At 43.7% G+C, this 72,089-nt stretch overlaps 2 protein-coding genes across 2 annotated transcripts; both read right to left on the reverse strand.

The window, feature by feature from the left end:
• Nucleotides 1-31,083: 31,083 nt before the first annotated feature.
• irf4a (interferon regulatory factor 4a) lies at nucleotides 31,084-39,994 on the reverse strand. Its single transcript, XM_041896300.1, has 9 exons — nucleotides 39,900-39,994; nucleotides 39,179-39,378; nucleotides 38,584-38,770; nucleotides 37,817-37,902; nucleotides 37,472-37,664; nucleotides 33,357-33,449; nucleotides 32,473-32,862; nucleotides 31,868-31,980; nucleotides 31,084-31,524 (listed from the first exon to the last, which is right to left on the reverse strand). Exons 1-9 carry the CDS (start codon nucleotides 39,907-39,909, stop codon nucleotides 31,375-31,377), a joined length of 1,422 nt encoding a protein of 473 aa, XP_041752234.1. The 5' UTR covers nucleotides 39,910-39,994; the 3' UTR covers nucleotides 31,084-31,374.
• A 1,145-nt stretch (nucleotides 39,995-41,139) lies between these two features.
• On the reverse strand, nucleotides 41,140-53,992 carry LOC121581321 (dual specificity protein phosphatase 22-B-like). The gene is made up of 7 exons (XM_045224897.1): nucleotides 53,837-53,992; nucleotides 52,602-52,635; nucleotides 52,336-52,418; nucleotides 51,457-51,506; nucleotides 44,203-44,277; nucleotides 43,615-43,786; nucleotides 41,140-41,339 (listed from the first exon to the last, which is right to left on the reverse strand). The coding sequence occupies exons 1-7, from the start codon at nucleotides 53,855-53,857 to the stop codon at nucleotides 41,187-41,189; spliced, it is 588 nt and encodes a 195-aa protein (XP_045080832.1). The 5' UTR covers nucleotides 53,858-53,992; the 3' UTR covers nucleotides 41,140-41,186.
• Nucleotides 53,993-72,089: the final 18,097 nt, after the last annotated feature.

Raw genomic sequence — 72,089 nt, forward strand, 5'->3', positions numbered from 1 at the left:
AGCTCATGCCTTTCATGCAACTTTTTCAAATCATCATTAGTCGCATCATGAAGCCTTAGAATGTATAAGAAATCTAAACATATAGCCCCACGTTTGTATCACAACTAAAGTTGCATAAATACCTCTAAATTAAGCAAATAGAAGGACCTGTTTCTTTGTTAAATGCTCAACACAGAATAGCCGCATCTGCGCACTCCCTCAGAAATCGGTTGGGGAAAAATATCCTTTCTATTTTATTCAGCTATGTTCAATTGTATTCTTCATACTATAAAATAATATAACATAATGCCATGGAATTCTAAGCAAATCTTATCTGCTAAAGGAACTAGTGTAGCCCACAGCCATATGGCAAAGCCAGATCAGGGCCTAACATAAGGAGAACTCAGAGTATGCTATTCTGTTCTTCTGAAATATAATATATTTTCTTCATATCATGTTTCTTTAGACCTATCTAAAATAAATAATGCATTTATTGTGATGGTGTAGGCTATATTAAATGGATTTATTAGACTTTTAAAAATGTAAATATTCCAAAGGTCTGCATCAGTGGCTTGTAGGCTATGCGTGGAAACCAGGAGATGCTAATGTGTTTATGTTAATTAACGGTCAATTACTGTGAGAACAACAATTATTTGCTTGACAATCACCGGCTGACAATTTCATGACCTCCACAGCCCTAATAGGATCGAGTCGTTTTCACTAACAACATTTAGAAGGACATCTTTTTTTTTAAATAGAGAGGAAGGAAAGGAGGGGTTCCTTATTGGGTCCTTGACTGGCCTTGTTTAGTATACATTGCATTACTGTAACACAGCAAACTAGCTTCTTCAGATTCTACCCCAGAATCACTCTCTAATACCATAAGTCCAGGGTATTATACTGTAGTGTACATGCTGCCTCCAAAGCCTCGGCCCATAGGCCCCATAGGTCGAGGACTAAAAGCCATGTTGAGAAGAGCCATGTGAGAGTGGTGGCAGTATGTGTGTAGGACTCCTCTGTACTAGTGCAGTGCCAGGACCAGGTGCTGCTGCTGCTGCTGAGTGGCTGAAAGCAGGGCTCTCCACTGGGGTTGAGGCTGCCGAGTGCCTGGTCCGGGCTCTGGATAAAGTAAACACACACACACACACACACACACACACACACACACTGGGGTTCTCCCCCTCTCCCATCCTCCTCCCTGCCCGGTTGTCAGCTGGAGACCACACAGCCAGACCACACAGAGTCTGAGCTTGGCCCAGGACCCTCTCACGCAACACAGTCCGTGAGCTGTCACTCTGACCCCCCCTACCACACACACACACACTCTAAAACACACTCTTAAACACAGAGGAACGGAAAGGTCGTAGGTATATGTATTTCTGTGGTTATTAGACATTTTAAAAAGTGATGATCAGTCCAGTGAAGTTGTTGGGTTCGGATTTTCTCCTCACAAAATGTCAAGTATGTCAAATATGGCATTGAACAGAGCTTTAGTGTTGACAGGAGAACTTCTTCTCTTGATTGATTTCTTGGTCCTTTCTTTCTCTCTCTGCTTCATGGTCACATGTGAGTGGTTTTACTTGACTCATGGACCAAGAACAAATAAACAACCATTGGGGCTAAAATTCATTTCAAGTGTCAGATGCCGATGTCTGTGATGTGTTTATATGTAAGTGGACAGCTTACTTCAAAGAGATGTTTAATTGAAGAAAAAAAACTAAGATGATTAATTTAAGAAATTAGATTAGAAATTAGACATTTCATATAAATGTTACAGTATTATTCTATTGACAGTGTTAGTTATATTACTACCGTAACTACAGTATTGTGTGTACGTACTTGTGCACGTGTGTGTGTGTTGGAGGTCAGGGTGTTAGTAGAGGCAGAGCTATGGGTCATTAGCAGAGACGTTTATCGTGGGGCTCTGGCGGTCGCAGTGTAGGCTCTCATGATGGTCATTCTGCTCCAGGGGTCCTTGTTTCTTTTCTCTCCAGCAATCTCTTTTGCTACAACTGACTAATCACATACTGTATCACCCCCTGCTGGCAATGCCATATACTGCACCATTCTTCTTCTGTAACACTCCTGAGTTAAACAGTAAAAGCAGCATGAAATACTGTAGGATTCAGGTATTGATTTCATTATTCATTGTCCAGACAACCATTTTCTCTGTGTTTGTCTAAATTCTACAGTACTGCATCTGGAGTTTCAAGTAATATTCTGCCAATTTTCTTACTATCCAAAGAGAAAGCTTCTATGTAGATGACTTCATTTCTGATATCGCCCAGTAACTCTCTCCAAGCTCTCCAATGGCCTCAATGGACCCACATATTTCTCCCATAGTGTTTAGAGAAACATCCTTCTCCTCCTCCAAATCTCCTCCCATCCCTTCCAAGCCCTAAACAGGCTGGAGCCAGCCCCAGTCTGCACCTCTCACTGCCAGGTAGACTGGTCTACAGTATTGTTCTGATTGACTATCATTCCATCTGTATACACGCAGGCCTGTGGTCATGTTTCCCATTACTTTACTGTTTCTTATTATCATCCGACAACTGTTATTGCTTTCCTGTCATTGCAGTGTAGTGGTTTGCTTTCATTGTTATCTGAGGAGGGTCAGATAAACAATCAGCGTCTACATAACAATGCAACTGATTAATTGTGGCGATAATGTTTTTTACCCGTTTTTAGTGACTTCATAATAAAGTGGCCAAGACTATTCTCATGCCACTCAGAGCTTGTGTAAGATTTTCAGTGCTACCTGCTCACCCCATGAGTGAATTTGAAATTCAAATCCCAGCCATAATAATGATCCTGGATCAACACAGCTAAATGACAATCCAGGATTAAAACATCTTAAATGGAGATCCAGGATCAACACAACTAAATTAAGATCCAGTTGGCTAGGCTGAGCCCCAAAATTATGGTGAACATTTGTGTGGACAGTGCCTTGCAAAAGTATTCATCCCCCTTGGTGTTTTTCCTATTTTATTGTATTACAACCTGTAATTTAAATTGATTTTTATTTGGATTTCATGTAATGGACATGGTGAAGTGAAATGAAAAATGTTACTTTTTTTTTAAAAATCAAAAAAATAAATAACGGAAAACTGGTGCGTGCATATGTATTCACCCCCTTTGCTATGAAGCCCCTAAATAAGATCTGGTGCAACCAATTACCTTCAGAAGTCACATAATTAGTTAAATAAAGTCCACCTGTGTGCAATCTAAGTGTCACATGATCTCAGTATATATACACCTGTTCTGAAAGGCCCCAGAGTCTGCAACAGCACTAAGCAAGGGGCACCACCAAGCAAGCGGCACCACGAAGACCAAGGAGCTCTCCAAACAGGTCAGGGACAAAGTTGTGGAGAAGTACAGATCAGGGTTGGGTTATAAAAAAATATCTGAAACTTTGAACATCCCACGGAGCACCATTAAATCCATTATTAAAAAATTGAAAGAATATGGCACCACAATAAACCTGCCAAGAGAGGGCCGCCCACCAAAACTCACGGACCAGGCAAGGAGGGCATTAATCAGAGAGGCAACAAAGAGACCAAAGATAACCCTGAAGGAGCTGCAAAGCTCCACAGCAGAGATTGGAGTATCTGTCCATAGGACCACTTTAAGACGTATACCCCACAGAGCTGGGCTTTATGGAAGAGTGGCCAGAAAAAAGCCATTGCTTTAAGAAAAAAATAAGCAAACATTATCTTCAAAGTGGTAGGCATGTTGTGTAAATCAAATGATATAACCCCCCAAAAATCAATTCTAATTCCTGGTTGTAAGGCAACAAAATAGGAAAAATGCCAAGGGGGCTGAATACTTTCACAAGCCACTCTATGTGTACTTTGTGTGTATGTGTACTTTTATATGTGTGTACATGAGTGTGTTAGGGACTGTGCTTGGAAGAAGGTACATCCTACATGTGACAGAGACATATTCATGGTCCCAGGGGTTGTTTTGGTTTGGTTGTCCTGACTTTCCTGAAACACTGATAATCTATTATAGACACTGAGAGGACTTCCAGCTGTACCTTGGGTTGGAGTGTCTAGTAATCCAACATGACGAGGTCCAGACCTCCCTTTTCTTTTGCTGTAGGTCCATTGTGCGTGTACGTATGTGCGTGTGCGGCTGGTGTAGCCTACGCCTACAGTTCAGGCACTTGGCTACTTGGTTGTCAGCTATAACTGATCTGGGAGTTTAGTTTATTGTTTTACCTACAGTTCCTGTAACTGAAAAAACAATTTCACTTAATGACAGCCCCCCCCCCTCTCTCATCAGGACTTGCAGGCCCAAGTACTGGAGCACACATCAGCACAGAAGGGGAAACTTTCAGCTGATTCTCTCTCTCTCTCTCTCTCTCTCTCTCTCTCTCTCTCTCTCTCTCTCTCTCTCTCTCTCTCTCTCTCTCTCTCTCTCTCTCTCTCTCTCGTTTACTCACCTATCATTCATGTGGTTAAGCTGAGAGTCCAGTCTAGTCCAGATGGCGGATACATTACATTTACATTTACGTCATTTAGCAGACGCTCTTATCCAGAGCGACTTACAAATAGGATACAACAGGGTAAAAAGCATGTCCTCATGCAGCTCTGTAATTTTCCAAGTGTTTTACTGCTGTTTTGACCACCCATGGAGGTTGTGATGTCACGAGAGGCTGTGTCCTGGAGGGACGTTACATCCCCTGAGGTGGCTGCAAACCCAGACAGCTATGGCTCCATCTGCTGGTATGGTCGGGAACTCCACCCCTCTATGGCCAATCTTCCCACGCAGCTGAAACAAATGAGGAGCTGATGAGCTGAAGGTTTGGGAAGGGAAGAGACACAGTCTCCAAGCTGGGCTCTCTGGAGGACAAGAGTGCTGCACGTCCACTTCCATGAGGAATATAAGGATTTGGAGATACTTACCTTTGGGAAATACTCACCTTTGGATATCTGCACCGGTGGAAATACGTGTGGGACATTTGGAAGGACGTTTTGCTGGGTTGGCCACTAGCTGCAACGTGGAATACAGTAAGACTGGGGAAAAGTTATTTGAGCGAGTGAGAGTTATGATTGTGGATGTGGAAGAGACATCCCTGAACTGTTAACCCTTAAAGAGCCACCAGAGAACAGAATTGTGTTATACTTTCGTTAGTTTCCCAAGACCTTTAATAAAATCCTTGTTTTGATTGAACCTGGTCTCCTGGCACTACTTGAGCAATCCCGCTGAAAGCTGTGTAGCCTCTCGTGACATCACAGATGGTGGAGAACACAGGCACGCTCAAGCGTTAATAGTGCATGTCAGAGGAGGATACCGAAGGTTTGATCACCCAGTTTTCCAAGCTGGCCGTAGGCTCCCCGCCGACTGAAATGGAGGACATATTGAAAGCCCTTGTTGCTGGCCAGCAAGCCCAGATGCAAGCAAACGTGGCTCTCTTGGAGGAGCAAAAGAAAGCCAACCTTCTGAAGGCAGAGGAGTTGCAGTTGCAGAGACAGAGGGTGGTCCAAAATACCCGCCCAATAAAGGCAAGTGACTTTATATCTAAGATGGGAGCTACCGATGACATTGAGGCATACCTGCATGCATTTGAGGCCACGGCCACTAGGGAAGCCTGGCCCAAGCAACAGTGGGTTGGTCTGTTAGCCCCCCTTTCTAACCGGGGAATCGCTGAATGCTGTCCGGGACCTGGGCCCTGACCAGGTTACTGACTATGATGCCCTGAAGTCTGAGATCCTCAGCAGATATGGACTCACAAAGTTTGGTATGGCCCAGCGCTTTCACAGCTGGACCTTCCAACCAGACCAACCTCCTCGGGCGCAGATGCATGAACTTGTCCGAATCGCAAGGAAATGGCTGGATCCGCAGAGGAATACAGCAGCGGCGGTGGTGGAGGCCGTTGTGGTGGATCGTTACCTACGCGCCCCTGCCTTATGAGGCAAACGGTTCATCAGTCAACAGGCCTTGACTACGGCTGATCTGACCGTGGAAGCTGTGGAAAAGTACCAGGCCACAGCGGAGATGCTGAATGCTTCCCGAAAAGACCCCAGGAGTGCGGCCCCACCACAAATGGGAAGAACCCGTCCAAAGGACCCCAAGGTCTCGAACCCAGCCACGTCAGGACTTATCCCGGCTCCAGGGGGAGCCAGAAACCAGGCGGGTCCAAGAAGAGTACACCAGGAGGGGGAAACTCGACAGTGTTACCGGTGTGGGGAGATGGGACATATCTCCTGGCAGTGTGGGAAACCAGCCGATGAACCTATGCCCACTGCGGAGTCCTCCAGCTCAGCACCCACACACCGTTTTGCCTCGCTCTTGGGAGTCGTAGATGGCGGCCCAGATCGACCCCCACCTGCCCGGTAACTGTGAATCACCATGATGTGGAGGCCTTACTGGATTCTGGTAGCCGGGCCACCCTGGTGCGTAAGGATTTGGTGGGCCCAACGTGTCTGACCCCGGGGAAAGTCCTCCCAGTTTCCTGTGTCCATGGGGACACCAGAGAATACCCCATTACTGAACTTACAATGACCAGCACACGGGGAACCATACACACGACGGCGGGGGTGGTTGATTCCCTCCCCGTCCCTGTCCTAATTGGACGAGACTGCCCAGCCTTTTACCCACTCTGGAGAGAGTCTCAGGAGAGGATAACCCGAGTACCTCGGAAACGGAGAGGCAAGACTCATCCTGGGAAGGCTCCGGTGCAATCCTCCGAGTTACTCACTCCCGCCCGGGCTCTGATAGGGATGGCAGGTGCCCAGACCGACACAGAGACGGAGCTACAGAATCTGGACAAAGAACTGTCTGGTCTGAAGGGGACCGCTGAGAGGTATCGTTTGTTAAAGCAACAGTTAGACATGAAGACAGAAGAGTTAGATATCCTCCAGGCTAAACTCCAACAGAGCTCCTTCCCTAAGCAACAGGAGGAGCTGGAGAGGCTGCGCAGGACCATCGAGGAGTGTGAGGAGACCCTGCGCAGTAGTAAGGAGGTCCAGAAGAAGGCAGAGGAGAAGTACAAGGTGTTGGAGAACAAGATGAAGAATGCGGAGGCAGAGAGAGAGAAGGAACTGAAAGCTGCTCAACAGAAGCTAAACTCTGCTAAAACCAAGGCTGATGCGTTCAGTAAGAAACTCAAGGAGAGACAACAGGAGGCGGAGTCCCTGGTCCTAGAGTTGGAGGAGTTGAAGAGAGAGCAGTCTGGCAAGCACCACGGCAATGCGGACGCCCTCTCCCGGCGTGATGCCTTCTTCGCTGCCTTTACCCCGACGAGGACGTCGGTCCCGAGGAGGGGGATGTGTGATGTCACGAGAGGCTGTGTCCTGGAGGGACGTTACATCCCCTGAGGTGGCTGCAAACCCAGACAGCTATGGCTCCATCTGCTGGTATGGTCGGGAACTCCACCCCTCTATGGCCAATCTTCCCACGCAGCTGAAACAAATGAGGAGCTGATGAGCTGAAGGTTTGGGAAGGGAAGAGACACAGTCTCCAAGCTGGGCTCTCTGGAGGACAAGAGTGCTGCACGTCCACTTCCATGAGGAATATAAGGATTTGGAGATACTTACCTTTGGGAAATACTCACCTTTGGATATCTGCACCGGTGGAAATACGTGTGGGACATTTGGAAGGACGTTTTGCTGGGTTGGCCACTAGCTGCAACGTGGAATACAGTAAGACTGGGGAAAAGTTATTTGAGCGAGTGAGAGTTATGATTGTGGATGTGGAAGAGACATCCCTGAACTGTTAACCCTTAAAGAGCCACCAGAGAACAGAATTGTGTTATACTTTCGTTAGTTTCCCAAGACCTTTAATAAAATCCTTGTTTTGATTGAACCTGGTCTCCTGGCACTACTTGAGCAATCCCGCTGAAAGCTGTGTAGCCTCTCGTGACATCACAAGGTATTAAAATTATACGCAACCCACCCAGTAAAATGCCTTTCTTCCTACACATACACAGACATGCTGTACACACACACACACACACACACACACCTGTTCCCCTAGAATACATTTTTGGATGTTCAAGTAATTTTTACAAACACTTATGGAAGTATTTATTTCAAAAAAACATGAGAGTTTCTCAGCTTTGACTGCTTTCATCTCCAGCAGAGATTGTTTGTCATGTCCAGCAGAGGTCAGTAATGTACAAACTAAATCAATATTTGAACACAATCTGATTATCTGTGCCACTAAAAAAGTGCAATCCTTGTTTTTATCAGTAAAACCATAAGGTCACTATTTTCAGTCAATTATATTTTTTGCTGTAGTTTCACTCAGATACCTATTTCTGGTTACGTTATTTAGGTCAGCAATTTATCTGATAGTTTCTAATAAATTACATTGTAAAATGGTAATTACATATTAACTAAATTTAGTAGCCTACATAATTCACCTTTTTATTACATTGGGATTTTCTGAATCAAGAAATCATGTTGTACCAAAAAATGGCCTTACATTTTATGACATAATTTAATAGTATCAGGTAATTTGTCATTGCCTTAACAATCTTTTTCTAAAGCAATCGAAAGTCTGTACGTTATTTTCATATGTTTCTCTTTGAGTCATTGGCATTATTAACAGTTATTGGTTAGAGCCCACTCCATCATGACAGTTTCATTTCTGTGTAAGGACTAATAGCTGATGGTGGGACAGCTCTCTGGTCTCTCATGCTAATACTTTGTACCCTGTCTCTCCACTGCTCAGCCTTTGGTGAGGTGAGAGCTGAATAACAGCTCATAGATGGAAAGACTGAAACCTTAGACTGCTTCCTACGAAGGGGGGAAGTACCATGGCAAACCTTGTGAATTGCTGTTGTTGTATTTCAAGCCCCTCTCTCTTTGTTTAATAGTCTGCTATATGTTATTTTGACTTCACTCATGCTCTGTGATTCAAATCGTTTTGCTCTGTAGACTAGCTCTGGATATCATTAGATAATGCGGTAGATAAAAATAAGACACTAGATATGGTGTATTTACAGTGGTGTATTTAGTATTTAGTCAGCCACCAATTGTGCAAGTTCTCCCACTTAAAAAGATGAGAGAGGCCTGTAATTTTCATCGTAGGTACACGTCAACTATGACAGACAAATTGAGGAAAAAAAATCCAGAAAATCACATTGTAGGATTTTTAATGAATTGGAGCACACAAGTTCTCCCACTTTTTAAGTGGGAGAACTTGCACAATTGGTGGCTGACTAAATACTTTTTTCCCCCACTGTATGTCAAGTATGTTTGAATTTCAATTAAATCCTCTCATGCTCCATCATCATAGATTGATTGTTTCTTTTTCTTCTTGAAGACTTTCAGTTTTTTTTGGGAGAGTCCGTATCTTTTTCTTTTTGAGTCAATACATCAACTTTTGACATGTATTGCCTTTGGGGATGTTCCAAATGTGATCGGTTTACTGTAAATTAATTAGTGTGTGTATGTGTGAGGAGTCAGACCTTTTGTCCATGTGTGTATGAGTCACTGACGTAACCGGGTTATTATAGAGCGTGTAGGTGGGGGAGTCGCGTGTTCTCCTGTCTCCTCAAATGTCAAGCCCTTAGAGTCATGCTAGTGGTCCCTTGCACACACGCAAACACCCACACACACTGACTGGGGATCAGACCTAAACGGTTTGACTTTTACAAGACCAATATGAGTCTACATGAGTCAAATGGCTGTGGTTCATGTAAGTTCATGTAACTGGGTAATTCTACAATAAAGTCTAGTTCAAATATGAAATAAATAACCTTTTATTTTAGCCCAGAGATTGAGGGAGAGTGATTGGAAGATATGGGAGGTATTGGGCTTTTTAATTCACACCAAATCATCCGTGGGTTTGGTTTTGAGAGTCCACAGTGAAAGTAGTGCGGTTAAAGCAAGGGAAGTCACTAACAGGGACCGAAACTCTAGACAGTGAGAGAGAGAGAAAAAACAGGACCCTCATCCTTACTCACACTTCAGTGTACAGAACTGTCTAATTTCAGCTATCTAATTTCATGTTATTGTATGTTTCTGTAATGTTATGTCTGCTCCTGTAGTGAGCCTTGTCCATCTCCCTCAACGTCATCGAAACTAAGGAGCTGATTGTGGACTTCAGGAGACAACAGTTGGAGCACGCCCCATCCACAGCAACGGGGTGCAGTGGAGAAGGTGAAAAGCTTCAAGTTCCTCTGCGTACACATCACTGACAATCTGAAATGGTCCATCCACACAGTCAATGTGGCGAAGAAGGTGCAACAGCGCCTCTTCAACCTCAGGAGGCTGAAGAAATTTGGCTTGGCTCCTAAGACACTCACAAACTTTGACAGATGCACCATTGAGAGCATCCAGGGTCCTTAGCTTAGTGATGAGCTTTGAGGGCACTATGGTGTTGAACGCTGAGCTGTAGTCAATGAACAGTGGTGGAAAAAGTACTCAATTGTCATATTAAGATACCTTAATAGAAAATGACTCAAGTAAAAGTGAAAGTCACCCAGTAAAATATTACTTAAGTAAAAGTCTAAAAGTATTTGGTTTGAAATATACTTAAGAATTAAAAGTAAATGGAATTGCTAAAATGTACTTAAGTATCAAAAGTAAAATTATAAACCTTTTCAAATTCCTTATTTTAAGCAAACCAGACGGCACCATGCATTTTTTTTTTTTTATTGACAGATCGCCAGGGGCACACTCCAATACTCAGACATAATTTACAAACAAAGCATTTGTGTTTAGTGAGATCGCCAGATCAGAGGCAGTAGGGATGACCAGGGATGTTCTCTTGATAAGTGTGTGAATCGGACCATTTTCCTGTCAAAATGTAACGAGTACTTTTGGGTGTCAGGGAAAATGTATGGAGTTAAAAGTATATTATTTTCTTTAGGAATGTAGTGAAGTAAAAGTAAAAGTAAGCAAAAATATAAATAGTAAAGTAAAGTACAGACACCCCAAAAAACTACTTAAGTAGTGCTTTAAAGTATTTGTACTTAAGTACTTTACACCACTGTCAATTAATAGCATTACATTTACATTTACATTTTAGTCATTTAGCAGACGCTCTTATCCAGAGCGACTTACAGTTAGTGAATACATTTTTTTTTAATTTTTTTTTTATACTGTGTCACTGGGCAGCATGCGGCTGTGCTTCCCTTTCTAGTTTGTCATAGTTTGCAAGCCCTGCCACATCCGACGAGCATCGGAGACGGTGTAGTATGATTCAATCTTAGTCCTGTATTGACGCTTTGCCTGTTTGATGGTTCGTCGGAGGGCCTAGCGGGATTTCTTATAAGCGTCCGGGTTAGAGGCCCTTTCCTTGAAAGCGTCAGCTCTACCTTTTAGCTCAGTGCGGATGTTGCCAGTAATCCATGGCTTCTGGTTGGGGTATGTAAGTACGGTCACTGTGGGGATGACGTCATCGATGCACTTATTGATGAAGCCAGTGACTGATGTGGTGTACTCTTCAATCTCATCGGAAGAATCCCGGAACATATTCCAGTCTGTGTTGGCAAAACAGTCCTGTAGCTTAGCATCTGTGTCATCTGACCACTTCTTTATTGACCAAGTGACTGGTGCTTCCTGTTTAGTTTTTGCTTGTAAGCAGGAATCAGGAGGATATAGTTATGATCAGACTTTGTACATGTCTCTGTGTGTGGAATAAAGGTGGTCTAGAGTTTTTCTTCCTCTGGTTGCACATTTAACATGCTGGTAGAAATTAGGTAAAACAGATTTAAGTTTCCCTGCATTAAAGTCCCTGGCCACTAGGAGCACCGCCTCTGGATGAGCATTTTCCTGTTTGCTTATGGCCTTATACAGCTCATTGAGTGCTGTCTTAGTGCCAGCGTCGGTTTGTGGTGGTAAATAGACAGCTACGAAAAATATTGATGAAAACTCTCTTGGTAAATAGTGTAGTCTACATCTTATCATGAGATACTCTACCTCAGACTAGCAAAACCTTACTATTAGATTTCGTGCACCAGCTGTTGTTTACAAATATACACAAACCGGCACCCCTTGTCTTACCGGAGGCAGCTGTTCTATCTTGCCGATGCAGCGTATAACCCGCCAGCTGTATGTTATCCATGTCGTCGTTTAGCCACGAAACATAAGATACTACAGTTTCTAATGTCCCTTTGGTAGGATATCCGTGATCTTAGTTAGTCTGTTTTTTTATCCAATGATTGGCTAATAGGGCTGATGGTAGAGGCAGATTACACACTCGCCGTCGGATCCTTACAAGGCACCCTGACCTACGTCCCTGATATCTCTGTCTCTTTCTCATGTGAATGACGGGGATTTGGGCCTTGTCGGGTGTCTGAAGAAAATCCTTCACATCCGACTCGTTAAAGAAAAAATCTTCGTCCAGTACGAGGTATGTAATTGCTCTCCTGATATCCAGAAGCTCTTTTTGGTCATAAGAGACGGCGGCAGAAACATTATGTACAAAATAAGTTACAAATAACGTGAAGAAACGCACACAATAGCACAATTGGTTAGGAGCCAGTAAAAAGGCAGCCATCTCCTCCGGCAGCCATCCTATTCAACTATTGCTGTACAAATACCATTCTATCCTACGTATTCTACAGATATACTACATGTTCTATCCACATACTGTCCATAATGTCTATATATCCCATCACATACACTACCAATCAAAAGTTTTAGAACACCTACTCCTTCAAGGGCTTTTCTTTATTTTTACTATTTTCTACATTGTAGAATAATAGTGAACACATCAACACTATGAAATAACAAATATTGAATCATGTAGTAACCAAATAAGTGTTAAACAAATCAAAATATATTTGAGATTTGAGATTCTTCAAATAGCCACCCTTTGCCTTGATGACAGCTTTGCATACTCTTCGAATTCTCTCAACCAGCTTCACCTGGAATGTTTTTCCAACAGTCTTGAAGGAGTTCCCACATATGCTGAGCACTTGTTGGCTGCTTTTCCTTCACTCTACGGTCCGACTCATCCCAAACCATCACAATTTGGTTGAGGTCGGGGGATTGTGGAGGCCAGGTCATCTGATGCAGCATCCGTCACTCTCCTTCTTGGTAAAATATCCCTTACACAGCCTGGAGGTGTGTTGGGTCATTGTCCTGTTGAAAAACAAATGATAGTCCCACTAAGCCCAAACCAGATGGGATGGCGTATCGCTGCAGAATGCTGTGGTAGCCATGCTGGTTAAGTGTGCCTTGAATTCTAAATAAATCACAGACAGTGTCACCAGCAATTACCGTGGGAAATACACATGCGGAGATCATCCGTTCACCCACACCGCGTCTCACAAAGACATGGCGGTTGGAGCCAAAAATCTCAAATTTGGACTCCAGACCAAAGGACAAATTTCCATCGGTCTAATGTCCATTGCTCGTGTTTCTTGGCCCAAGCAAGTCTCTTCTTATTATTGGTGTCCTTTAGTAGTGGTTTCTTCCATTCCTGTGGCGGTCCTCATGAGAGCAGGTTTCGTCATAGCTCTTGATGATTTTTGCGATTGCACTTGAAGAAACTTTCAAAGTTCTTGAAATGTTCCGTATTGACTGACCTTCATGTCTTTAAGTAATGATGGACTGTCATTTCTCTTTGCTTATGTGAGCTGTTCTTGCCATAATATAATGCTTTCACTTGTCTTTTACCAAATAGGACTATCTTCTGTATACTTTTGACCGGTAGTGTGTATATACAGTGGGGGAAAAAAGTATTTAGTCAGCCACCAATTGTGCAAGTTCTCCCACTTAAAAAGATGAGAGAGGCCTGTAATTTTCATCATAGGTACACGTCAACTATGACAGAGAAAATGAGGAAAAAAAATCCAGAAAATCACATTGTAGGATTTTTAATGAATTTATTTGCAAATTATGGTGGAAAATAAGTATTTGGTCAATAACAAAAGTTTCTCAATACTTTGCCAACAAAGGGTATATAACAATGACACAGGTCAAACGTTTTCTGTAAGTCTTCACAAGGTTTTCACACACTGTTGCTGGTATTTTGGCCCATTCCTCCATGCAGATCTCCTCTAGAGCAGTGATGTTTTGGGGCTGTCGCTGGGCAACACGGACTTTCAACTCCCTCCAAAGATTTTCTATGGGGTTGAGATCTGGAGACTGGCTAGGCCACTCCAGGAACTTGAAATGCTTCTTACGAAGCCACTCCTTCGTTGCTTCATTTTCATGCTGAAAGACCCAGCCACGTTTCATCTTCAATGCCCTTGCTGATGGAAGGAGGTTTTCACTCAAAATCTCACGATACATGGCCCCATTCATTCTTTCCTTTACACGGATCAGTCGTCCTGGTCCCTTTGCAGAAAAACAGCCCCAAAGCATGATGTTTCCACCCCATGCTTCACAGTAGGTATGGTGTTCTTTGGATGCAACTCAGCATTCTTTGTCCTCCAAACACGACGAGTTGAGTTTTTACCAAAAAGTTCTATTTTGGTTTCATCTGACCATATGACATTCTCCCAATCCTCTTCTGGATCATCCAAATGCACTCTAGCAAACTTCAGACGGGCCTGGACATGTACTGGCTTAAGCAGGGGGACACGTCTTGCACTGCAGGATTTGAGTCCCTGGCGGCGTAGTGTGTTACTGATGGTAGGCTTTGTTACTTTGGTCCCAGCTCTCTGCAGGTCATTCACTAGGTCCCCCAGTGTGGTTCTGGGATTTTTGCGCACCGTTCTTGTGATCATTTTGACCCCACGGTGTGAGATCTTGCGTGGAGCCCCAGATCGAGGGAGATTATCAGTGGTCTTGTATGTCTTCCATTTCCTAATAATTGCTCCCACAGTTGATTTCTTAAAACCAAGCTGCTTACCTATTGCAGAGTCAGTCTTCCCAGCCTGGTGCAGGTCTACAATTTTGTTTCTGGTGTCCTTTGACAGCTCTTTGGTCTTGGCCATAGTGTAGTTTGGAGTGTGACTGTTTGAGGTTGTGGACAGGTGTCTTTTATACTGATAACAAGTTCAAACAGGTGCCATTAATTCAAGTAACGAGTGGAGGACAGAGGAGCCTCTTAAAGAAGAAGTTACAGGTCTGTGAGAGCCAGAATTCTTGCTTGTTTGTAGGTGACCAAATACTTATTTTCCACTGTATATACAGTGAGGGAAAAAAATATTTGATCCCCTGCTGATTTTGTATGTTTGCCCACTGACAAAGACATGATCAGTCTATAATTTTAATGGTAGGTTTATTTGAACAGTGAGAGACAGAATAACAACAACAAAATTCTGACAAACGCATGTCAAAAATGTTATGAATTGATTTGCATTTCAATGAGGGAAATAAGTATTTGACCCCTCTGCAAAACATGACTTAATACTTGGTGGCAAAACCCTTGTTGGCAATCACAAAGGTCAGACGTTTCTTGTAGTTGGCCACCAGGTTTGCACACATCTCAGGAGGGAGTTTGTCCCACTCCTCTTTGCAGATCTTCTCCAAGTCATTAAGGTTTCGAGCCTGACGTTTGGTAACTCGAACCTTCAGCTCCCTCCACAGATTTTCTATGGGATTAAGATCTGGAGACTGGCTAGGCCACTCCAGGACCTTAATATGCTTCTTCTTGAGCCACTCCTTTGTTGCCTTGGACGTGTGTTTTGGGTCATTGTCATGCTGGAATACCCATCCACGACCCATTTTCAATGCCCTAGCTGAGGAAAGGAGATTCTCACCCAAGATTTGACGGTACATGGCCCCGTCCATCGTCCCTTTGATGCGGTGAAGTTGTCCTGTCCCCTTAGCAGAAAAACACCCCCAAAGCATAATGTTTCCACCTCCATGTTTGACGGTGGGGATGGTGTTCTTGGGGTCATAGGCAGCATTCCTCCTCCTCAAGTTGAGTTGATGCCAAAGTGCTCGATTTTGTTCTCATCTGACCACAACACTTTCACCCAGTTCTCCTCTGAATCATTCAGATGTTCATTGGCAAACTTCAGACGGGCCTGTATATGGGCTTTCTTGAGCAGGGGGACCTAGCGGGCGCTGCAGGATTTCAGTCCTTCACGGCGTAGTGTGTTACCAATTGTTTTCTTGGTGACTATGGTCCCAGCTGCCTTGAGATCATTGACAAGATCCTCCCGTGTAGTTCTGGGCTGATTCCTCACCGTTCTCATGATCATTGCAACACCACGAGGTGAGATCTTGCATGGAGCCCCAGGCCGAGGGAGATTGACAGTTATTTTGTGTTTCTTTCATTTGCAAATAATCGCACCAACTGTTGTCACCTTCTCACCAAGCTGCTTGGCGATGGTCTTGTAGCCCATTCCAGCCTTGTGTAGGTCTACAATCTTGTCCCTGACATCCTTGGAGAGCTCTTTGGTCTTGGCCATGGTTGTCACACCCTGGCTCTGGGACTCATTATGTTGAGCCAGGGTGTGTTCATTCTATGTGTTCTGTTTCTATGTTGGGTGTTCTAGGTTGTTTATTTCTATGTTTGACTGAGTGACTCCCAATCAGAGGCAACGAGTGTCAGCTGTGTGCTGGTTGTCTCTGATTGGGAGCCATATTTAACTGTCTGTGTTTCACTTTGTGTTTGTGGGTTTTTGTTCCGTGTTCGGTCATTGTCACTGAGGACTTCACGAGTCGTTTATTGTTTTGTTATTTCGTGTGTATGCTTTAATTAAATAAAGCAAGTATGTTCGCAACTAACGCTGCGCTTTGGTCCACTCCTTCATACGACGTTCGTGACAATGGTGGAGAGTTTGGAATCTGATTGATTGATTGCTTCTGTGGACAGGTGTCTTTTATACAGGTAACAAGCTGAGATTAGGAGCACTCCCTTTAAGAGTGTGCTCCTAATCTCAGCTCGTTACCTGAATAAAAGACACCTGGGATCCAGAAATATTTCTGATTGAGAGGGGGTCAAATACTTATTTCCCTCATTAAAATACAAATCAATTTATAACATTTTTGACATGCGTTTTTCTGGATTTCTTTGTTGTTATTCTGTCTCTCACTGTTCAAATAAACCTACCATTAAAATTATAGACTGATAATTTCTTTGTCAGTGGGCAAACGTACAAAATCAGCAGGGGATCAAATACTTTTTTCCCTCACTGTATATATATATATATATATATATATATATATATATATATATATATATATATATATATATATATATATATGTATTTGGTAAAATACATTTTACATTTACGTCATTTAGCAGACGCTATTATCCAGAGCGACTTACAAATCAAGTCCATATTATGGCAGGAACAGCTCAAAGAAGCAACGACAAACGACAGTCCATCATTACTTTGACTGTGTGCGTTGAGAGAATACCAAGAGTGTGGAAAGATGTCATCAAGGCACAGGGTGGCTATGTGAAGAATCTCAAATATAAAATGTATTTTAGTTTGTTTAACATCTTTTTAGTTACTACATGATTAAATATGTGTTATTTCATAGTTTTGATGTCTTCACTTATATTCTACAATGTAGAAAATAGTAAAAATAAAGAAACCCCCTTGAATGAGTAGGTGTGTCCAAACTTTTGACTGGTACTGTATATATGTATTTGTACTCCGGACTCCGACATTGCTCCTCCTAATATTTCTATATTTCTTAATTCAATTTGTTCACTTTTAGATTTGTTTGTATTGTTGTGTATTGGTAGATATTACTGCACTGTTGGAGCTAACAACACAAGCATTTCGCTACACCTGCAATGACGTGCTAAATATGTGTATGTGACCAATAAAATGTGATTTGATTTGATCTGTGCTACACTTTAGTTGAATAGCCCATCTATAGGTGCTCAACAAACTATCAATAGACTATCAGTAGCATGTCAACTGCATGTCTGTGGACTTGCAACATGGACGCATCTCCCTGTGTGATGCTAGCTCAGAGTGGTTCAACCTGAAAGCTCCTGTGTTGGCTGCCCTGGCCCTACAGTAAATGGAGACCACAGTTAGTTTTCCTTCCCGTTAGCCTGCCCACCGGTTTCGAGTCATGGGGAACAGGTGTGGTTTCTTCCAACCAGTGAAACATGACAATGGTGACACTTTCCTGACAATCCTGTCATGACAGTTAGTTTGTACATGTGAAATTATAATAACCACTTCGTAATACACTGAACATACAAAACTTTAGGAAGACCTGCTCTTTCCATGAAATAGACTGCCAGCTGAATCCAGGTCAAAGCTATGCTCTCTTATTGATTTCACTTGTTAAATCCACTTCAATCAGTGAAGAGGAAGTGGAGGAGACAGGATTAATTTTTTCATCCTTGAGACAATTGAGACATGGATTGTGTATGTGTGCCATTCAGAGGATCAATGGGCAAGACAAAATATTGAAGTTCCTTTGAACGGTGTATGGTAGTAGGTGCCAGGCGCACCGGTTTGAGTGTGTCAATAACTGCAATGCTGCTGGGTTTTATCACACTAAACAGTTTCCCGTGTGCATTTAGAATGGTCCACCACCCAAAGGACATCCAGCCAACTTGACACAACTGTGGTAAGCATTGGAGTCAACATGGGCCAGCATCCCTGTGGAACGCTTTCGACACCTTGTAGAGTCCATGCCCCGACGAATTGAGGCTGTTCTGAGTGGAACTCAATATTAGAAACATGTTCCTAATGTTTTGTGCACTCAGTGTATATGCTTCATACGGTAACAACCTAACTGTCAGTGTCGCACTTTGTGTTTCAAAATCATTACTCTGCACAAAATCGTATCAGTATTGACAGTATACTGGTTAGACGTGGTTAGTTTAGGTGAATCCACAGACTTGCGCTAAATCCTTTTAAAATTCTGTTTTATACTTTGGTTGTCACGGATTCCCCCGGTACTGCTGCTCATTCCGTTCACCAGCTCCGGAGGTCTACGTCACCGGCCTTCTAGGCGTCACTGACCTGGTTCATTACCACCAACCCCGGACTGTCTTGTCTCATTACGCACACCTGGTTCCCGTTCCCCCTGATTAGTATGTGTATATATGTACCCTCTGTTCCACATTGTTCTTGTCGATTATTGTCCCATGTCCGTTGGTCTCGTGAGTACATTGTATTACAGTTTACATGCAGAGTAATTGTGCACTTGTTATTACGGGTCTCGTCCCGTGTATTATTTAGAGATTTACACCTCGCACATTTGTTTGGGTTACAGCCCTGTGTTATACACTGCTCAAAAAAATAAAGGGAACACTAAAATAACACATCCTAGATCTGAATGAATGAAATAATCTTATTAAATACTTTTTTCTTTACATAGTTGAATGTGCTGACAACAAAATCACACAAAAATTATCAATGGAAATCAAATTTATCAACCCATGGAGGTCTGGATTTGGAGTCACCCTCAAAATTAAAGTGGAAAACCACACTACAGGCTGATCCAACTTTGATGTAATGTCCTTAAAACAAGTCAAAATGAGGCTCAGTAGTGTGTGTGGCCTCCACGTGCCTGTATGACCTCCCTACAATGCCTGGGCATGCTCCTGATGAGGTGGCAGATGGTCTCCTGAGGGATCTCCTCCCAGACCTGGACTAAAGCATCCACCAACTCCTGGACAGTCTGTGGTGCAACGTGGCGTTGGTGGATGGAGCGAGACATGATGTCCCAGATGTGCTCAATTGGATTCAGGTCTGGGGAACGGGCGGGCCAGTCCATAGCATCAATGCCTTCCTCTTGCAGGAACTACTGACACACTCCAGCCACATGAGGTCTTGCATTAGGAGGAACCCAGGGCCAACCGCACCAGCATATGGTCTCACAAGGGGTCTGAGGATCTCATCTCGGTACCTAATGGCAGTCAGGCTACCTCTGGCGAGCATATGGAGGGCTGTGCGGCTCCCCAAAGAAATGCCACCCCACACCATGACTGACCCACCGCCAAACCGGTCATGCTGGAGGATGTTGCAGGCAGCAGAACGTTCTCCACGGCATCTCCAGACTCTGGCACGTCTGTCACATGTGCTCAGTGTGAACCTGCTTTCATCTGTGAAGAGCACAGGGCGCCAGTGGCGAATTTGCCAATCTTGGTGTTCTCTGGCAAATGCCAAACGTCCTGCACGGTGTTGGGCTGTAAGCACAACCCCCACCTGTGGACGTCGGGCCCTCATACCACCCTCATGGAGTCTGTTTCTGACCATTTGAGCAGACACATGCACATTTGTGGCCTGCTGGAGGTCATTTTGCAGGGCTCTGGCAGTGCTCCTCCTGCTCCTCTTTGCACAAAGGCGGAGGTAGCAGTCCTGCTGCTGGGTTGTTGCCCTCCTACGGCCTCCTCCACGTCTCCTGATGTACTGGCCTGTCTCCTGGTAGCGCCTCCATGCTCTGGACACTACGCTGACAGACACAGCAAACCTTCTTGCCACAGCTCGCATTGATATGCCATCCCGGATGAGCTGCACTACCTGAGCCACTTGTGTGGGTTGTAGACTCCGTCTCATGCTACCACTAGAGTGAAAGCACCTCCAGCATTCAAAAGTGACCAAAACATCAGCCAGGAAGCATAGGAACTGAGAAGTGGTCTGTGGTCACCACCTGCAAAACCAGTCCTTTATTGGGGGTGTCTTGCTAATTGCCTATACTTTCCACCTGTTCTCTATTCCATTTGCACAACAACATGTAAAATGTATTGTCAATCAGTGTTGCTTCCTAAGTGGACAGTTTGATTTCACAGAAGTGTGATTGACTTGGAGTTACATTGTGTTGTTTAAGTGTTCCCTTTATTTTTTTGTGCAGTGTATATATATACGTGTTTGTTTTGGGCTTCGTCCACGTCGTTTTCAATGACGTACCTTATGTTGGGTTGAGTAATAATAAAAACTATTACGTATTCCTGCTCCTGTCTTCTATCATTATACAACGTGACATTAGTAAGATCCTATCAATTTCAGAAAACACTGTGTCACTCTAGAAAAGGCTTTATTCCTGTGATCAGGAGCAATACATTTCCAGTTATTGACTAGGTGCATGATATAGCCTAGGTAGTGGTTGTTGATGTGAAGTTACGCTGCTCTTGCAGCCCATGCTAGTGGAGTTAGTGGAAATGGGTTTTCATAGGTAAGTCCTCCATTACATCCAGCTTCCAAAGGGCACCAATTTGTGATAACTGTTTCCTCCCCTCCATCACTAGACAACCAATAACATAAATGTATCTCGTATTGAATTTGTATATTACTGGAAGGAGAGACATCAGGGAATGTAACATACTCTGTTTCACAGAATCATGGCTTTCTCGGGATATACTGTCCCTGTCCATACAGCCGGGCTGGGTTTTCAATACATCGTGCAGAAAGGAATAAAGAACTCTCTGGGAAGAAGAAAGGCGGAGGTGTATGTTTCATGATTAACTACTCATGGTGTGATTGTGGTAACGTACAGGAACTCAAGTCCTTTAGTTCACCTGACGTCATTACTTCCCTAGAGAACTCTATTCGATTATCTTCACAGCCGTGTATATTCCCCCCTCAAGCCGATACCACAACGGCTCTCAAGGAACTACACTGGACCTTGTGCAAACTGGAAACTGCATATCCTGAGGCCACATTTATTATAGCTGGGGACTTAAATAAAGCAAATCTGAGGAAAACGCTAACAAAGTTCTATCAACACATTGCCTGCAGTACTCTCGCTTCAAAAAATCTCGACCATTGTTACTCTCCCTTCCAGGATGGCTACAGGGCCCTCCCATGCCCTCCCTTTGGCAAATCAGATCACAACTCCATTTTGCTCCTCCCTTCCTATAGGCAGAAACTCAAACAGGATTTCCTTTTTTTTTTTCATCCTTATTTTACCAGGTAAGTTGACTGAGAACATATTCTAATTTACAGCAATGACCTGGGGAATAGGTACAGGAGGGGGGATGAATGAGCCAATTGGAAGCTGGGGATGATTAGATGGCCATGATGGTATCAGGGCCAGATTGGGAATTTAGCCAGGACACCGGGGTTAACACCCCTGCTCTTATGATAAGTGCCATGGGATCTTTAGAGACCAAAGAGAGTTAGGACACCCATTTAACGTCCCATCCGAAAGTCAGCAACCAACACTTCCTGATGGGCTGACCCCAGGTGGTGAAGGTAGGCAACAATACCTCCGCTATGCTGATCCTCAACACAGGGGCCCCACAAGGGTGCGTTGGCCCATCCTGTAGTCACTGTTTACCCATGACTGCATGGCCACTCACGCCTCCAACTCAATCATCAAGTTTGCAGATGACACAACAGTTGTAGCCCTGATTAGCAACAACGACGAGACAGCCTACAGGAAGGAGGTAGGGGCCCTGGCAGAGTGGTGCCAGGAAAATAACCTCTCCCTCAACGTCAACAAAACAAAGGAGCTGATCATGGACTTCAGGAGACAGCAGAGGGAGTAAGCCCCCATCCACATCTACGGGGCCGCAGTGGAGAAGGTGAAAAGCTTCAAGTTGCTCGGTGTACACATCACTGACAATCTGAAATGGTCCACCCACACAGACAGTGTGGTGAAGAAGGTGCAACAGCGCCTCTTCAACCTCAGGAGGCACCGTTCGCAACGGCAGGGCTCTACAGAGGGTGGTGCGGTCAGCCCAACGCATCACCGGGCGCACACTGCCTGCCCTCCAGGACTCAACAGCACCGGTGTCGCAGGAAGGCCAAGAAGATCATCAAAGGACCTCAGCCACCCGAGCCACGGCCTGTTCACCCTGCTATCATCCAGAAGGCGAGGTCAGTACAGGTGCATCAAAGCTGGGACCGAGAGACTGAAAAACAGCTTCTATCTCAAAGCCATCAGACTGTACCCTGCTCTGAACTTAGTCACTACCACTAGCCGGCTACCACCTGGTTACTCATCCCTGTACATAGACATGGAACAATGGTCACTTTAATAATGGAACATTGGTCACTTTAATAATGTTTACATACTATTTAACCCATTTCATATGTACAGTATATACTGTATTCTAGTCAAGGCCATCCCATTCAACAATTTCTGTACATATACTATTCTATCCACGTATTCCTCAGATATACTACAAATTCTATACACATACGGTCCATAATGTCTGTACGTACATCCCATATACTCCGGCCTCCGACATTTCTCGTCCTAATTTTATATATTTCTTAATTCCTTTCTTTTACATTAGATTTGTGTGTATTGTGTATTGTTAGATATTACTGCACTGCTGGAGCTAGGAACACAAGCATTTCGCTACACCTGCAATAACATCTGCTAAATATGTGTGCAACCAATAAGATTTTATTTGATTAGATTTTTAGCCTTAACCCAACCCATCTCTTTAAGGATTCACATGTGAGGCCATGTGCTAAACAACCAAAGATTTCAAGACTGAAAGTGGTGAATGTAGTAGCCTACAATAAGGAAAAACTCCAGGTAAAAATACACTTTATCTAGTCCTTGGCCTATATCCTAATCTGACTTGTGCAGGTCATGTTGTCCTTCACATGACCGTCTCTGGTACACACACACTATATCAAAAACAATTTTAGTTTATTTGTCCATGCACACGATACAGAAGGTGTAAACGGTACAGTGAAATGGTTACTTGTATATTTGCATAGTAGCAATATAAAAAATAGAAAGTGTCCAGATACAAATATTTTATAAATATTTTATCATTTTGACCGACCACCAGGATTCGGTCCTATGTAGCAAAATTTGAAATTGTGTTTAGACTAGAAAATTGAATATTATACACTACAGGAGAGGAACAATGGGAAAGTAATTCTGCTTTGAAAGTTAATAAAACTGTAACCCCACTTTAGAGAAAATGGCCCTTGAATGTTTTGGTACACCTACTGGAGAGGTCTTATTTGTCTACACCCATTCAGCATTGTTTACACCCTCTTAAGACTTAGCCCCACCCATCTCTTTAAGGATTCACATGTGAGGTCATGTGCTAAACAACCAAAGATTTCAAGACTAAAGACTGGTTTATACTAGGTCTATCGACATGTCTGTAGACAGTTGTCACAGTGGCATCATGAACATTCTATTGTCGTCCGACATCAAACTTGTCGTTGTCGTTATGGAATAGTACAAACACAAAAACGACAGGCTGCATGATATCAGCCTGGTGGTCCAAAATAGCATAACTGGTGTATTTTAACACCAACAAACCCATCCATTTAAAAATGAATTTAGGATATGTCAATCTAGCAAACCAGGCAACTAAAAGCAACTTTCTAAACAATGTTTTGGTTTGTTTCTAGCTTGTCAGCTAGGTAGCTAACATTAATTAGCTGGCTAGCCAGTTCAAATAATGACCATATCATAGCTGACAACGTCTTAACTTTAGCACATTTTTATCCATTATTACAGGAAAATACAAGATCATTATTTACAAGTTCATGGCGAGCTAATTACAGAAAATAGCTTACGGTTCTGTGTGACAAAATAAAAGCAGGGCATTCTACCGAAGATATTTAGAACTTGTTATATCCTAATTTCACTTTGTTGCAGGTCATGTTATTCTTCGCATTACCGTCTCTGGTAAGCACACACTATATAAAATAAAAGTTTATTTGTCACATGCACAGGATACAGAAGGTGTAAACAGTGTAGTGAAATGGTTACTTGCATAACTAGCCAGCTAAACAATTAACCATAATCCCAACTCATAACGTTACTACCATACATGAATCTGCAGGTAACTAAATTTAACCAACTTGGTTCAATGTTAACTAGCTAGCCAACATTAGGCTACAACTAGCAATGCAAATGGATTTCTGATATACAAATAATTTTACTACACAGATCATACACGTAACGTTAACTAGCAAGCCAGCAAGCTAACGTACACTAGCTAGCGAACAATAAACTTGAACCTTTACGGGATCGGTGTCCCTTATATGGGATGGTTGAGCTTACGTGCGCTAATGTGATTAGCATGACTGTTGTAAGTAACAGCAAACTTTCCAGGACATAGACATGTCTTATATGGGCAGAAAGCTTAAATTCTTGTTAATCTAACTGCACTGTCCAATTTACAGTAGCTATTACAGTGAAAAAATACCATGCTATTGTTTGAGGAGTGTGCACAACAACAACAAAACGTATCACGGCCATCTAGATGTGTGAAAGTTAGTGTATAAGCTAATGATCCATCATGTATGACATTCCTGGTGGGGGGATTTTGTATTACCATATACTTTTTGTATGTTTTACCAGATCGAATGTGTTATATTCTCCTACATCAATTTCACATTTCCACAAACTTCAAAGTGTTTTGTTTCAAATGGTATCAAGAATATGCATATCCTTGCTTCAGGTCCTGAGCTACAGGCAGTTAGATTTGGGTATGTCAATTTAGGCGAGAATTGAAAAAAAGGGTAAGATACTTAAGAGGTTAACTTGCAATGAAAATGACTTTCTGACAAAATTAGAAACGTATAATATCTGAAAAATGTAGCTAGACTCTTACCCGTACACATGGATGAATGCTTCACTGCAGACTGGAACCACTTTAACTATTTAAGACGGGCTTGTTTGGCCCGTTGTGTCATGTCATTCTGGTTCACACTGACCATGTGCAGAAAGTAGTCCACAACTTTTTCCCACTGATCTTTGTCGATAGCGCCTGCTAAATTCAGGGCAGCAATGTTGTTGAGAACAATAGCAACACTTTTGCAGTTCTCCATGGCTAACGTTATATCTCTCAAAAAAGCCACGGTAGCATAGATTATCTACACATACTGAGCAGCTCAGTCCTGAGTTCCAAGATGGCGTAGCAGTGCGGTCGCTTTTATTCATTCTCCTTGTGTAAATATCCCGTTTCTTTTTTTCTTTTTTTTTGTGTGTCTATTTTGTATATATTTCTCAAGTTTTACTTTTCATTCTTTAACTAAATATACTTTCCTGCAACCCGCCTCACCCAACGTGGAAAGGATTATATTATTTCTTTATAACTTTCATCAAGAACCGTAAGCTGAAACTAGCTGAAACTAGTGTAGCTGCAACTGAATGGCTACTTGCTATTAGTCACCGTTAGCGTCTTCACCACTGTCCGTGGCCTACACTATCCACCAGCCAGCTCTAGCTCTAGCCTGGACAATTCGTCGTCCAGTCTGCACAGCGTGCTATCGACCCAGCGTGCTATCGACCCAGAGCTTATTGGACTTTCTGCCGGAATCACTGAACCCTAGCGCCGGATCATCGCAACCAGCTAGCTAGCTGCAACCTGTTGTTGGCTGATTACCATTGCCCTGTAGCAAGCACCAGTTAGCCTTGAGCTAGCCTCAGGCCCATCTCCCGGCTATCTACCTCTCTGTCAACCGGACGGGACCTCCTAGTGTTGACAATGAGCCCCGCCGATCCAACACGACTGGTTTGCCGACGAAATAGTCTGATGTGGTTTCAACAGGCTTCCCGTTACGGCGACCACGAAGATCCATCTGCCAGCCCCGGCCCGCTAGCACACGCAAACTACAACTGTGCTCCCTGCTAGCTGTGCTGAAGCACCAATTTGAACTGCTCTCGGACTCACATATTGCTGTTCACTGGACCTTATGATCACTCAGCTGCCCAGCTGATGCCTGCTGGACTGTTCCTTTACACGGTACCCTATCCTGTTTATTCTGTTTAGCCTTAGCCCAAACGTTATCGCTATTTCCAGTTGTTGTCTTAGCTCTCTCTAATAACACCTGTGACTGCTTTATGCCTCTCTCCCATGTCAATTATGCCTTGCCTATTGCTGTTTGGGTTAGTTCTTATTATACAATTTCACTGTAGAACCCCTAGTCCCTCTCAAACTGCCTCAAATAGTTCCTTTGTTCCACCCCCCATACACGCCGAGACCGGCTCAATCGGTGCCTCCAGTGACGCTATCTCTTTCATTGTTACCCAACGCTTAGGGTTACCTGAACTGTACTCATATCCTTCCATTTCCTTTTCTGTACATAATGCCCTGAATCTTTTCTACAACGCCCGGAGAACTGCCCCCTTTTTTCTATGTACCCAACGCACTAGAAGACCAGTTCTTAAAGCCTTTAGTCGTATCCTTATTCTAGTCCTCCTCTGTTCCTCTGGTGATGTAGAGGCTAACCCAGGCCCTGCAGCCCCCAGTATCACTCCAACTCCCCAGGAGCTATCATTTGTTGACTTCTGTAACCGTAAAAGTCTTGGTTTTCTGCACGTAAATATCAGAAGCCTCCTTCCTAAGTTTGAGTTATTTACTGCGTTAGCACACTCCGCCAACCCTGATGTTCTAGCAGTGTCTGAATCCTGGCTTAGGAAGGCCACCAAAAATTCTGAAATGTCCATCCCCAACTATAACATTTTCCGTCTAGATAGAACTGCCAAAGGGGGTGGAGTTGCAATCTACTGTAGAGATAGCCTGCAGAGCTCTATCATACTATCCAGGTCTGTGCCCAAACAGTTTGAGCTTCTACTTCTAAAAATCCACCTTTCCAGAAATAAATCTCTCACTGTTGCCGCTTGCTACAGACCCCCCTCAGCCCCCAGCTGTGCCCTGGACACCATTTTTTCACTTTTACGGTGAATTGATTGCCCCCCATCTATCCTCAGAGTTCGTACTGCTTGGTGACCTAAATTGGGATATGCTTAACACCCCGGCCATCCTACAATCTAAACTAGATGCCCTCAATCTCACACAAATTATCAACGAACCTACCAGGTACAACCCTAAATCCGTAAACATGGGTACCCTCATAGATATCATCCTGACTAACTTACCCTCTAAATACACCTCCGCTGTCTTCAACCAGGATCTCAGCGATCACTGCCTTATTGCCTGCGTCCGTAACGGGTCCGCGGTCAAACGACCACCCCTCATCACTGTCAAACGCTCCCAAAAACACTTCAGCGAGCAGGCCTTCCTAATTGACCTGGCCCAGGTATCCTGGATGGATATAGATCTCATTCCATCAGTAGAGGATGCCTGGTTGTTCTTTAAAAGTAATTTCCTCTCAATCTTAAATAAACATGCCCCATTCAAAAAATACAGAACTAAGAACAGATATAGCCCCTGGTTCTCCTCAGACTTGACTGCCCTTGACCAGCACAAAAACATCCTGTGGCGTACTGCATTAGCATCAAATAGCCCCCGCGATATGCAACTTTTCAGGGAAGTTAGGAACCAATATACACAAGCAGTTAGGAAAGCGAAGGCTAACTTTTTCAAACAGAAATTTGCATCCTGTAGCACTAACTCCAAAAAGTTTTGGGACACTGTAAAGTCCATGGAAAATAAGAGCACTTCCTCCCAGCTGCCCACTGCACTGAGGCTGGGAAACACTATCACCACCGATAAATCTACAATAATCGAGAATTTCAACAAGCATTTTGCTACGGCTGGCCATGCTTTCCACCTGGCTACCATTACCCCGGCCACCAGCTCTGCACCCTCCGCTGCAACTTGCCCATGCCCCCCCCGCTTCTCCTTCACACAAATCCAGACAGCTTATGTTCTGAAAGAGCTGCAAAATCTGGACCCCTACAAATCATCTGGGCTAGACAATCTGGACCCTTTCTTTCTAAAACTAGCTGCCGAAATTGTCGCAACCCCTATTACTAGCCTGTTCAACCTCTCTTTCGTAACGTCTGAGATCCCCAGAGATTGGAAAGCTGCCGCGGTCATCCCCCTCTTCAAAGGGGGTGACACTCTAGATCCAAACTGTTACAGACCCATATCCATCCTGCCCTGCCTTTCAAAAGTTTTTGAAAGCCAAGTCAACAAACAGATCACCGAACATTTCGAATCCCACCGTACCTTCTCCGCTATGCAATCCGGTTTCCGAGCTGGTCATGGGTGCACTTCAGCCACGCTCAAGGTCCTAAACGATATTATAACCGCGATCGATAATAGACAGTACTGTGCAGCCGTTTTCATTGACCTGGCCAAGGCTTTCGACTCTGTCAACCACCGCATTCTTATTGGCAGACTAAATAGGCTTGGTTTCTCAAATGACTGCCTCGCCTGGTTCACCAACTACTTCTCAGATAGAGTTCAATGTGTCAAATCGGAGGGCCTGTTGTCTGGACCTATGGCAGTCTCTATGGGGGTGCCACAGGGTTCAATTCTTGGGCCGACTCTTTTCTCTGTGTATATCAATGACGTCGCTCTTGCTGCTGGTGACTCTCAGATCCACCTCTACGCAGACGACACCATTTTGTATACATCTGGCCCTTCATTGGACACTGTGTTAACAAACCTCCAAACGAGCTTCAATGCCATACAACACTCCTTCAGTAGCCTCCAACTGCTCTTAAACACTAGTAAAACTAAATGCATGCTCTTCAACCGAACGCTGCTTGCACCCGCCCACCCGACTAGAATCACTACTCTCGACGGGTCTGACCTAGAGTATGTGGACAACTACAAATATCTAGGTGTCTGGTTAGACTGTAAACTCTCCTTCCAGACTCACATTAAGAATCTCCAATCCAAAGTTAAATCTAGAATCGGTTTCCTATTTCGCAACAAAGCCTCCTTCACTCATGCTGCCAAACATGCCCTCGTAAAACTGACTATCCTACCGATCCTTGACTTCGGCGATGTCATTTACAAAATAGCCTCCAACACTCTACTCAGCAAATTGGATGTAGTCTATCACAGTGCCATCCGTTTTGTCTCCAAAGCCCCATATAATACCCACCACTGTGACCTGTACGCTCTTGTTGGCTGGTCCTCACTACATATTCGTCGCCAAACCCACTGGCTCCAGGCCATCTATAAATCACTGCTAGGCAAATCCCCGCCTTATCTTAGCTCATTGGTCACCATAGCAACACCCACCCGTAGTCTGCGCTCCAGCAGGTATATCTCACTGGTCATCCCCAAAGCCAACACCTCCTTTGGCCGCAATTCCTTCCAGTTCTCTGCTGCCAATGACTGGAACGAAATGCAAAAATCTCTGAAGCTGGAGACACTTATCTCCCTCACTAACTTTAAGCATCAGTTGTCAGAGCACCTTACCGATCACTGCACCTGTACACAGCCCATCTGAAATTAGCCCGCCCAACTACCTCATCCCTATATTGTTATTTATTTTGCTCATTTGTACCCCAGTATCTCTATTTGCACATCATCTCTTGCACATCTATCATTCCAGTGTTAATACTAATTGTAATTATTTTGCACTATAGCCTATTTATTGCCTTACCTCCATAACTTGCTACATTTGCACACACTGTATATATATGTATTTCTGTTGTATTTTTGACTTTGTTTTGTTTTACCCCATATGTAACTCTGTGTTGTTGTTTTTATCGCACTGCTGTGCTTTATCTTGGCCAGGTCGCAGTTGTAAATGAGAACTTGTTCTCAACTGGTTTACCTGGTTAAATAAAGGTGGGAAAAAATAAATAATAATAATAAATAGACAGAAGCGTGCTACATGGCAGACCAATCCGAACTTATCTCTCGGCATATCTCAGCCAATCATGGCTAGCAGGAAGGCTCCTGTCTTTTTTCGTAGCTAAACCAACTATTACAGATGGCATACGAGTTTGTTATTAAGGCACATGAAAGTTCACGTGTTCCAGAAAGCATTTTTCCTTCAAATGCCTCTCCTGTGAAGTAATAACGTGTGACATACTGTATGCCTAGCTTCTTGAAACGGGTCACATTTGGCCTCTTCTCCCTTTCTCCTGAGGTCTACTTCACGTCCTGTGCACCTGTGACTGGTGCTTCCTGCGTCTGTCAGTCACCCTCTGTTTCACATTGGTCCTCGTGCCCCCACCCTCAAACCGTGTGTGTGTGTGTGTGTGTGTGTGAGAGAGAGAGAGAGAGAGAGAGAGAGAGAGAGAGAGAGAGAGAGAGAGAGAGAGAGAGAGAGAGAGAGAGAGAGAGAGAGAGAGAGAGAGAGAGAGAGAGAGAGAGAGAGAGAGAGAGAGAGAGAGAGAGAGAGAGAGAGAGAGAGAGAGAGAGAGAGAGAGAGAGAGAGAGAGAGAGAGAGAGAGAGAGAGAGAGAGAGAGAGAGAGAGAGAGAGAGAGAGAGAGAGAGAGAGAGAGAGAGAGAGAGAGAGAGAGAGAGAGAGAGAGAGATGCACACTTCGTAGCTATCAAGTGGGAACCAATGCTAGGGTCAGCATAAAACCATCACGTCAATTATCTACAGCTACCTCGTGCAGTTTTTCGAAAATCAATCAAACACATTCACCTAGACACTCGCATCCAGACGTGATATTGAAACAACTATTACAACAGAAGTGCAATGTACAGATTTACAAATCAAAAGACTGATTCTGTTTTTCATATTCTTTAATAAAAAGACAAAGAAATTATGATTACAAAAATAATTTTAAGGCTATACAAACTTGGGTAGATACTTTCAGCACATTTTGAACACTGATAATCTTTGTCTCAATCTGTTGACACTGATGATGGTGGCACAGTCCAGTCTTATGTCGAAATCACAGTAAGGCATTTTAGTCCAAGACCTGAGTATACTGTATATCTTTCAGTAGTTGTGAAGTAAAACTCATTGGTCTATCTACATTCATGTCCTTGGCTCCTGAGGCATGTTTGTATGTGTTACTCCTGCATGTGTTGGAGGGTCCTCTGGTAGTCTCCTGGAGCTGGAGGTGAGCTCTCTGTGTGTCCCTGGAGCTCATAGTCCCTCAGGTAGTGACTGCTGTTCTGCTGGGTGAAGTACAACAGGTCCCTGGCAAACATTGGCTCCACCTGCAACACACACAGAGGTCACTCTATGAATGATGAATGATAATTAATAAAGATTGCTCACATTTACCAAATCTCTCCCTACCTTAGTTTCTGCAAATCTGTAAGGTGTAAGCAATATGCACTGCACTGCTTATACCTATCCAGACCTTACAGATCTACAAACATTGATGACTTGGGGTCAAGGGAGAGGGGTAGGAGCAATTTGGAACCAGTTGATAGAGTCCTTTCACATCATGACTAACAAGGCTAGGCAGGCTATAGAGAAATCATTTTGTTTCAACCTTTCTCATTTTCGAACTGATCTTAATGCAGTAAAACAGTGAAAGTATGTAGTGTACTGTACCTGTGCTGTGATCATCTTGGTCTGGCGCTGGGGGTCCGGGTACTCGTCTCCGAAACACAGCACCACCTGGTGCCTGGGCATGGGACGACCATGGTGGGCATACCCCTGCAGCTCTGGAAGGAGGGAGTGTACAATGAGTTTATTGACTTATTTCACCCCAAATCACCAGTTTGCCCTCTAACAGCTGAAAACAGCTACTTTGCTCGTGAAGGAAGGACCTTCAGCTTAAGAGGGATTGGTATTGTGATACAGTAGCACTGCAAGGAACATGCTATGCTGAGAGAAAGAGGTTCACAGAATCAGAAAGAGGAGTCAGTGAAACCTTTTTCCAGTCATTTGAAAGGAAGTCCTTCGTGTGAAAAATGAGTGGTGCACATGTAAACTAGAGCTACACATGAAAACGGGGGCTGTTTCATGGAGAGACTCCACGGAAAGGTCGCTGCTAAGAATGTGACAAATCTCTTACCCACTGATACCACAGCACGGAGAGGGACTTTTACATTCTTAGCGGCATTCTACAGTAGGCCTCCTCCAATCATCTTCATTATCATCATCATCACCACCACCATTATCATCATCATCACAATCAAAATACTGTTTCTCACCAGTGAGGAACTGCTGAGTGTCAAACAGCTTGCAGGTCTGTTCTTTCTCCAGTTTGTTGGGTTTGTCCGTGTATGGGGCTAGCGGGCCCTCCCAGTACACTCGGCTCTGGCAGAGCCGCTTGGCATAGAGCCCATCTGACACCATCCACAGGAGCACACCCCTCTCCAGGACATTGGGTAGCTTTTCCGACCCCCTCCTCTGAGACTCGGGGTAAGGGGAAGGGAACAGCACCACTTCTGCACCGCTGTACAGCTTGTCCTCAGGGCAGGGGGAGGACGGAGAGGAAGAGGAGGAGGAAGAAGAGGTGATCTGGCAGCCTTCAGGACTAGAGGTGGTTACCTTCATGACCAAAGACTCACGGTAGAACAGGGACACGTGCAGTCGGAAGTCTGGAGGAGAGAGGGGGGAGATTGTTAGAGAATAAACGAGTGAGTAGAAGTATTCCAAATAAAACAAGGTGGACAGCTGTCTGAAAACGAATGTACAAACAGTGTAGAAATAAAGTGAATAAAGGTAGTTAGCAAACTACTGAAATTTACAACTTTATAATCATGTTACTTTAACTGTAGTGGTCTCTACAGTCACCCATCTAAAACATCAACAATATACTAATATAAAACCCTTAATATGAGCACTGTTTCCAGCTCCATCACTGACAAACAACTGACCTTATTAAAACCCAGATTAGGGAAGTAATTGTCCTATAAATAGCTTCTGGTAACAAGAGATAACAATTCAGCACGCTCCACTACATCTTACTACTCCTGCCCTTTGTGTCCAGCTGTCATTGCACTGTTCAGTGGTGTAGCAGTAGTAGCAGTAGCAGTAGCAGCAGAAGTTGTAACTAAGTAATATAGTAGTAATAGAATAAATATGTCTTTACCAGAAAGGGTGGCCATGTTGTGCTCCATAGTAAATGCTGTGGGGTGGGACTCTGAGGAGGAGTATGAATAGAAGGAGCCAGTGAACTGATTACCTGGGAGGAAAATATTAAAGGAGTATCGTTATTAACCAATGAATGAGTGTTTACGGAGTACATTTCATGGGGGATAAAGCACTACACCTTGTTGTCATGATTTTATATCAGGAGGAACCTGACTAGAGCATGTCAAATGAAGCCCTCAATATTTTGGAGAAGTGGAAGCCACCAAAGCCTTCACTGTCAACCTAAATCTGTTTCTACAATGTCTGTGTATGTGTGTGTGTATGTGTGTGTGTGTGTGTGTGTGTGTGTGTGTGTGTGTGTGTGTGTGTGTGTGTGTGTGTGTGTGTGTGTGTGTGTGTGTGTGTGTGTGTGTGTGTGTGTGTGGGACATTTTGTCAAATGAAACCCTCAATATTTTGGAGAAGTGGCAACCACTAAAGCATTCATTGTCAACCTAAAGCTGTTTTTACAACGTGTTTGTCTGTGAAATGTGTCTTAGCTCAAATACACCTCTGGCAATTCTGTCATACACTGACCTTAGCCTATTCAATAGTACACAGTCTTTTATATATCATTACTTTAAGACATGAAGGTCAGTCGCAAAAACCATCAAGCACTATGATGAAACTGGCTCTCATGAGGACCACCACAGGAATGGAAGACCCAGAGTTACCTCTGCTGCAGAGGATAAGTTAATTAGAGTTACCGGCCTCAAAAATGGCAGCCAAAATAAATGCTTCACAGAGTTCAAGAAACAGACACATCTCAACATCAACTTTTCAGAGGAGACTGTGTGAATCAGGACTTCATGGTCGAATTGCTGCAAAGAAACCACTACTAAAGGACACCAATAAGAAGAAGATACTTGCTTGGGCCAAGAAACACAAGCAATGGACATTAGACCGGTGGAAATGTTTCCTTTGGTCTGGAGTCCAAATTTGAGATTTTTGGTTCCAAACGCCGTGTCTTTGTGAAACGCGTTGTGGGTGAACGGATGATCTCTGCATGTGTATTTCCCACCTTAGAGCATGGAGGAGGAGGTGTTATGGTGTGGGGGTGCTTTGCTGGTGACACTGTCTGTGATTTATTTAGAATTCAAGGCACACTTAACCAGCATGGCTACCACAGCATTCTGCAGCGATACGCCATCCCATCTGGTTTGGGCTTAGTGGGACTATCATTTGTTTTTCAACAGGACAATGACCCAACACACCTCCAGGCTGTGTAAGGGCTATTTTACCAAGAAGGAGAGTGATGGAGTGCTGCATCAGATGACCTGGCCTCCACAATCCCCCGACCTCAACCCAATTGAGATGGTTTGGGATGAGTCGGACTGCAGAGTGAAGGAAAAGCAGCCAACAAGTGCTCAGCATATGTGGGAACTCCTTCAAGACTGTTGGAAAAGCATTCCTGATGAAGCTGATTGAGAGAATGCCAAGAATGTGCAAAGCTGTCATCAAGGCAAAGGGTGGCTATTTGAAGAATGTCAAATATAAAATATATTTTGATTTGTTTAACACTTTTTTGGTTACTACATGATTCCATATGTGTTTTTTCATAGTTTTGATGTCTTCACTATTATACTACAATGTAAAACATATAAAAAATGAAGGAAAACCCTTGAATGAGTAGGTGTGTCCAAACTTTTGACTGGTAGTGTATGTATATACATATACACACACACACACACATATATATACACACACAGTGCATTCGGAAAGTATTCAGAACCCTTCACTTTTTCCACATTTTGTTACGTTACAACCTTATTCTAAAGTGGATTAAATTAACTTTTTTCCATATCAATCTACACACAATACCCCATAATAACAAAGCAAAAACAGGTTTTTAGAAATGTTTGCAAATAAAAAACAGAAATACCTTATTTACATAAGTATTCAGACTCTTTGCTATGAGACTCGAAAATGAGCTCAGTTGCATCCTGTTTCCATTGATAATTCTGGAGATCTTTCTACAACTTGATTGGAGTCCACCTGTGGTAAATTCAATTGATTGGACATGATTTATAAAGGCACACACCTGTCTATATAAGGTCCCACAGTTTACAGTGCATGTCAGAGCAATAACCAAGCCATGAGGTTGAAGGAATTGTCCGTTAGAGCTCCGAGACAGGATTGTGTTGAGGCACAGTTCTCGGGAAGGGTACCAAAAAAGTTCTGCAGTATTGAAGGTCCCCAAGAACACAGTGGCCTCCATCATTCTTAAATGCAAGACGTTTGGAACCACCAAGACTCTTCCTAGAGCTGGCCACCCGGCCAAACTGAGCAATCGGGAGAGAAGGGCCTTGGTTAGGGAGGTGACCAAGAACCCGATGGTAACTCTGACAGAACTCCAGAGTTCCTCTGTGGAGATGGGAGAACCTTCCAGAAGGACAACCATCCCTGCCTCACTCCACCCATCAGCCCTTTATGGTAGACTGACCAGACGGAAGCCACTCCTCAATAAAAAGCACATGACAGCCCGCTTGGAGTTTGCCAAGAAACACCTAAGAGAAACAAGATTCTCTGGTCTGATGAAACCAAGATTGAACTCTTTGGCCTGAATGCCAAGAGTCACGTCTGGAGGAAACCTGGCACCATCCCTACGGTAAAGCATGGTGGTGGCTGCATCATGTTGTGCGGTTGTTTTTCAGTGGCATGGACTGGGAGACTAGTCAGGCTTGAGGGAAAGATGAATAGAGCAAAGTACAGAGAGATCCTTGTTGAAAACCTGCTCCAGAGCCCTCAGGACATCAAACTGGGGTGAAGGTTCACCTTCCAACAGGACATCGACCCTAAGCATACAGCAAAACAACGCAGGAGTGGATTCGGGACAAGTCTCTGAATGTCCTTGAGTGGCCCAGCCAGAGTCTGGATTTGAACTCGATCTAACATCTCTGGAGAGACCTGAAAATAGCTGTGCAGCAACGCTCCCCATCTAACCTGACCGAGCTTCAGAGGATCTGTAGAGAAGAATGGTAGAAACTCCCCAAATACAGGTGTGTCAAACTTGTAGCGTCACAAGACTTGAATCTGTAATCTCTGCCAAAGGTGCTTCAACAAAATACTGAGTAAAGGGTCGGAATACTTATTTAAATGTTTTTGTTTTGTCATTGTGGGGTATTGTGTGTAGATTGATGAGAAAAAAATGCCCACCAGAGCTCCTGCCAGAAAATGTAATGTTTTAGAGAATTTGGCAGTACGTTCAACCGCAGACCCTGCGTAATCATGGCAGCCCAGGACCTCTACTTCCGGATTCTTCACGTGCCCTATGGTGGGGTTATGGTTTGCTGATGTCAACGTTGTGAACAGAGTGCCCCATGGTGGGGGTGGGGTCATGGTATGGGCAGGCATAGACTACGGACAACGACCACAATTGCATTTTATCGATGGCAATTTGAATGCACAGAGATACAGTGACGAGATGTTGAGGCCCATTGTCGTGCCATTCATCTGCCGCCATCACCTCATGTTTCAGTATGATAATGCACATCCCCAAGTCGCAAGGATCTTTACACATTTCCTGGAAGCTGAAAATGTCCCATTTCTCCCATGGCCTGTATACTCACCAGACATGTCAACAATTGGGCATGTTTGGGATGCTCTGGACTGGATCGACATGTACGACAGCGTATTCCAGTTCCCACCAATATCCAGCGACTTCGCACAGCCATTGAAGAGGAGTGGGACAACATTCCACAGGGCACAATCATCAGCCTGATCAACTCTATGCAAAGGAGATGTGTCGCACTGCATGAGGCAAATGGTGGTCACACCAGATTCTGACTTGTTTTCTGATCCACACCCCTACCTTTTTTTAAGGTATCTGTGACCAACAGATTCATATCTGTATTCCCAGTCATGTGAAATCCATAGATTAGGGGTTTATTTATTTATTTCAATTGACTGATTTCCTTATATGAACTGTAACTGAATTGTTTCTTGTTGCGTTTATATAAAGGTTAAATAAATAAATAAACAAAAATATACTGTGTAATCTTATCTCTCCATTATATGTTATTTCCTATAATCAGTGCCCACCCCATGCCCATGGCCATGCTATGCTATGTCTCACCGTTATCTGTGTGTGGCCCGGTGTGCCACGGTCGGCTGAGTGGCGGTGGGTAGTGGCACTGGCTGTACTGCAGCTCAACGTGAGGTGGCTGGTGGTGCTGAGGCTGAGGCTGAGGCTGCTGCTGGTGGTCCTGTGTGTGGCTGTACTCCCTCCTCTCCTTCCTCTCCTGGGGAACTATGTAGCCACCAGACACCTTGAGACAGGCCAGGGGGAGAGGAGACAGGTGTTAGTCAGGCAGTGATAGGTTCCTGATCCACACACAACAGGGAGAGAGAGCTGTGAAGAACTTTGAAGATCTTAAGACCATTGAAGGAACCTGTTGCAGGGGTAAACAAATTACTTTACCTGGCTGTGTAGAGTTGGGTACAGAGAGTGCATGGGGTAGCTGCTCTCGGAGCTCATGTGTGTCATTGTCTCTGCCATCTTGATCCCTGCATTACAGAAATGTAACATTAGACATCACATCATAGAATTCTCTATGTTCGAATCTACAATGCACAATCCAAAATGATGTGGTGGTCCCTCAGAAATGTGTTTGATCCTCAATAAGAAGACATTCACTATAGTCAACATGATTAGTGCCTATTCAACAGAGCTCACATGCTATTCAGCCCCTTCAAAAAGTTGAATACAAAAACTATACATGCTTGCAATACATTTGTTTAAAGTGTCTCATCCCCAGGTTGCAGATTTGGTCTCTAAGAGTCACTGCTAACTGAGGCTGCCATATGAGAGTGACAAAGGGGTCTTCTGTCTAGCCTTCAGCCTTCGTTATGCAAGGTTAAGTGTGTATGTTGGGCATTCTGCACTGGGTAACCGAAGCCCTCTAAAAAAAAGCCCTGAGACCTTTTTGTTAGACGCATCGGCTTCCTCTCTGCTTCCTGCCTCATGAGACGATGGAGGCAAAATGAAACATTGCCGGCTGTATGTGTGTCTGCTTGGCTATGTTCAGAGTTAGTGTTTTCATTACCTTTGACATATGAAATCTGTGACATCACCTGCCAGTAGCCTATATCATTTAATTATGGTACAGTAGACATTTCTGACAACAGTTTACACTTGTGTCATTGACTTGACTTTGGAAATATAGCAATTAGATTAACAAAACTTGCCTCTCTTAGCTCCCTCCGGTATGATTCTGTAGACTTTGTAAGGATCTGATATATCAAGTTGGCTTCTCTCCACCAGCTCATCAAAGTCATTACTTTTGTTAAGAGCACATCGCAGTCTGGTCTTCCATGTGGGGGGGTCTGGTTTGTCCACTCCTTCCCTGTGTTTCCCTTTGAACAATGCCCAAGCCTGCAATAATCAACAGCATAATAGGTTGACTGATTTACACTTTCTCTCTGCATTCAATTTCAATTTATCTGGCGATAAGTAAGGCATTAGTAGGCCTGCATCAAAATCAACATTAAATGGTCTCTGCCTTAAACAAATATCCATTGCCTTGAACAAAGATTATCAGTTGTTATACTGTAGTAAAAAACCAACAGGTAGTCTATAGCAAATACTATAAATTACACCTGCTCAAGTAGACTAGGTCTGGAGTGTGAATTGAGTGAATTAATATGATTGAGTTAGCAATACTTTATGGGGTACCTGCACACTATATTCAATATTCACAAGTTGTAAATAGTAACTAAAAAGTAGAAGAAGAAAAAAACGGTAGAGAAGTATGGTGAAGTGAGTGTGTTGTTCCAAACGCACTTTGAAGAGTGCAGCATCCTCGTCTCGATTGTAGTCCTGTTTGCCCGCATGTTTCCACGGGATCCTGAAAATGCATTTCTCGCCATTCTCCCAAACCAGTCCAGGATAGCTACTGCTGTCAATCTGATCGATCAGCCACTGTCTAAGTTTCCCATTGCCACAGCTCACTGACAGGCCGCTGTCCCCCTCTAAGTTCATCTCTGTCAAAAAGCACATGCAATAGAAGGATGGGCATAAAGATAATGTGGGTTGCAATAAGTCCGTTCATCATGCAAAGCAAAACAATGTCAGTTGGTGCTGAGTGATGAAAGTTATCAGGGAAGTCATGCTTTTATAAAAATGCCATGCTTTCATGAAATTAGGCTATAATATCACCATTTTTTTGAAAGTATATATTTTTAGATTAAACACACACATATATATATATATATATATATATATATATATATGATTATTAATTTTTTAATTGCATTAAATAAATCACATACAAAATAAGTAGGCCTTAATTTAAGAATGAAAACCTTCTGGATGTGTTGGGCTATTTTAATTCAAAGACAATGTAATTCATATTTTGTAGGCTCAGAAAAACAATGTTATAATCACATGCAAAAAATTAATAACATAATAATCTTAAGCGCATCAATATCACTGCATCAACTTCAGAACTTTCCCCTCGCTTATGTTCCCTATTGCCTACTATGAGTGAGAATAAATTCCTTACCTCTAACCATGTGAAGTGATGAAATCGATTTCACTAACACTGTTCTCAAGTGAGAACATGGGGTGCCATATTCTTAAATATAGTCAGTCACATCTTGATGTGCCGGTGTCACGACTGGGAGGAGCTGCAGTTCTCTGAAGCTTGTCGAGAACAACCTACAGTCTGTGGATGGGGAATCCCTCTCGAGTGGCAAACACAGGAGTGGCAAACACAGGAAGCAAACGCCACCATGGAATGGAACAATTACCTGTGCTCAATATCAAAACAGAAACTCCCTAAAATCGTCATTATGTCAATCGATCCCATTATCATTATATGTTTATGCTTTAAATACTGTATTATAAAATCCTAAAATATAATTGTTGTTGAGTTGATAGCATTTTCATAATGTAGTTATATGGCAATTAAAATAGAATTTCAATTTCATTTAGTCAAACCTCTTGCAAGTTAATTACAGTAGCCTATTACATTGATGAAAATATGGGATAATTTAGTGGAGAGTTTTCATTTTATTCACAAATACAATATAGCCTCAATTTGTTTTACTGTGGTTATACTTCTGCCCTCCAGTGGTTGTGTAATGCACATAACCTTAAATATCAACTGGGTCTAATTCATAGGCTGTACGCTATATCTATTGGAGGAGGGCTACATTATAGGTAGGTACGTGGGTAAGTAGGCAACAGACAAATTCAAATGCATCACTTTTCAGAGCCATGTTGCACTCATGCCCAGCATCTGTATCCCTCCAATGCTGACAGAGGGGGCTGAAAAGGTTGTTTTTACTCCTGTCATGCAAGGCTTCCTTTGCATGCTACACAAACAGGAAATAGACCCGGAAACAGAGAGGTAAAAAGAGCAGAGCATGTCCGTCTGTCATCACATTGTATCTGACAGCACAGCAGGCATACCAGTAGTTAATAACCATTTCATCTCAGTTATAATTTCATCTTTAATCCTTTTATTAATGCACAAAAAGCTGATGTAGCTTCAAGCAGAAACAAATGACATGACAACAATATCATACATTTTCAAGGTTTAGAAAAACAGCATACATAGCTATATACATCAATTAGGGGTAATAAAACAATAAATATAAACATAAATAAACATTCCATTCTCAAAATGGTGCATCCGTCGGCCCATCCTCCCCCAGTCTTCTCCAGTAGAGGGACAACAACATAGAGAGATTCTGGTCCAACAGTGTACTGACAGAGAGAGAATTTCCCCCAGGCGCCAGAGTGGTATCATCCCACAGTGCAAGTCTTCAGACCTGGATAAGGGGTCTCAGGTACCCTGCAATCCTGGAGGGGTCGGCGGCTCAGCATTCACCTCCACCCCCACCCCATTGGGTTTGAGACTCTTGGCCAACAGGATGCGGATGTCATCCTCGTCGTTGAAGGGACTCTCTTTGTACTCCTGCCAAAGCCACTCCCTGTACTGCAGATACATACAACAAAATACAGTATGTCAATATTCTTGTCTATTGAGGCAGGTGTATTCTCTTTCTAAAGTAACTACAGCATAGCCTGATGAGGCTACACCTTGCTCTGAAGGCTTTAATGCTTAAAGGCACAGTGCAGTCAAAAAAAGTTGATGTTCCTGTGTTTTATATACAGCTGCGGAAAAAACCACTGCAAAATTATCAGTTTCTCTAGTTTTACTATTTATAGGTCTGTGTTTGGGTAAAAATAACATTTTTGTTTTATTCTATAAACTACTGACAACATTTCTCCCAAATTCCAAATAAAAATATTGTCATTTAGAGCATTTATGTGCAGAAAATGACAACTGGTCAAAATAACAAAAAAGATGCAGTGTTGTCAGACCTCGAATAATGCAAAGAAAATAAGTTCATGTTCATTTTTAAACAACACAATAGTAATGTTTTAACTTAGGAAGAGTTCAGAAATCAATATTTTGTGTAATAACCCTGATTTTCAATCACAGCTTTCATGCGTCTTGGCATGCTCTCCACCAGTCTTTCACATTGATGTTGGGTGACTTTATGCCACTCCTGGCGCAAATATTCAAGCAGCTCGGCTTTGTTTGATGGCTTGTGACCATCCATCTTCCTCTTGATCACATTCCAGAAGTTTTCAATGGGGTTCAGGTCTGGAGATTGGGCTGGCCATGACAGGGTCTTGATCTGGTGGTCCTCCATCCACACCTTGATTGACCTGGCTGTGTGGCATGGCGCATTGTCCTGCTGAAAAAAACAATCCTCAGAGTTGGGGAACAAAGTCAGAGCAAAAGGAAGCAAGTTTTCTTCCAGGACAACCTTGTACGTGGCTTGATTCATGCGTCCTTCACAAAGACAAATCTGCCCGATTCCAGGCTTGCTGAAGCACCCCCAGATCATCACCAAATTTCACACCAAATTTCACAGTGGGTGCGAGACACTGTGGCTTGTAGGCCTCTCCAGGTCTCCGTCTAACCATTAGACGACCAGGTGTTGGGCAAAGCTGAAAATTGGACTCATCAGAGAAGATGACCTTACTCCAGTCCTCTACATTCCAATCCTTATGGTCTTTTGCAAACCTCAGCCTGGCTCTTCTTTGCTTCTCATTGATGAAGGGCTTTTTTCTAGCTTTGCACGACTTCAGCCCTGTCCCTAGGAGCCTGTTTCGAACTGTCCTCGCCGTGCACTTCACTCCAGCTGCCGTTTGCCATTCTTTTTGTAGGTCACTTGATGTCATCCTACGGATGTTGAGTGACATTCGAATGAGTTGGCGGTCATCCCGGTCAGTAGAGAGTCGTTTTCGCCCTCTGCCGGTCTGTAGCTTTGTTGTCTCCAATGTCTGCTGCTTGACCTTGTTCTTATGAACCGCCGTCTTTGACATTTTAAGGATGGAAGGAACCTGACGCTCACTGTATCCCTCTGCCAGTAAAGCCAGAATTGAACCCTTCTTTTCCTCACTCAAAACTTTCCTTTTCAACTCTTTTGGCATGGTCAATAGTTAGTTTTTGATTAATATTACTTTTGAGGTACTATTAGCACTGTTTTTGCCATCCAGCTGGTCCTATTGCAAGAGGATAGTGATGACCACAGCAGTGGTTTTTATACTTTTCCTTGTTAAATAAGATTTGGTTGATGTGATCACCTAATCAGTACCTAATTCAGTAGAATGAGGTGTGCCTGTGTTGGAATTCAACAGACACTGGAATGGAATGGAATGGATAAGAGCGTAAAATGAATGGCTGTCATACATGTAGAGATGCTGATTTAAGAAATAATTGCAGTGGTCTCTTAATTTTTTCCACAGCTGTATATTCCACATTATGAGGTTGGAATAATACTGTGAAATTGTGAAAATTATGATAATGCCCTTTTAGTGCAAGAGCTGTTTGAAAAGACTGCCTGAAATTTCAGCCTGTTTTGGTGACATCACCAGGCGGTAAATTTGTTAATAGACCAATAAGAAAGAGAGTTCCAAACATGGCCGGATTACCAAACGGGCACCCGGATTGCATATGATACCAAAATGTGTAGAATTGCAGGGGAAGCTTTTCTTGTTCCTTTTTGACCATTTTAATTGAAAACAATCACAGTAAGGTACCTAATTGAAATGATTTGATATTGAGATAAAAACTGCTGAATTGGACCTTTTAACACATACTTTTATGATGATAAGTAACTTTTTATTGAACTTCCATTTTCCTCCAAGAGTGACATTTTCCAATCTATCCTCCCTCTATCCCCCTCTGTACTGACCTGGTCAGCGTGAGTGGTCTCAAACTCCTGGAGCTGGTGCTGGAAGCCCAGGTTGGGCCCGGCGCAGGGCCGAGCCACCCTCACAGCAGCCAGAGCCTCCTGCCAGCCCAGCCCTGTCACCGTCATGATGTAGGCCACCACCAGGGTGACACTCCGAGACACACCCGCCAGACTGCATGGAGAGAGGGATGGATGGTTAAGGAGAGATGGATAGGAGTGGGTATGGCCATGATAGAGATAAAGGACATCAGCAAAAGGTCATATTAGACAATACATCGAATTGGAAGTCAAAGATAGAGGGTGTGCTGTGGAGGCAACATTAGAAATTGAATATAAAGGAAAGTCTTCCTCTGTATTTCTCAGAAGACCCTTAACCTCACCAGATATACCTCAGATAGTTTAACCAACACAATACATTCAAATCAAGATTGCTGTTTGGGGAAGTTCAAGAATAGCATTCTGCGTTATCTATCTATCTGCTGCGTATCATAGTCACACATGGGTTCACTTGTGAGCACTCAGTTAAACCCAGAGATACAGTAGCAGTTGGACAAATAAAGTTGTTTTGTATTTTATAAAGATTCTCACCAGTGGACCAAACAACCCTCTCCTTTCAGACGTGACTCGTGCATGAACATGATGCTCTGTTTAAAGTGCTTTGTCCTGAGAATGACACAAATACAGGTTATGTAAGGTCATAAGCAGCTCATAAAAAAGTTACAAACCAGTTACCATTCCCACAATGGTAACACAATTGTATCAGTTGTGGAAGAGAAAGCACATACGACAAGTAACATTAAAATCGCCAAAAAAGCAGTAAAACGGGCCCCCCACCCTAGTCATAAAAAGTGGGGTGATGAGTGGGTAAGGGTGTGCGAGCGGTGAAGGGTATGGGTGAGGGGAGGGCCGTAGGGGTGAGGATGGGTGTGTTCTACTAAGCTCTAGGGCCATCCATCTATCCTCCTGACAGGACCAGGATGAGAAAGTGGTGTCTGTGTCCATCTCTGGTTAGCCAGGGCCAGTTTCACATTTCGCCTGTAGGTTTCACACCGTGCTGGAGCGTCGAAGCGTGGGGGTAACAGCGGTGATGACAGCGACATCTGTGTGTGTGTGTGTGTTTTGGGGGGTGTTATAAAAATAGAGGCGTAGTGCAGATGGGCGAGGAAACACTGCAGTACAGAACCAGAGACGTCCTGTTCCTTCCTGCACATTAGAGGACCAGACCTCCTGCATTCTACGCACTTAACCAGAGTAAATGTGTGTGTGTGTGCGTGTTTCAGCATTATTTATCCACGTATGTATGTATACTATATGTTGTTATGGGTGCTCAGTACATATCTGCATGTGTTTGTGTCTTAATCCTAATGTGTAAAAATCCCTCCATGTTTTCTCAATAGAGAAATAAGAAGCTTAATCACCTTGTCATTTATTCAGTGCTTTGATTCACAGTTAAATGGTGAGCATGTGAAGCACATAATTTTCATACCAGTAGAACATGAACTAGAGACGCCCACACAGAGTGTGTCTGCTGGATAAAATGGATCTGAATGGTCTACTACACTTCTGTCCTGTGCTGTTCTGTTCTGTACCCGGTAGCCTTGTGTACAGACGTGGTCAAAAGTTTTGAGAATGACACAAATATTAATTTTCACAAAGTCTGCTGCCTCAATTTTTATGATGGCAATTTGCATATACTCCAGAATTGTCACGACTTCCGCCGAGGCTGCCCCCACTCCTGGTTCGGGCAGGCTTCGGCGTTCGTCGTCACCGGAGTACTAGCTACTGCCGATCCCATTCCCATTACTCCACTTGTCATGTCTTGTCAATCACACACACCTGGTGCTCATTCCCCTAATTAGTATGTGTATAAGTGTTCCCTCTGTTCCCCTTGTCTTTGTGAGTGATTGTTTGTTGTGAGAGCATGTAGCTCGGTTGAGCTACATTTCACTGTGTTATTGCCAAGGTGGATATTTTCCCTTGTATAGTTTCGTTTGACGCTTGGAGTGTTTGATTTATGCAAATATTTAAACTCTGGAATTTGGTATTTCACCTCCTGCGCCTGACTCCTTCTTTCACACCTCGTCACAGAATCACTCACCTGATCTGATTTGGAGTCAGCAGGAGAAGACCGCATGCCTGGAGTTGTGGCAAGGGTCCAGGAGCATTCCTCGATGTTGGCCAGCTTGGGGGAAGCGATGGATCGGGTTCTTCAGGTGGTAGAACGCCCGGAGAGGAGAGGATCCGATCTATCGAGACCAGCTGGTCAATCGGATCCAGCCACCTACACCCCAGCCCCTGGAGTGATCCAGATATCCCGGCCACCGGTGTTTGATGGGACGGCAGCGCGATGTAAGGGATTCCTACTCCAACTGGAGTTGTATTTCTCCAGCATCCGGCCGGAGCCCCGGGAGCGGGAGAAGGTATCCGTCCTCATTTCCTGCCTTTGTGGGAGAGCCCTGGAGTGGGCCAACGCGGTACCTCCCTCGTTCCAGACTGCGTTGGCCCACTCCAGGGCTCTCCCACAAAGGCAGGAAATGAGGACGATACCTTCTCTTCTGGAGAACTACGGGGAGTTTGCTCGCCTCTTTTTGGCCATTTTTGATCATCCGCCTGAGGCGGGCGAACGACTGGTTCATCTGAGGCAGGGTACGAGGACCGCTCAGGAATACGCGCTGGAGTTCCGGACGCTGGCAGCGGGGTCTGGGTGGAACGACCGTTCTCCCAACTGGTGGACATGGCCATCCGGCTGGACAATCTGCTAGCAGCCAGAGGACATCCTGGTAGGGGTCTGCCCGTTCCCACTCCGGACGACTCTGACCCCGAGCAGATGGAGCTGGGGGGAGCCGCCGGTGGAGAGAGCGCAGGAGGACAGCGACAGTGCCACTCTGGTGGCACGAAGGGACAATCCACCTCACATCGCAGTCAACGTTCTTTTGGGTCTGGAGGCGGTAGGCAGGGTACTCACGCATCACCCCAGGTAACGAACACCCAAACGTGTTCAGAGCCCTTTGTGGCACACTGTACTTTATCTATCTCCTTTCCCGATAACTTGGTAGGTTCCCAGTGTAAGGCGCTAGTCGATTCAGGGGCAGCTGGGAGTTTTATGGACAGGGCATTTTCACACCGTCAAGGCATTTCATTGGTTCCCCTAACCATTCCACTCCCCATCAGAGCACTTGATAGTCGACCATTAGGGTCCGGGTTGGTTAAGGAAGTTACGGTACCAGTCACCATGATTATGCAGGAGACACATGTTGAGCAGATCACCTTTATGATTATTGAGTCTCCTGCTTACCCTGTGGTCTTGGGTATCCCGTGGTTAGCCCTTCACAACCCCAATTTCTCATGGCTGCAGAGGGTTCTTACGAGGTGGTCACGTGAGTGTCCGGGTAGGTCTCTAGGTGTTTCCATTGGTGCGACCACGGTGGAAAGTCCAGACGGTACCCCCACCGTGCGCATTCCCCCCGAATACCATGATCTGGCGCTCGCGTTATCCAAGACGCAAGCGACTAAATTACCACCTCATCGGAAGGGGGATTGCGCGATAAACCTTCGGGTAGACACTGTACCTTCCAGGAGTCATGTGTATCCCCTGTCGCAGGCTGAAACGGAGGCTGTGGAAATATACGTCACCGAGTCCCTGCGCCAGGGGTATATACGTCCCTCCACTTCACCTGCCTCCTCGAGTTTCTTCTTTGTGAAGAAGAAAGATGGCGGTTTACGCCCGTGCATTGATTATCGACCACTGAATAATGTGACGGTACGATTTAGTTATCCTCTTCCACTCATTCCTTCAGCGATTGAGTCAATGCATGGGGCCCGTTCTTTCAACAAATTAGACATCAGGAGTGCCTACAACATGGTGCGTATTCGGGAAGGGGATGAGTGGAAAACAGCATTCAGCACAACCTCGGGGCATTATGAATACCTGGTGATGCCCTACGGTTTGATGAATGCTCCATCTGTTTTCCAGTCCTTTGTGAACGAGGTGTTTCCGGACATGCTTGGTCACGGTGTGGTGGTCTACATCGATGACATCCTGGTGTATTCCGCTACGCGCGCCGAGCATGTGTCCCTGGTTCGCAAAGTACTGGTCCGACTGCTGGAAAATGATCTTAATGCCAAGGCAGAGAAGTGTGAGTTTTTCCAGCAGTCAATCTCCTTCCTCGGATATCGCATTACCACCACAGGTGTGGAGATGGAGGAAGACCGCCTTGCAGCCGTGCGTAATTGGCCAACTCCAACCATGGTAAAGGAGGTGCAGCGCTTCCTTGGCTTTGCCAACTACTATCGAAGGTTTATTCGGGGCTTTGGCAAGGTCACAGCTCCCATTACCTCCTTGTTCAAGGGTGGGCCGTCCCGGCTCCGCTGGTCTGCTGAGGCTGATTTGGCCTTCAGTAGATTGCGGGGTCTGTTCACCTCCGCCCCGGTACTGGCTCACCCCGATCCATCACTACCTTTCGTAGTGGAGATTGATATGTCCGAGGTAGGGATAGGAGCGTTGGGAGCTGTCTTATCCCAACACTCGGGCACGCCACCCAGACTCCGCCCCTGTGCCTTCTTTTCTAAGAAGCTCAGCTCGGCGGAGCAGAACTACGGCGTTGGTGATCGGGAGCTGCTGGCTGTTGTCCGAGCTTTGACGGTGTGGAGACATTGGCTCGAAGGGGCGAAACACCCTTTCCTCGTCTGGACAGACCACCATAACCTGGAGTACATTTGGGCAGCGAGGAGGCTGAATCCTTGCCAGGCCAGATGGGCCCTCTTCTTCACCCGGTTTGATTTCACACTCTCATACATTCCGGGTATGAAGAACGTGAAGGCAGATGCACTGTCTCGGCTGTATGACACAGAGGAGAGGCCCAGAGACAACACCCCCATACTCCCGGCGCATTGTTGGGCCGGTAGTATGGGCGATGGACGCAGATATAGGGCAGGCATTACACACAGATCCATCTCCACCGCAGTGTCCAGCTGGGCTGCAGTACGTGCCTGCGCTTATCCGTGATCGTCTGTTCTACTGGGCACACACGTCACCCTCCTCTGGTCATCCAGGTATCAGTCGTACAATGCGCTGCCTGACCGAGAAGTACTGGTGGCCTACCTTAGCTAAGGACGTGAGGGTGTATGTTTCCTCATGCTCAGTGTGCGCCCAGAGTAAGGCACCTAGGCACCTCCCAGCGGGTAAGCTACAAACTTTACCAGTTCTCCAACGACCATGGTCTCACCTGAGTATTGATTTTGTCACTGATCTTCCCCCCTCCCAAGGTAACACCACTATCCTGGTCGTTGTGGACCGCTTTTCAAAGTCCTGCCGCCTCCATCCTCTGCCCGGTCTCCCCACGGCCCTACTAACTGCGGTGGCTCTGTTTACTCACGTCTTCCAGCACTACGGGGTACCAGAGGATATAGTGTCTGACCGAGGTCCCCAGTTCACGTCTAGAGTCTGGAAGGCGTTCATGGAACGTCTGGGGGTCTCGGTCAGCCTGACCTCTGGTTTTCACCCCAAGAGCAATGGGCAGGTGGAAAGGGTGAATCAAGATGTGGGTAGGTTCCTGCGGACTTACTGTCAGGACCGGCCGGGGGAGTGGTCGGTGTTCCTGCCATGGGAAGAATATGCTCAGAACTCTCTCCGCCACTCCTCCACTAACCTAACACCCTTCCAATGTGTTTTGGGGTACCATCCGGTCCTGGCACCGTGGCACCAGAGCCAGACTGAGGCTCCCGCGGTGGATGACTGGTTTCGGCGCGCGGAGGAGACTTGGGACGCTGCCCACGTTTGCCTCCAGCTCGCTGTGCGTCGTCAGAAGGACAATGCTGACCGCCACCGCAGGGAGGCCCCGGTGTTCATACCGGGGGATCGGGTCTGGCTCTCGACCCGGAATCTGCCCCTCCGCCTGCCCTGCCGGAAGCTGAGCCCGCGGTTTGTGGGGCTGTTTAAAGTCCTGAGGAGAATAAACGAGGTGACATACAGGTTGTTACTCCCCCCAGATTACCGTATTAACCCCTCGTTTCATGTGTCTCTCCTCAGGCTGGTGGTAGCTGGTCCGCTCCAGGAGTCTGAGGTACGGGAGGTTCCTCCACCTCCTCTGGACATTGAGGGGGCCCCGGCGTACTCGGTCTGTTCCATCCTGGATTCGAGGCGTCGGGTGGGGGGCCTTCAGTATCTTGTGGAGTGGGAGGGGTATGGTCCGGAGGAACGGTGCTGGGTCCAAAGGCGGGACATCCTCGATCCCTCCCTGTTGAGGGATTTCCACCATCGCCATTTATGCAAACGGTTTAAACTCTGGACTTCGGTATTTTACCTCCTGCGCCTGACTCCTTCTTTCACACCTCGTCACAATAATGTTATGAAGAGTGATCAGATGAATTGCAATTAATTGCAAAGTCCCTCTTTGCCATGAAAATGAACTTAATCCCAAAAAAAACTTTTCCACTGCATTTCAGCCCTGCCACAAAAGGACCAGCTGACATCATGTCAGTGATTCTCTCATTAACACAGGTGAGAGTGTTGACGAGGACAAGTCTGGAGATCACTTTGTCATGCTGATTGGGTTAGAATAACAGACTGGAAGCTTTAAAAGGAGGGTGGTGCTTGAATCATTGTTCTTCCTTTTTTAACCATGGTTACCTGCAAGGAAACACGTGCCGTCATCATTGCTTTGCACAAAAAGGGCTTCACAGGCAAGGATATTGCTGCTAGTAAGATTGCACCTAAATCAACCATTTATCGGATCATCAAGAACTTCAAGGAGAGAGGTTCAATTGTTGTGAAGAAGGCTTCAGGGCGAAAAAGAAGAAGAAAGTCCAGCAAGCGCCAGGACCGTCTCCTAAAGTTGATTCAGCTGCGGGATCGGGGCACCACCAGTGCAGAGCTTGCTCAGGAATGGCAGCAGGCAGGTGTGAGTGCATCTGCACGAACAGTGAGGCGAATACTTTTGGAGGATGGCCTGGTGTCAAGAAGGGCAGCGAGGAAGCCACTTCTCTCCAGAATAAACATCAGGGACAGACTGATATTTTGCAAAAGGTACAGGGATTGGACTGCTGAGGACTGGGGAAAAGTCATTTTCTCTGATGAATCCCCTTTCTGATTGTTTGGGGCAACCGGAAAAAAGCTTGTCCGGAGAAGACATGGTGAGCGCTACCATCAGTCCTGTGTCATGCCAACAGTAAAGCATCCTGAGACCATTCATGTGTGGGGTTGCTTCTCAGCCAAGGGAGTGGGCTCACTCACAATTATGCCTAAGAACACAGCCATGAATAAGGAATGGTACCAACACAGCAACTTCTCCCAACCATCCAAGAACAGTTTGGTGACAAACAATGCATTTTCCAGCATGATGGAGCACCTTGCCATAAGGCAAAAGTGATAACTAAGTGGCTCAGGGAACAAAACATTGACATTTTGGGTCCATGGCCAAGTAACTCCACAGACCTTAATCCCATTGAGAACTTGTGGTCAATCCTCAAGGAGGCGGGTGGACAAACAAAAACCCACAAATTCTGACAAACTCCAAGCATTGATTATGTAAGAATGGACTGCCATCAGTCAGGATGTGGCCCAGAAGTTAATTGACAGCATGCCAGGGCGGATTGCAGAGGTCTTGAAAAAGAAGGGTCAACACTGCAAATATTGACTCTTTGCATAAACTTAATGTAATTGTCAATAAAAGCCTTTGACACTTATGGAATGCTTGTAATTATACTTCAGTATACCATAGTAACATCTGACAAAAATATCTAAAAACACTGAAGCAGCAAACTTTGTGAAGACCAATACTTGTGTCATTCTCAAAACTTTTGGCCACTACTGTACTGTGTGGTGCTGTGTGTTCGGGTACTTACAGATTTTGTGTGGGCAGGTCTGCTGCTGAGATGCACAGATAGGTAATCTCCTGCAGGACAACAGCCAACTGTTATACGGTCTAACACAATCACAATCTAATAGGCAAAGTATACCAACAGGATCGTTGTAAACACCACTCACTACAAACTATTACATCATGCTGAATCCTCAGTCTTACAGGTGTTTCTGCAAACAACAAGAACCATTATGTAAGCTTACACACAAGGGCCTTTCCTATAGGCTGTGTTTGTGATGGTGTGATTGCAGCTGTAGTGAGGAAGTGATGGAAGGGGACAGACCTTGCTAGTTGCTATTGGGAGTAGTAGAATGCGAGAACACTAAATCCCACACAAGCTCGAGCCAGAGCACTGGGTCAGAAACTCAAATGAAAACTCCTCTCTGCTGCCCACTCTCTGCCTACACTCTCCCACAGAGCTCATTCAGGCTCCAACAGATTATTTCTATTGAAGTCATGTGAACCTGTTTTGTTTGGGATGGGGCATAGTCTAATGTTACACACTAAGCCACACTCTCATACTGCGGTCCGGAATTACCTGACAGACAGGTCCAGCGGAAAACATGCCCCATACTCTTCCCATGACTGTCATAAGTGCAATTTATTTCCTTAAACAAACTGTCTACATATTTCGATGATAACATGATTTATATGTTTATCATTAATCTAAATTGTATTTTGAAACTGGATTTTAGGTGTGCATGATACGGGAGAAGCATTAATTAATGTGTATAAATGCATGTGTCAGGTATCATTACATCATGTGTACATTCGTATAATAGCCTCATGCAGAAAACATCTCTGAGGTGGTATTTAGCTTTTTTTGTTCTAGCGAATGGTCCCCTGGGAATTGTTTTCTTACCGGCAGTATAGGGGCTGCACTATCATGGATAGAGAGGATGTGTGTGATGTTGTTCCTCGCTAACTGTTCCCTGTCCCTCGCATCTGTGGAAAAAAAGTATTGAATGACAAACACATTCATGAATCATCTAGAAATATTCATAGAATGTTCTCAAATATGAATGTGCCACTGAAATGTACTGGAAGGGAAAACAGTGAAGGGGTGTCTTCATTTGTCTTATCCTTAGCTCAAGCCTTTGACCAGTAGAGTGTGGAAGAAACACATACCTTTGAAGTTTCCCAAGTACAAGTCAGGCAGGACCTATGGGAAGGTAAGCATCGAATATTAATGTGTGACCTGTTGTTTACATTCATTCATCAGTGTTCATAAACCTAACATAATTACAACAAGCATTTCATTCATTTTCCAAATAACTAGGCTAAGCAACCATGTTGCTACTCAAAACACAAGCCCCCGGGCCTATTCTACCATTATCGACAGCAAAGATGAAACTCAAATATATAGCCTGTGTACTCAAGGAAAGACAACATGGAGGTGCAGGGACGGTGTATTTAGTTTGACACCAAATACCAGAGGACAGTGAGTTCAGACAACTGATACTTGTTACTCTGACTCCACACAAATTATGGTGATAATAAGGAATGTTAATGGAGGATCTGTGTGTGTGTGTGTGTGTGTGTGTGTGTGTGTGTGTGTGTGTGTGTGTGTGTGTGTGTGTGTGTGTGTGTGTGTGTGTTTGTACACAACAGGTGTCATCTACTCATGTTGATTGAAAAAACTCTCTGCACCCCTCATCAGTGTTGTTCCAGCTGCAGGATGAGGGACACATACTTTTACCACACACACACACACACACACACACACACACACACACACACACACACACACACACACACACACACACACACACACACACACACACACACACACACACACACACCACACACACACACACACACACACACACAGTACCAAGCCAACATTTGAGAAGGTAAATTGCTAAAGTATCCATAATGACATGTAGCCTACAGTACGTGATAACACACAGCAATGCATTACACCCAGAACAAGTAATATCAGCAAATGTGGTTTGCGTTCCATGATCATTTTTAACAGAAGTCTGTCCACTGTGTAGCCAAGGAGATGGAATGTAAAAGCACAATGCCTACACACCGGGTGTGTGTGAAAGCTGCTTTGATAGACAGCTAGATTAATTAAAGTGTACAGTGTACAGTACATACAGCAGCAAACTGACAATCTTATGGCATAAAGTGGAAATGATATCATGCAATTGTGCACCTGATTCAATATAATAAATTAGATGTAATACGTTTTTACAGCACCAATAGAACGCACACATTAAACACAGTTAACTACGCGTTCTTGACTGATCGTATAATTAATTGAAACCTCCGGTCTACAGAACTAGTGTACTCGGAGACCGTGCGTAAACTTTGTTGGGAGCGCATGCATATAGGCTGTATATCAACGAATAACATACCTTATTGAGCCCATTACCCATTCTAATCAAAGATGTCTGTAAAAACCAACGAATGGAATGAAAATTACGTAATTTATTGTTGTACTCTTGTCTCGAGAAGTAGTTCTCCAAAGGCTTTCACAAAACCTCCCCAAATTGCGAGCGAGGACCTCACGCAGTCTGCAGCAACATGGCGGTGCCAATGCTCCCGATCTTTCCAATGCTTCCTGGGATTTGTAGTTTTTCCTTATCTAGAGAGGGCCGCGCTCTGCAGCCGTTTTATACTCTATGGGTAGGCTATACCTATACAGTCAAAGATCTCTCAACCTATGAATGAACGAGTCAACACAGTGTCAAAACAAAAGTATTCTAATTCCACAACATATGTATTATTTTTTGGTAAAAGCCACTAACTCAACATATGTGTTTATCATTCTTAATTACAGGACTTATTATTTTGGAGATGAGGCAAGCAGTGCAATGCTACCAATGTCTTTCTCTCTGTTAATATGAGACAACTAATGTACACTGAGTCTACAAAACATTAGGAACACCTATACTTTCTGAAGGCACTGTATTGATTATGGAGTTGCACCCCTTTTTGCCCTCGGAAAAGCCTCAATTAGTCGGGGCATGGACTCTACAAGGTGTCGAAAGCGTTCCACAGGGATGCTGGCCCATGTTGACTCCAATGCTTCCTACAGTTGTGTCAAGATGGCTGGATGTCCTTTGGGTGGTGGACCATTCTTGATACACACGGGAAACTGTTGAGCATGAAAAGCCCAGCAGCATTGCAGTTCTTGACACACTCAAACCAGTCCGCCTGGCACCTACTACCATACCCCGTTCAAAGGCACTTAAATCTTTTGTCTTGCCCATTCACCCTCTGAATGGCACACATACACAATACATGTCTCAATTGTTACAAAGGCTTAAAACTCCTTCTTTAACCTGTCTCTTCCCCTTCATCTAAACTGATTGAAGTGGATTTAACAAGTGACATCAATAAGGGTTCATAGCTTTCACCTGGATTCACCTTTTCAGTCTATTTCATGGAAAGAGCAGGTAATCCTAAAGTGTTGTACTCTCAGTGTATATATTGTGTGACAATTGTAATCACATCATGACCAGTAGCTTAAAAACATATTGAGGGATATTTGCTTTGAATCAAATGTATTAAGAGCTTTGCTGTGGGCCGAAGTGGTTACAATGCTGACTAATACAAAGCAGGCATTTGGCTAGACAGTAATGCATTGATTACACCTATACAGTTACAGTGCCTTCAGAAAGTATTCACACCCCTTCACTTTTTCCACATTTTGTTGTGTTACAGCCTACATTTAAAATTGATTACATTTAGATTTTGTATCACTGGCCTACACACAACACCCCATAATGTCAATATGGAATTATGCTTTTAGAGATTTTTTACCAATTAATAACAAATGAAAAAATGAAATGTCCTGAGTCAGTAAGTATTCAGCCCCTTTGTTATGGCAAGCCTAAATAAGTTCAGGAGTAAAAATGTGCTTAACAAGTCACATAATAAGTTGCATGGACTCTGTGAAATAATAGTGTTCCGCATGATTTTTGAATGACTACCTCATCTCCATACCCCACACATAAAATGATCTGTAAGGTCCCTCAGTCAAGCAGTGAATTTCAAACAAAGGTTCAACCACAAAGACCAGGGAGGTTTTCCAATGCCTCGCAAAGAAGGGCACCTATTTGTGAATGGGTACAAATACAAAAAGCAGACATGGAATATCCCTTTGAGCATGGTTATTAATTACACTTTGGATGGTGTATCAATACACCCAGTCACTACAAAGATGCAGGTGTCTTTCCTAACTCAGTTGCCGGAGAAGAAGGAAACCGCTCAGGGATTTCACCATGAGGCCAATGATGACTTTAAAACATTTACAGAGTTTAATGGCTGTGATATGACAAAACTGAGGATGGATAAACAAAATTACAGTTACTCCATAATACTAACCTAATTGACAGAGTAAAAAGAAGGAAGCCTGTACAGAATAAAAAATATTCCAAAACATGCATCCTGTTTGCATCAATGCACTAAAGTAATACTGCAAAAAATGTGGCAAAGCAATTCACTTTTTGTCCTGAATACAAAGTTTTATGTTTGGGGCAAATCCAATACAACACATTACATGTGTACCACTCTCCATATTTTCAAGCATATGGGTGGCTGCATCATGTTATTTGTATGCTTGTCATCATTAAGGACGGACGTTTTTCAGGATAAAAAAGAAACTCAATCTTAGAGGAAAACCTGGTTCAGTCTGCTTTCCACCATACGCTGGGAGATTAATTCACTTTTCAGCAGGACAATAACCTACAACACAAGGCCAAATCTACACTGGAGTTGCTTACCAAGAAAACAGTGAATGTTCCTGAGTGGCAGAGTTACAGTTTTGACTTAAATCTGTTTGAAAATCTATGGCAAGACCTGAAAATGGTTGTCTAGCAATGTTCAACAAGCAAAATAACAGAGCTTGAAGAATTTAAAAAATAATAATGTGCAAATATTGTACAATCCAGGTGTGCAAAGCTCTTAGAGACTGACCCAGAAAGACTCATAGCTTCAATCGCTGCCAAAGGTGCCACAGTGGACATCCCTTCAAATAAGTGGATTCGGCAATTTCAGCCACACCCATTATTGACAGGTGTATAAGATCGAGCACACAGCCATGCAATCTCCTTATACAAACATTGGCAGTAGAATGGCCTTATTGAAGAGCTCAGTGACTTTCAATATGGCACGTCATAGGATGCCACCTTTCCAAGAAGTCAGTTTGTCAAATTTCTGCCCTGTTAAAGCTGCCCCGGTCAACTGTAAGTGCTGTTATTGTGAAATGGAATCGTCTAGGTGCAACAACGGCTCACCCGCGAAGTGGTAGGCCACACAAGCTCACAGAACGGGACCGCCGAGTACTGAAGCGGGTAGCGCATAAAAATCATCAGTCCTCGGTTGCAACACTCACTACCGAGTTCCAAACTGCCTCTGGAAGCAAAGTCAGCATAATAACTGTTCATCAGTAGCTTCATGAAATGTGTTTCCATGGCAGAGCAGCCGCACACAAGCCTAAGATCACCATGTGCAATGCCAAGCGTCGGCTGGAGTGGTGTAAAGCTCTCCGCCATTGGACTCTGGAGAAGTGGAAATGCGTTCTCTGGAGTGATGAATCACGCTTCACCATCTGACACTCCAACGGATTCATCTGGGTTTGGCGGATGCCAGGAGAACGCTACCTGCCCCAATGCATAGTGCTAACTGTAAAGTTTGGTGGAGGAGGAATAATGGTCTGGGGCTGTTTTTTATGGTTCAGGCTAGGGCCCTTAGTTCCAGTGAAGGGAAATCTTAACGCTACAGCAAACAATGATATTCTAGACGATTCTGTGCTTCCAACTTTGTGGCAGCAGTTGGGGAAGGCCCTTTCCTGTATCAGCATGACAATGCCCCCATGCACAAAGCGAGGTCCATACAGAAATGGTTTGTCGAGATTGGTGTGGAAGAACTTGACTGGCCTGCACAGAGCCCTGACCACAACCCCATTGAACACCTTTGGGATTAATTGGAATGCCGACTGCGAGCCAGGCCTAATCGCCCAACATCAGTGCCCGGCATCACTAATGCTCTTGTGGCTGAATGGAAGCAAGTCCCCGCAACAATGTTCCAACATCTAGTGGAAAGCCTTCCCAGAAGAGTGGAGGCTGTTATGGCAGCAAAGGGGGGACCAACTCCATATTAATGCCCATGATTTTGGAATGAGACGAGCAGGTGTCCACATACTTCTGGTCATATAGTGTATGTAAATGAGATATGTTTCATTTTCAATAAATTAGCATAAATCCCTAAAAATATGTTTTCACTTTTTTTATTATGGGATAATGTGTGTAGATGGGTGAGACAAAAATAAAAATAAATGTTATCAATTTTGAATTCAGGCTGTAACACAACAAAATGTGGAATAAGTCAAGGGGTTTGAATACTTTCTGAAGGCACTGTATTGATTAAAGCTGCAATTTGTAACTTTTTGGGCGACCTAACCAAATTCACATAGAAATGTGTGTTATATATCTGTCATTCTCATTGAAAGCTAGTCTAAGAAGCGGTAGATCTGCTCTATGTGCACTATTTCTATGCTTCCCGTTCTTAAGTTTCGTTTTTGCGTCTTTTACTTTCTGTTTATAACTGTTAGAATTTTAGCAACCAGGAAATGGTGGAGTGAATTCTGCATAGTGCATCTTTAAACCAAATTAATTAACACTATTACATTAGGCAGATGATAAGATCCAGTAAAACAGTGGATGCCAGGGTTACCGTAATGACCATGACTCATGAAAAGAGAACCCAGAGCCATGGCAAATGATGGTGTGAAATACTTTGTTGTGGCTTTAGTGTGTGGGGACAGACAGAGAATGTAGCTGAGGTCGGGGGCGTTTACAGCATACTTCATACTCTAGATCTAGGCCTAAGCCCAATTCAATCTAGTCATATTTCACCCACACCATCAGAAGCGCTACAATTCAGGTGGTTTCCCATCCTGGTTTCAGAGAAAATCATATTTTATCAATGGATCATAATCTCTTTTGTTTTGTGAGAGCGTTTTTTAAAATTCTGTGTAATTTGGCTGTGTTGAGTAATTTTGCCGGGAAGTGAAAGTGTCTTGTCGTATCCTTATAAGTGTCTGTAAAGTACTCTGAAATAGATTATAAAAAAATGTTCAGGTTATTTTCTTATTGTATTACACTTGCTGCCTGCGGGTTTCACTGTCAGAAGTATCATTGATGTACTGTTTGTCATTACTTGAGAAGTCAAAAAGTTCAAAGTCAAACTGAGACATTGTACAAAAACAAAACCCTCTGGTAACAATCCTTATTAAAAAATAATTTCACAATGCCATAGTTGACATACAGTACCAGTCAAAAGTCTGGAAACACCTACTCACTCAAGGATTTTTTTGTTATTTCTTGCTATTTTCTACATTGTAGAATAATAGTGATGACATCAAAACTATGAAATAACACATATGGAATCATGTAGTAACCAAAAAAGTGTTAAACAAATCAAAATGTATTCAAATAGCCATCCTTTGCCTTGATGACAGCTTTGCACACCCTTGGCATTCTCTCAACCATCTTCACCTGGAATGCTTTTCCAACAGTCTTGAAGGAGTTCCCACATATGCTGAGCACTTGTTGGCTGCTTTTCCTTCACTCTGCGGTCCAAATCATCCCAAACCATCTAAATTTGGTTGAGGTCGGGGGATTGTGGAGGCCAGGTTATCTGATGCAGCACTCCATCACTCTCCTTCTTGGTAAAATAGCCCTTACACAGTCTGGAGGTGTATTGGGTCATTGTCCTGTTGAAAAACAAATGATAGTCCCACTAAGCCCAAACCAGATGGGATGGTGTATCGCTGCAGAATGCTGTGGTAGCCATGCTGGATAAGTGTGCCTTGAATTCTAAATAAATCACAGACAGTGTGGCCAGCAAAGCACCCCCACACGATAACACCTCCTCCTCCATGCTTTATGTTGGGAAATACACATGCGGAGATCATCCGTTCACCCACACTGTGTCTCACAAAGACACGACGGTTGGAACCAAAAATCTCAAATTTGGACTCCAGACCAAAGGACACATTTCCACCGGTCTAATGTCCATTGTTCGTGTGTCTTGGCCCAAGCAAGTCTCTTCTTCTTGTTGGTGTCCTTTAGTAGTGGTTTCTTTGTGCAGCAATTCGACCATGAAGGCCTGATTCACACAGTCTCCTCTGAACAGTTGATGTTGAGATGTGTCTGTTACTTGAACTCTGTGAAGCATTTATTTGGGCTGGAAATATCTGAGGCTGGTAACTCTAATGAACTTATCCCCTGCTGCAGTAGCGGTAACTCTGGGTCTTCCTTTCCTTTGGGTGTCCTCATGAGAGCCAGTTTCATCATAGCGCTTGATAGTTTTTGCGACTGCACTTGAAGAAACGTTCAAAGTTCTTGAAATGTTCCGTATTGACTGACCTTCATGTCTTAAAAGAATGATGGACTGTCATTTCTCTTATTTTATTTGAGCTGTTCTTGCCATAATATGGACTTGGTCTTTTACCAAATAGGGCTATCTTCTGTATACCCCCCCCTACCTTGTCACAACACAACTGATTGGCTCAAACGCATTAAGAAGGAAAGAAATTCCACAAATTAACTTTTAAGAAGGCACACCTGTTAATTGAAATGTATTCCAGGTGACTACCTCATGAAGCTGGTTGAGAGAATGCCAAGACTGTGCAAAGCTGTCATCAAGGCAAAGGGTGGCTATTGAAGAATCTCAAATATAACCTATATTTGTTTAACACTTTTTTGATTACTACATGATTCCATATGTGTTATTTCATAGTTTTGTTGTCTTCACTATTATTTTACAATGTAAAAAATAGTAAAAATAAAGAAAAACCCTTGAATAAGTAGGTGTGTCCAAACATTTGACTGGTAGTGTATGCTTGTGCATCATGACCCATTTTCCATCAATGTCCATTGACTTCCAGGAACAGCCAGTGGTAAAGTGGCCTACATGATCCACATTACCGTGACCCTCTCTCTCTCTCTGAGGAATCAAGAAAATCTTCACATCCGTATTGGCCGGTACACATTTCAAGAATTAGGCTAGTTTACAGTCTCACAGACAGACACATAGACACAATCAATGTTTCCTATACAGTGCATTCGGAAAGTATTCAGACTCCTTGACTTTTTCCACATTTTGTTACGTTACAGCCTTATTCTAAAATGGATTTTTTTTTTTTTTATCCTCATCAAACTACACATAATGACAAAGCAAAACAGGGTTTTTGAAATCGTTGCAAATTTGCAAATAACAAAATTACTGAAATATCACATTTACATAAGTATTCAGACCCTTTACTCAGTACTTTGTTGAAGCACCTTTGGCAGCGATTACAGCCTCGAGTCTTCTTGGGTATGACGCTACAAGCTTGGCACACCTGTATTTGGGGAGTTTCTCCCATTCTTCTCTGCAGATCCTCTCAAGCTCTGTCAGGTTGGATGGGGAGCGTTGCTTCACAGCTATTTTCAGGTCTCTCCAGAGATGTTCAATCGGGTTCTAGTCTGGGCTCTGGCTGGACCACTCAAGGACATTCAGAGACTTGTCCCGAAGCCTCTCCTGCATTGTCTTGGCTGTGTGCTTTGGGTCATTGTCCTGTTAGAAGGTGAACATTTGCCCCACTCTGAGGTCCTGAGCGCGTTGGAGCAGGTTTTCATCAAGGATCTCTCTGTACTTTGCTCCGTTCATCTTTCCCTCGATCCTGACCAGTTTCCCAGTCCCTGCCGCTGAAAAACATCCCCACATCATGATGCTGCCACCACCATGCTTCACCATAGGGATGGTGCCAGGTTTCCTCTAGACGTGACGCTTGGCATTCAGGCCAAAGACTTCAATCTTGGTTTCATCAGACCAGAGAATCTTGTTTCTCATGGTCTGAGAGTCCTTTAGGTGCCTTCTGGCAAACTCCAAGTGGGCTGTCATGTGCCTTTCACTGAGGAGTGGCTTACGTCTGGCCACTCTACCATAATGGCCTGATTGGTGGAGTGCTGCAGAGATGGCTGTCCTTCTGGAAGGTTCTCCCATCTCCACAGAGGAACTCTGGAGCTCTGTCAGAGTGACCATCAGGTTATTGGTCACCTCCCTGACAAAGGCCCTTCTCCCCCGATTTCTCAGTTTGGCCGGGCAGGCAGCTCTAGCAAGAGTCTTGGTGGTTCCAAACTTCTTTCATTTAAGAATGATGGAGGCCCCCGTGTTCTTGGGGACCTTCAATGCTGCAGAAATGTTTTGGTACCCTTCCCCAGATCTGTGCATCGACACAATCCTGTCTCGGAGCTCTACGGACAATTCCTTCGACCTCATGGCTTGGTTTTTGCTCTGACATGCACTGTCAACTGTTGGACCTTATATAGACAGGTGTGTGCCTTTCCAAATCATGTCCAATCAATTGAATTTGCCACAGGTGAACTCCAATCAAGTTGTAGAAACATCTAAAGGATGATCAATGGAAACAGGATGCACCTGAGCTCAATTTCGAGTCTCATAGCAAAGGGTCTGAATACTTATGTAAATAAGGTATTTCTGTTTCTTATTTTTAATTCATTTGCTAACATTTCTAAAGACCTGTTTTTGCTTTGTCATTATGGGGAATTGTGTGTAGATTGATGACGGGAAAAAATAATTTAATCAATTTTAGGATAAGGCTGTATCTTAACAAAATGTGGAAAAAGGGAAAGGGTCTCAATACTTTCCAAATGCACTGTATGTGTATTCATGTTCTCTCTCTCTCTCTCTCTCTCTCTCTCTCTCTCTCTCTCTCTCTCTCTCTCTCTCTCTCTCTCGCTCTCTCTCTCTCTCTCTCTCTCTCTCTCTCTCTCTCTCTCTCTCTCTCTCTCTCTCTCTCTCTCTCTCTCTCTCTCTCTCTCTCTCTCTCTCTCTCTCTCTCTCTCTCTCTCTCTCTCTCTCTCTCTCTCTCTCTCTCTCTCTCTCTCTCTCTCTCTCTGTCTCTCTGACTCTCTCTCTCTCTCTCTCACTCACACACAGACACACACATTCACACACACACACACCACACAAAGTATCATTGTGGTCAGGGCTAACAGGTCTTCTCAGCCAACTAACAATATGATGTTGCAGCAACAGGAAGTGCCACACAATACTCTCTATTATAATGTAGGCTGGAGAGGTGACTTGAAGCTGATTGCTTGCCAATAAATACTTAAGACAAAGATAGATCTGTAGAAGTACAATCACCCTATAATGTACAACCCCCAATAGTCAGGAGGTGCTTGGTTGTTCATAGGCCTATGTTGTAAGGCGTTATGTTCTCTTTGGTAGATTAATTGTGAGAAAATGCATTGCACCAGTAGGTGGTGATAGTGCTCTATTTTTACTGGGCTATATTTATTGTTCCCCACGATCAAATCGGGAAGGAGACTGTGGATGACACAATATCAGACAGCACTGGCCCGAATTTGACGAAACCTGTCATAGAGATCTGGCATTTAGGGGCACTATAACAAGCAATTGAAAATGCAAACTTTGAAAACTCACTCCCCTCACTCCGTTTGACCTAAAGTCATGACATCCAGTACATAAATCCCTCTCCTCACGAGGAACATATTTGCCTCCGGACCCATAAGGTCCGCCGTGATGGATTTTCCACCATTTTGAATTTTGTGAAAAACACTTAAAACGCTACTCCTCTGGCACCGAATGACGGATCTGCACAAAAATGTATATGTGGCATTTAAGGACAAAGCTCTCTCAAAGCAATATTTCCCAGACTAGTACCTAAAACAACATGGCCACTATTGATCAATAAAATATTCACGTGGGTGTGGCACATAAATGCATATAAATCAGTCACAAATATTCAGATTGTAACATCATTTGGTAGACATGTTGCAAACATTGTCAAGACTCAACATATTGTAGTGTATTAAGATTATGTCTTTGTTAAATGTTTTTCATGAAGAAATGGAATGTTGTTTATGTTAGTATCAAAAGGGAATGTTTTGTGTAACGCGACATACAACAGACAGGAAGTGTGTTGCAGACAGGGGATTGGACCGTAGAGGGAGCCACCCACATCTTGGGAATTTATATATACTAGGGGAAAACGAAGGAGAGGGCAGAACGAGCAGCCATTCTGAGGCGTCACTCTCCGGGTGTCATGTCACCTGTCACTCATGCTGAAGCTTGTGATCTGAATAAACCTTATGATCAACGTTCAGTATGAGCAGACTCCTTTTGTTCATCAGCAATAATTGACACCACTCACTCGATACGACAATATGCAAGAGCATTCACAGCTAAGTAATTACATGAACATGTGAATTGTTTTGTGACAAAAAAGGTTGTCTAACTGTGACATCATTGTGTGTAGCCTAGCCTATTGCCCAGGCTAATGCAGCTGAACCAAATTGTTCAGGTGCATTCACACTTTAACATAAACCAAACAAAATAAATGGTTGAAATCTGGTCTGGACGTCTTATAAGCAGATCACAAACAGATCTTATTTTGGTTGATATCTGTTTTTTTGTTAAAATCTGATTGAACTACTGACCAGTTATATAAATGCTGTTCAATGAATATACATCAATCAATATAAACATGTGCATAGTGTTTGTGGGCCTAGCACCCATTGCATATAAGACACTAGAACCATTACAATTATTAAAATTGGAGTAATGTTATTTTTCGGCAGGGTTTGCATGATTCAGCACTTGGCAAACAACAGCTGGCTTGATTTTATTACAGGCTATATAATAATAATAATACTAATAATAATATGCCATTTAGCAGACGCTTTTATCCAAAGCGACTTACAGTCATGTGTGCATACATTTTTACGTATGGGTGGTCCCGGTGATCGAACCCACTACCCTGGCGTTACAAGCGCCGTGCTCTACCAATTGAGCATACAGAGGACCACTGCTATGGCAGTGTTTTTCGTAGTTGCAGTCCACCCAACTGAAAAGTGCACATTCACTTCCATAACATTTGTTCTAGGCTACCAGCATGTAAGATAAACATGCACAATAATACAGGATACATTTACAAAAATGCACTGCCTTTAAAATGCAGTAAAACTGCAGTACAATGAAATAATGGTTGTTTAATTAATGATATCTGGTAGCTTGCTGTTGGCTTCTAATTGTAATCTTTTATCTGTGTTAGCTAATTGCAGTTTATTGTGCTGCACATTTTCTTCTGTTCCACTGAATGCTGTTCTGAAGTTCTATTATGAATAACTAAATGTGTTTTCAGAATTTAACAAATAACACGTAGGCCTATGTCTTGTATTACAATATCATACTACAATCCACCAGGATTTACAAAACCCAATTTTTATCTAATTTATGTCCATAAGTAATTAGTCAAATATGATTGCACCTGAATTTGACCATAAAAATATGACTTTTATATTTTCCCTTGAAGCTTTTAAGCAATTAACATAATGTGTGCAGTAATTTTATTTTAATTTCAGTAGCTAAATAGGAGGTAGGCATATCAGTTCCAGCTAAAACTTGGATTGGAATCTATGCCTGCTGCGCAGTAGTAGAGCTCTGCACGCAGGCAGCCTGCTTGCTCGAGCGCATCGTCAACATTCCATACAGGAGGTTGACCATACAGCAGGTTGACCATACAGCAGGTTGACCATACAGCAGGTTGACCATACAGCAGGTTGACCATACAGCAGGTTGACCATACAGCAGTTGGGACAGAGCTGTATCTCATCTATCTACAGTATCTCATTTACATGAATATTCACACCCCTGAGTCAATACATGTTAGAATCACCTTTGGTAGCGATTACAGCTGTGAGTCTTTCGTAAGTCTCTAAGAGCTTTGCACACCTGGATTGTGCAATATTTCCACATTCTTTTTTTATTTATTATTGAAGCTCTGTTAAGTTGGTTGTTGATCATTGCTATATAGCCATTTTCAAATCTTGCCATAGATTTTCAAGCCAATTTAAGTCAAAAACTGTAACTAGGCCACTCAGGAACATTCAATGTCATCTTGGTAAGCAACTCCAGTGTATATTTGGCCTTGTGTTTTAGGTTATTGTCCTGCTGAAAGGTGAATTAGTCTCCCAGTGTCTGTTGGAAGGCAGACTGAACCAGGTTTTCCTCTAGGATTTTGCCTGTGCTTAGCTCTATTCAGTTTATTTTATTTAAATAAAAAACTCCCTAGTCCTTGCCGATGACAAGCATACCCATAACATGATGCAGCCACCACTATGATTGAGAATATGAAGAGTGGTACTCAGTGATGTGTTGAGTTGGATTTGGATTGAGTTGGATTTGCCCCAAACATAACACTTTGTATTCAGGACATAAAGTTAATTAATTTTTGTATTCAGTTTTACTATAGTGCCTTGTTGCAAACAGGATGCATGTTTTGGAATATTTGTATTCTGTACAGGCTTCCAACTTTTCACTCTGTCATTTAGTTTAGTATTGTGGAGTAACTGTCACACCTACTCCCACTCTCCTGCTCCGGTGCTGAACGTTGCCAGTTTACTAAGCCCCGGTCCTGGCAACCCATCATTACACATACCTGGCAACCATCATTACGCACACCTGCGCCCCATAATTATGCACACCTGGACTTCATCACTACCTTGATTACATCTGTAACCTCACTCATCAGGCAGTATTGGTTCTGTTTTCTTGTCCAGACGCGTCACTTGTTTTGTATCTCTCCATGTTCAACAACTGCACCTGCTTCCTGACTACCCGCGTCTCCGTTACAAATCAAAATCAAATGTTACGTCACATGCGCCAAATACAAAAGGTGTAGACATTACCGTGAAATGCTTACTTACAAGCCCTTAACCAACAATGCAGTTAAGAAAATAGAGTTAAGAAAATATTTACTATGTAAACGAAAGTCAAAAAATTATATATATATACACAGTATAATAACGTAATAAAATAACAATAACGAGGCTATATACAGGGGGTACCAGTACCGAGTCAGTGTACATGTAGGTAGGGGTAAAGTGACTGTGCATAGGTAATAAACAGCGAGTAGCAGGGTCAACGCAAATAGTCCTGGTGGCCATTTGATTAATTGTTCAGCAGTCTTATGGCTTGGGGGTAGAAGCTGTTAAGGAGCCTTTTGGGCCTAGACTTGGCGCTCCGGTACCGCTTGCCGTGCGGTAGCAGAGAGAACTGTCTATGACTTAGGTGACTGGAGTCTGACAATTTTTTCGGTCTTCCTCTGACACCGTCTAATATATAGGTCCTGGATGGCAGGAAGCTTGGCCCCAGTGATATGCTGGGCCGTACGCACTACCCTCTGTAGCGCCTTACGGTCGAATGCCGAGCAGTTGCCATACCAGGCGGTAATGCAACCGGTCAGGATGCTCTCGATGGTGCAGCTGTAGAACTTTTTGAAGATCTGGGGACCCATGCCAAATCTTTTCAGTCTCCTGAGGGGAAAAAGGCATTGTCGTGCCCTATTTATGACTGTCTTGGTTTGTTTGGACCATGATAGTTTGTTGGTGATGTGGACACCAAGGAACTTGAAACCCTCGACCCGCTCCACTACAGCCCTGTCGATGTGAATGGGGGTGTGTTCGGCCCTCCTTTTCCTGTAGTCCACAATCATCTCCTTTGTCTTGCTCACATTGAGGGAGAGGTTGTTGTCCTGGCACCACACTGCTAGGTCTCTGACCTCCTCCATATAGGCTGTCTCATCGTTGTCGGTGATCAGGCCTGTCACTGTTGTGTCGTCAGCAAACTTTATGATTGTGTTGGAGTCGGGCCACACAATCGTTGTGAACAGGGAGTAGAGGAGGGGACTCAGTCTGTCTGCCTGACTGCCAGATTGCTGAGAGGCAACATAGTCAATGTACTTGCTAGGCTAAGTCTATCTTAGTGAAGACCTTAGGTAATGGTTAATCATGAATAATCTCTGTCTTTACAGTTCCTGAAACATGTCAATGACTGTCACAAGAATTTTGTTATCTCAATGGTTGAAGTCAAACACTTCTTAAATCTTTGAATAATTCCCAGAAAGTAATTACACAAAGACCCAATCCTGCAATGGTTAGCCTTTATTCATTGAGAGCGCTCTGTAACAAAATGGTTGTACAATCATTTTATACCCACACGTCAGAGGAAAAATCCCACCCCGCTTTGGGCGGGCTGTATTTTTCCACCGTACACATCTTGTAAGCTCACACCTGGGTTTAGCTCATGTGATTTTCCTCTGCTCTCCTGACCATCAGGTGACACACACACACACACACACACACACATACACACACACACACACACACACACACACACACACACACACACACACACACACACACATGTTCTTATCATAGTCTACTACTTGCTTGGGCAGGCTGCATTCTTTAGTTATCGCTGTCCTCACAATATCCTGCAATATGTTCCATACTCTCTTCCAAGCCTAACAGTTCTCCTTCTTCTTTGTTGTCTGGCCCAACTCCTACTCATATTGCTAAATAGTAACACAATGTCATAATCTTTACATGTCCTACAGACAAACATTATTAGGTAGTAGTCTTATGATTCTAACACATTTCACACAGTTTCGGAGTGTAATAATTAGTCACTACTAAATTATTCTATCAGCCTATAATGGAGAACATTTGCTTTATCACATCATGCAATATTGGTTAACTAGTACATCATACTTAAAACAAGAACATTTCACAACTATATTTAAGGGTGGAACATTTAGTAATTACTTTTAACCTGTATATATTTTAATTTCTATATCAATGACCTGATGCAAAGCCTCTACAGCAGTGCTTGGTCACTGTTACCAGTGACCTACTCTGTCACGTCCCAGGGAAAGGAGAGAGTAGAACCACCCCTTGTTAAATCCATAGTCATTGACAGTAAGTTTATTCTTACTAACCAGCTTTGTAAGAGCTAGGTTTGTACTAGCTATGCTGATGATCATTAAAAAAACATCTCTCTATCAGGTCTCACTGAGATTATATTCCCCAAGACAGGGTTCTACATGGAACCCAAAATGGTTCTACCTGGAATCCATAATGCTTCTACCTGGAACCAAAATGGGTTTTCCTATGGGAACAGCCGAAGGACCCCTTTTGGAACCCTTTTTTCTAAGAGTGTATTGTAAGGGGGGGGGGTTCTACTAAGCTAAATGTAATTGTTTTAAGAAGGTCACACCAAGGATCATTTAGCTATTTGATTTAGAATGTTAAGATCCCTGAAGTATCAAATAAATCATAATTTTAAAAAATGATTAGATGAAAAAAATGTTTTGTCCTTACTGCTATTAGCCCATTCAAAAGCATTGAATAACATATTCACTACATGGAACAACAGATAGTCCCCCCAAAAAATCAAAAAGGACGTTTGTTCTGAAGTGTCTGTCCTATATCTGAGAGATATAAGAAAGATCAAGACATATTTTATATATATATATTTTTTTACATGTATTTAACCCCTTATTTTTGGCACTAAACAGTCTCCATATATACTTCCATTCATTTTTTCAACTGGTAGGGGGGACCTTCAGATGAGTCTTGTGAAGCCTGTGGGCATCCTAGAGCAACACAACTGACATCTGCGTGTTCGTGAGAGTCTCACCTTTCCACAGAGGGGTATACATATTAGTGTGTAGCCCAAACTGTTTGGATGCTACAGACAGAATTTGGCACATCGCCGGTGTCCCGACTTCAGACGAGTCCCACGCATTGTGAGAGTCTCATCTTTCCCTAGAGGGGTCATAATAGTTTGTAGGCCAAACCATTCGGACACTGCAGATGATTTTGTGATAAGACCGATTTCCGGGATGTCTCATGGTCTGACAAACATGGCTCTAGCTCTGTCACCTTTCATCACAGATGCTGAAGTGCGACATACAGTAGGTGGATGTGGTGGATTGAGACGCATCCAATGCAAAAAAATCTCGATCTTAAACTGACAGATTTTTATAAGGGGATTTTTTTATGATGCTAATTAGATTTCAGTGGGGTCGCGGACATCAACCTTACAGCCTGTGTACACTAGCACGCGTTAAATTGCCGCGTGCCACTTTCGGCCGCCCAGAGTGGCTAGCTTGTGGGCGTGCTGGCAGCATATGGCAGCATATAGCAGCAATTCGTTTGTGCATTAAGAATTCAGCATAGCGAATTTGTATGAAGGTCTGGTTATTAAATGGGTAAATAGTTTAATCCATTCTCCATTTCATGAATTTATTCACAGGTAAATAGTAACTATGCTCTAAACCACTTTGGTGACAAACAAACTTTGCTGCCCCGTTTCTAATCGTCCACATGGCTGGGAGAACCTATGTTGCGGGACATGCCTACCTCTACCAACAAACAGCGAATGTTTTGGCTGTCAAGAATGGGACCAGTTTATTCCGAAAATGGAGGAGGTAAAACATCAAACTGACGATGCAGCACAAGATGGCGTGTGTGTAACTAAACACTCTGATTTGTTGTCTCTCATCCATCCTGGTGTGTTGGAGACTTTCTTCAGAATGCCCAGGATCAAATGGAAATGACGTGCCACACCTGACGGTCCAAATGGGAAGCTCTCTGAAGCGTAAGTGTTTTGGCTAATATTACTCACAGGACAGTTATATTACTCTCTAAAATGAAAATAAATAGCCTACCTAATGACACCCTTCCAACTGTATTTTCAAGTATCCTGCCTACACCCCATAATATAACTGGCTACTGTAGTCCCCTTCAAGAACAGAACAGCGCCGGAGAAGATGGCTGCCGTTTTACAGCCCTCTAACCAATTGTACTATTATGTGTGTTTTTCCGCGTTATTTGTAATTTATTTTGTACATAATGTTTCTGCCATCGTCTCTTATAACCAAAAAGAGCTTCTGGATATCAGGACAGCGATTACTCACCTCGTATTGGACGAAGATTTTTTCTTCAACGAGGCGGCCGCGAAGGATATCATACAGACACCCGACAAGGCCCAAATCCCCGTCATTCGCGTGAGGAAGAGAAGGAGATATCGCGGACGTAGATCGGGGTGCCTTGTAAGGATCCGACGGCGAGCGAGTAAACTGCCTCTTCCATCAATCCTATTAGCCAACGTTCAATCTTTTGAAAATAAAGTGGACGATTTAAGATTACGGTTATCCTACCAACAGGACATTAAAAACTGTAATATATTATGTTTCACGGAGTCGTGGCTGAACGACGACAATGATAACATTCAGCTAGCAGGCTATACGCTACATCGGCAGGACAGAACGGCTGACTCTGGTAAGACAAGGGGTGGCGGTCTGTGTATATTTGTAAACAACAGCTGGTGCACAAAATCAAATACTAAGGAAGTCTCGAGGTTTTGCTCGCCTGAGGTAGAGTATCTTATGATAAGCTGTAGACCACACTATTTACCAAGAGAGTTTTCATCTATATTTTTCATAGCTGTCTATTTACCACCACAAACCAATGCTGGCATTAAGATTGCACTGAATGAGTTGTACAAGGCCATTAATCAACAGGAAAACGCTCATCCAGATGCAGCGCTCCTAGTGGCCGGGGACTTTAATGCAGGGAAACTTAAATCCGTTCTACCTAATTTCTACCAGCATGTTAAATGTGCAACCAGAGGGAAAAAAACTCTAGACCACCTTTACTCCACACACAGAGACGCATACAAAGCTCTCCCTCGCCCTCCATTTGGCAAATCTGACCATAACTCTATCCTCCTGATTCCTGCTTATAAGCAAAAACTAAAGCAGGAAGCACCAGTGACTCGGTTAATAAAAAAGTGGTCAGATGACGCAGATGCTAAGCTACAGGACTGTTTTGCTAGCACAGACTGGAACATGTTCTGGGATTCTTCAGACAGCATTGAGGAGTACACCACATCAGTCACTGGCTTCATCAATAAGTGCATCGATGATGTCGTCCCCACAGTGACCGTACGTACATACCCCAACCAAAAGCCATGGATTACAGGAAACATCCGCACTGAGCTAAAGGGTAGAGCTGCCGCTTTCAAGGAACGGGACTCTAACCCGGACGCTTATAAGAAATCCCGCTATGACCTCCGACGAACCATCAAACAGGCAAAGAGTCAATACAGGTCTAAGATTGAATCATACTACACCGGCTCTGACGCTCGTCGGATGTGGCAGGGCTTGAAAACTATTACAGACTACAAAGGGAAGCACAGCCGCGAGCTGCCCAGTGACACAAGCCTACCAGACGAGCTAAACCACTTCTATGCTCGCTTCGAGGCAAGCAACACTGAAGCATGCATGAGAGCACCAGCTGTTCCGGATGACTATGTGATCACGCTCTCCGTAGCCGATGTGAGTAAGACTTTTAAGCAGGTCAACATTCACAAGGCCGCAGGGCCAGACGGATTACCAGGACGTGTACTCCGAGCATGTGCTGACCAACTGGCAAGTGTCTTCACTGACATTTTCAACATGTCCCTGACTGAGTCTGTAATACCAACATGTTTCAAGCAGACCACCATAGTCCCCGTGCCCAAGGACTCTAAGATAACCTGCCTAAATGACTACCGACCCGTAGCACTGACGTCTGTAGCCATGAAGTGCTTTGAAAGGCTGGTCATGGCTCACATCAACAGCATTATCCCAGAAACCCTAGACCCACTCCAATTTGCATACCGCCCCAACAGATCCACAGATGATGCAATCTCTATCGCACTCCACACTGCCCTTTCCCA

This window comes from Coregonus clupeaformis, chromosome 14 (assembly GCF_020615455.1).
Source record: "Coregonus clupeaformis isolate EN_2021a chromosome 14, ASM2061545v1, whole genome shotgun sequence".
Classification (NCBI taxonomy): Eukaryota; Metazoa; Chordata; class Actinopteri; order Salmoniformes; family Salmonidae; genus Coregonus; species Coregonus clupeaformis.

What these genes read in the sequence shown, in the direction of transcription:
- irf4a (XM_041896300.1), bottom strand. An exon ending in ACCGGAGGGAGCTAAGAGAG is followed by an intron (nt 37,903 to 38,583) that starts GCAAGTTTTGTT and finishes TCTGTAATGCAG; the next exon opens with GGATCAAGATGGCAGAGACA. An exon ending in CCAAGATGATCACAGCACAG is followed by an intron (nt 31,525 to 31,867) that starts GTACAGTACACT and finishes TGTGTGTTGCAG; the next exon opens with GTGGAGCCAATGTTTGCCAG.
- LOC121581321 (XM_045224897.1), bottom strand. Translation starts at nt 53,857, where the DNA reads ATGGGTAATGGGCTCAATAAG. An exon ending in GTACTTGGGAAACTTCAAAG is followed by an intron (nt 52,419 to 52,601) that starts GTATGTGTTTCT and finishes TTTTTTCCACAG; the next exon opens with ATGCGAGGGACAGGGAACAG. An exon ending in GACCTGCCCACACAAAATCT is followed by an intron (nt 44,278 to 51,456) that starts GTAAGTACCCGA and finishes TGTCATTCTCAG; the next exon opens with GACAAAGCACTTTAAACAGA.